Source organism: Medicago truncatula, chromosome 4 (assembly GCF_003473485.1).
Source record: "Medicago truncatula cultivar Jemalong A17 chromosome 4, MtrunA17r5.0-ANR, whole genome shotgun sequence".
Taxonomy (NCBI): domain Eukaryota; kingdom Viridiplantae; phylum Streptophyta; class Magnoliopsida; order Fabales; family Fabaceae; genus Medicago; species Medicago truncatula.
The window spans coordinates 56,060,772-56,131,720 of NC_053045.1; the positions used below are offsets into that span (position 1 = coordinate 56,060,772).

Here is a 70,949-nt window from a genome sequence, read left to right on the forward strand (position 1 = left end):
AACAAAAGAAGATAGTTGAGAGAGCAATCAACAGAAGAAAAAGGTTACATGATGTCGCGAAGGATGGATCTTGTTGCACCACCGGTCTTGAGACTACATTATGACACCTCTGTTTTGGAAGGGGGAAAACGACGATTTTGGTTTGTCTGAGGTCCATTTAAACAAATTTTTCATCTAAAGTTTACTTTAAAAAATTCTTTACTAAAAAAATCATAGCAAAAAGATGATACACTATAAAAATCATGTTTATAAAAAGCTATAACCATTTTTTCTATGAAGCTATAACGATTATTACATTCACAAATCCCTTATATATACAAGTTTTTTTTTTTTTTTAACGTAACTTACAAAATTAGAAATTGACATATTCTCTAACAAATTAAAAATGACTTATCCTATTCTAGCCAAAAAAAAGAAGACTGATGCTACAAACTTAGTTAAATTCTTGTAAAAAGAATATGACTCATGACTTAAAATATCGAATGTAATTTGAACCTATTTTATTTTATTTTACTTTATTTTTTATTGAGTCTATTTTTGATCATTCCAGATTCAATCACACCAATACAATGATATTGCGTGTCTAATAAATTTACCTATAGAGATTAGAGAGTACTTTTTATAAAAAAAAAGTGATTAGAGATAACTCATCAACTAAGTACCATACCCTCCCTCAAAAGAAAAACTCGTACCATTGATAGACACATAGATTTTCTTTTTATATACGTTAAGGTGGTGTACTAATGCAATGTTCGCTAAAAAGATTATAAATCCCACACCAACCATGCAAATTGCAATTAAAAATTGTTAAACGTGAGAATGTATATTCAAATTCTTTCTTTCTACTAATGACAAAATTTATTTCGATAAATTCCATAACAAAAACAAAAATCGATAAACAATGTCCCTGTCTCACATAAATCGCGTCCTTTGTACGTTGTAATTTGATAGCAATTCTTTCACAAAAAATATTTAACCTTAACTTTAGTGTATCATCTACGTGTTTCTCAAGCAATATTATTACAATCAACTCTTTGACACAAATGACAAACAAACGAGAAGATCGCTATAATTGTGATATACTTTTGTCTGGTAAAATGATTGAAAGCTTCTCTGGGCTTATAATTGTGATATAAAGTAGGAAATGAAGAATTTTTTATTAATTCGGTAAAGTGATGCTAACTCGTTTTACAATTGTCGGTGAAAAGATCTAAACAATAATTTATGATTATAAAACTAAGTTCTTACCAATGATTTATAGGAATTCGCCATTCCACGGCCATTTTAAAATAAGAAATAAAAAAGAAATGCACACATTTCATTTTTGTTAATTTGGTAGTAACAATTTCGAGTGAACCATCAATTTAGTCCCTGAATTTTTACGGGTCGGTCAAATTCGTCTCTCAATTATGCGAAATATCAATTTAATCCCTGAATTTATCAGACGTCCATCAAAAAGGTCCCTCCGTTAACGGGCTCCGTTAGCCATGCTGACATGTCGCCTTGCATGTTGTGCTGTCTTGTACGCGTGGCAAGAAGGAAGCCACGTGTTCAAGGACGAATTTGATTGATTTGGAAAAAGTTCACTTTTCATTTTTCAATTTAATTTTTTCGTGCTTTTCCCATTTTGCCCCTGCATTACATATTCCCACCTATGCCTTTTGCCTATGTAATATTTCAGCTTCAATTTGTGTGTTCTGTAATTTCAAGGATCAATTTGATATATGATTAAAATATTCAGGGACTTATTTGATAGTTTGTAATATGATGTGGGGATGTATTTGAAGGTTACATTTCTGAATCATCTTCAACCTCTTTTCATAACCATTAAACTTGCAGCTTGAAGATGAAGCCCGACTTTCCCATATTCCCACCCCCCATCATTTCAGATTCAATTTCAAGCGTTTTGCTTCAAGAAATTTTGTGGATTTTGGCTTCAATACAAAAAAAAATTAGGGTTTTAAGTTTTTTGAATTGGGGAAGAACTGGACCACTTATTATTGGAGGAAATTTAGGTGATATTAGAATGTAGATTATAGATTGTGTAATTAGGGTTCCAATTTTATACAATTGGGGAAGACAAAGTCGTTGGGGAAGAAAAGAGCTGTTTGGGAAGAAACCAAAAAAATTTCTGCAAATTAATCAATTTAGTCCTTCAAAATGTTTGGAATTATCGGCCAAATTAGTCCCTACCTACGTGGCGTATGACATGTAAGAGGTTAACGGCCACGTCAGCCCCGTTAACGGCCCGTTTGATCAGAATGATTAAATTGATTGACAATTAACAAATTCAAGGATTAAATTGATATTTCGCATAATTGAGGGACGAATTTGACCGACCCGTGATAATTCATGAACTAAGTTGATGATTCACTCTAACGATTTCCTTTCATTTTTATCTTCAGTTTTTTTGTTGGGAGTATAATAAACATAAGATAAGATATCGTGTAGAACTGAATAAGAATATGATATAATATGAATTTAAGAAAGTCTAAGCATTTTTAAAAATAGAGATGCATTTCACTAAATACCAATACTTTAAAGACATTCACGGATATGTTTTCTAGAAGTACCGTAATTATTATTTATTATGTCTTGCTTCCTTATTTAATATAATTTTTAAAAGATATTCTACTAAATTCTTATTAAATATTTCAAAGATACTCTCGAATGCCTATCTAGGATAATACTGGACACCACTTGTGTACCATTAAAATACCAATGTTATATAATATTTGACCAATAAAAATGTGCCACATACCAATATTATTTTATAAATATTTTATTTGATATATGTTTTTTAAAATGTGTGCCACATGTCACACCTTAATTAGCTAATGTCACACCTAGGATACTGGATGGAAAGTGGCGGAGCTCAAGGGAGCATTGACACCCCCCACCAACAGATATTCTATTACTTGTCAAACATATTACAGTGTATTTTAATCACAAGTATTTTATTTTTTAGTTGTGATAATTATAGTTATATGTTAATGATTAGTGCATCTACTTTACAAGTATTTCATAATTCGTTTTTAGTCCAGAGAAATTACAAAATAGTCATTGAATGTAGATTTTGTTGGTCAATTTTAGGGACTATAGTGATTAACATAGTCTACATTCAGGGATTAAATTGACTAACGGTTCCTGCATTCAAGAACTAAATTGACTAACCAAGTCTACATTCAGGGACTATTTTGCAATTTATCTGCATTTAAGGACTAAAGTGACGACTCATTTCCTATTCAGGGACTAAAACGACTAATCTCCCTTCGGTCCTATTTATATGAAAAAATTGACTTTTTAGATTAATTGAGTAATTAATGTACTTGGTATAAAATATAGACTAAATACATCATTTATGCAATGAATCAAAAATGTCAAATGTTATTTATAAATAAGACCGGAGGGAGTATTTATCACTCATGTATATAATTCTCACAATATAACAAACATTATACTACCATTTTCTTATCATATCATATACTCCCTCCATTCCTTTGTAAGTGTCTTTTTAAAAAATTAACACCAAAATAGCGATGTGTATTTTTGCACATTTTCTTCCTATTATACCCTCATTTTAATCCACCAATAAATTCCTATTTCACACACTTTATCTTTCTAATAAATTTAATATGTTATGTTTATCTCGTATAAACAATTATTATCTTTTTCTTCAACACATTCCTATTTTTTTGCGCGCTCTCTCTATCATAACAAACAATTGTCAATTTTTTAAATATTGTGCACATCTTTTTAAGTAGTAAGTCGATATAAAAATTATTTCAACTTCACATTTATCAAAAGTTAAGAAAAATTAACCTTCTTCCAACTCCTTTAATCAAAGTTAAGGCTTCAACTAATGTTAGAATCACACTTGAAATTTTTAACAATTTTTATTCATCTTATTTATATAATTTTAACTCTTCTTAAAACCATTGTTTGGAACAAAATTTTGTTTAAATTTTAGATAAAAAGACACAAATTTTGTTTTAAAAAAACAAACTTTAATTTTCTAAATAGATAGCATTAATAAGTTTTATTGAAAAAGATAAAAGAGACGGAGGGAGTAATTTTTTTAGGGATATCATATCTTGTTTATTTGAAAAGAATATTTTATCATATACTTCCTCTAGTCTTATTTATAAAACATATTTAAGTAAAACAAAAATTAATGTGTTTAATCAAAATTCTCAACTAAATACATCATCTCCTATTCGTATAAATAGAACTTGAAAGAAGGAGTATATTATGTGATTATGAGGTGTATCTAAATTGCCCTCGGAGATTATTTCTAAAGCGTGGAAAAGTGAAATTGATGTTGTCTAGCTAGAAAGAGTAATAAGTGTAAGAAAAGAATAAACGTGTATCTTAACACTCCTCTATTTATAATAGCAGATTTAAAGAATGAGGACATGAACCGGACGCATTTCCTCTACGGTTCATCGTATTCATCCCCATTCACAAACCGTCAAAATGCTCGGCGTTTCAACCTTCCACTCGACGTCGTTGAAAACGCCGTCGCATTCAACCACCACTCGCCTGAACCCTACATTTCCTTTCTCCATCTCCATTTCCCCCTCTTTCAATCGTTCCACCACCACAAAACCCCTCACCATCCGTGCAATCGACGCAGCTCAATCATTCGACTACGAATCCAAAATCGCACTTCAATTCCACAACTCTCAAAAGCTCAAAATCGCCATCATCGGTTTTGGTAACTTCGGTCAATTCCTCGCCACCACTTTCGTCCGTCAAGGTCACACTGTTTTAGCTCATTCCCGTTCCGATTACTCCGCCGTCGCTCAAAACATCGGTGTCAAATTCTTCCCCAACGCCGATGATCTCTGTGAAGAACACCCCGAAGTTATTCTTCTCTGCACTTCAATAATCTCAGCACAACAAGTTCTACTTTCTCTTCCATTTCAACGACTCAAACGGAGTACATTGTTCGTTGATGTTCTTTCCGTCAAGGAATTTCCTAAAAACTTTTTTCTCGAAATTTTACCTAATTATTTCGATATAATTTGTTCGCATCCTATGTTTGGACCTGAGAGTGGAAGCAGTGGCTGGAAAGGTCTTCCCTTTGTTTACGAAAAAGTTCGAATTGGGAACAATGAAACTAGGGTTTCGAGGTGTGAGAAGTTTCTTGATGTGTTTGGAAGAGAAGGATGTAGAATGGTGGAAATGAGTTGTGCTGATCATGATAGATATGCTGCTGGGTCACAATTCATAACACATACTGTTGGTAGGGTTTTGGGTATGTTGACGTTGGAATCTACTCCTATTAATACTAAAGGGTATGAATCTTTGTTGAATTTGGTGGAGAATACTAGTGGGGATAGTTTTGATCTTTATTACGGACTTTTTATGTTTAATAAGAATTCTTTGGAGATGTTGGAGAGGTTGGATTTAGCTTTTGAGGATTTGAGGAAACAGCTTATTGCTCATTTGCATGATGTTGTGAGGAATCAGTTGTTTGAAGATGCTGTAAAGGTCCAAAATTTGGGTGATGATAGCAACCATGTAGCCAGAAAGCATGGTCAAAATGGATCAGCAATTGTGTTATCCTCCAAAAATCAGAGGTGTTCATTTTTCTAAAAGCTTGTTATGATCTCAATTTCGTTTAGTGCATTATTGATTGCCTGGTTTGGATAAACAACTTAATTTGCAGCTTATTTATAAGTTATTTCTATAACGTAAGATAAAATGAAGTTAAATTGTTTTCGTATAAGCTATAAATTGTTTTCATATATACCTTGACATTTATGAAATAAGCTGAAATCATAAGCTGTTTTCACAAGTTCTCTCAAACAGTCTTACAGTAAGCTGAAATCATATTGTATAATTCTGTTTTGTTATTCTTGTGCGGGTATGATAGGGGGAGTGGAATGAGCTGTATGTTGACAGTAACTTAACTTTGTGTTGCTCTGATTTCTGTTGTTCTTTAATATGAATTGGATATGGTTGATCTTAATGTGATGAAACAAGGTTAAAGACTGTTATTGCAATTCAAAATGAGTAACAAGTAGGTAATAATGACCATTTGTGGAGAGCATTTAATGAATGCTGCTTTTGTTTTTGTTTCCTGCGAGGTTGTTGTTTTAAATCTGGTCTAATTTGTAGTTGCCTAATGTTTAGATCTGCTGATGCCAGACTACATGGTTATTACAGATCAAATGGTTCTGGCCAGTCGGATGACAGCACAAAGCTCAAAATTGCAATCATTGGTTTTGGCAACTTCGGTCAATTCCTTGCAAAAACTATTGTACGTCATGGGCATAAAGTGTTAGCATACTCTAGAACAGACTACTCTGATGTGGCTCGGGAATTGGGAGTTTCCTATTTCAACGATGCAGATGATCTTTGTGAACAACATCCAGAAGTGATTTTACTTTGCACTTCAATCCTTTCCACAGAAAAAGTTCTTAAATCATTGCCTGTGCAGAGGTTGAGGAGAAGTACTTTGTTTGTTGATGTACTTTCTGTCAAAGAGTTTCCTAGAAACTTGTTTCTTCAACATTTGCCACCTTATTTTGACGTTCTCTGCACTCACCCTATGTTTGGGCCTGAGAGTGGAAAAAATGGGTGGAAGGGTCTTCCTTTTTTATTTGATAAAGTCAGAGTAGGAAGAGATGAATCAAGAATATCGCGGTGTGATCTGTTTCTTGACATTTTTTCCAAAGAAGGGTGCAGAATGGTTGAAATGTCATGTGCCGAACATGATTGGCATGCCGCTGGATCACAGTTTATCACACATACCACAGGAAGATTTTTAGAAAAACTGAAGTTGGAGGCAACACCAATAGACACAAAGGGCTATGAAACTTTATTAAGTTTGGTGGAGAATACTGGTGGGGATAGCTTTGATCTGTACTATGGTTTGTTCTTGTATAATATAAATGCCATGGAGCAACTGCAAAGATTTGATCTGGCTTTTGAGTCATTGAAGAAGCAGCTTTTTGACCGTTTACATGGTATCTATCGAAAACAGGTATTTCAAAATGAAGAAAAAGTCCGTGATTTTCCAGAGAGATCTATGTTGCCTGAGAAATCAGAAGACAGTAGTGTGGTATCTTTTTCAAATACCGTGGATGCTAAATGAAATTGATTTCCAATATTTACTTGTAATTTGTAATTGTAGTAGGCCCTGCCATTTCTGTTTGTATGTTCTTAATAGTTTGTTAATTTCTTAAATTTCACTTCCAATCTTTCTAAAAGTTCTTGACTGAAATGGGAAAATAAAAAGGATTCTAAAACTTTGGATAAACATCTTTAATTCTCAGATTATTTTAGCCAACAATTTTGTTTACAGGGTATGAGAAAGAGATATCGGCATCGGAGGAGAGAGAAACGATGACGGGCGGGCAGTGTTGACCAATACCACTGTGATGGTTGCGATGAGTAAAAACTTATTTTCATTCAAAAATTGGATTTTGTAACAATCCCCTCGTGAACTGGTTTTCTTAATCGAAACCAGTTTAACCGATTCTGAACCGGATTGGAACCACTTTACATCTCAAACAGGTTTTAATGAAAAATGGATTGGTTTATCAAACTACAAAAGTACAACCATAAAGTGGATTGGTTTTTGTTAAGAATCAAGTTCGTCAACTATGTATTCATTAGTGTTTATTAGTTTTAATATTGTAATCAACAATATTCATTATGTTACACAAAATGTAGTCTGATCACATGAATATAAATAAAGCTATCAGTGTGGTCGTATTAGACACACAAGTATTCACACATAAATAAATTCATTACAGTTTATATGATTTGGTTAACCATGCACACACCTAATCAAATATCGTAACTTTCCTATAATTTCTGCTTTCTTTCCATTTTTACCTAGCTGAACTGGAGCTCACACGTTCATATTTTACGTACCACAGATTTATGAATATTTAGAGCTCTAGTTAAAAGCTTGATATCTTTAGGAATGATATTCACCTCGTTTGTTGTCTGGCTACTATTTACTATGGCTAATTGTCTTATCATTGTATGGTCAGTGTTTATAATTTTCTATCATGTGGAGTTTGGCAATACTAATCTAAGAACTCAAAAGTGTGCTGGATATGATATGTCAACCGCATGTGTTTTTATTTTATTTTTTATGCTTGTCCATTTCTACTTTATTGTATATCTTTCTGGAATGCTTCCTCACTTGTTTATTGGTTTTGCAAGGTTTTAATCCCAAATTTCTTTTATAACTAGGCGAACCACTAGTCTTAATGGCAAATAGTTGCACTTGGTTTTTGCCCATCATCATTGATCATTTGATTCCAGATCCCTTGCAAAGTATAGTTCTTTGCATTTTTCTGATTTTTTTCATAACCTTGATCAACACAGTTGATTGCTTAGGTTTGTCCAGACTCCAGAGAACATTATTGGTGTGAATGTGAATATGTGATTAAACTAAACTCCAGTTGCCGTTATAGTTTTTTCCTGAAAGAAATTGTTTTTGAGAATTTTATACTACCTCCAGTCCTACTTACAAGAGACAATTTACTTTTTAGATACATTAAATAATTTATGTATTTGGTTTAGGTTCTTGACTAAATACATACATTATTCAATGTATCTAAAAAATCAACTTTCTCTTATAATTAGGATCGGAAGGAGTATTGTTGAAGGGAGTTGGTCTAAATATACTATTCTTTTTGAAATTTTTAAGATTGCTTATCTGAGCTGTGGTCCCTCTACTTATTACTACTTGGTGATAGCACAAAATGCGGGGTCATGTGGGTTGTCATTATCTTCTGGGGGAAAATTGAGAACACATGGTAGTTATTTATCAAGGAAAAGGAAAATGCCCTCGTTGTTGGTATGCAGGTTTTGGTCCAGCTATATATCTATATATAGGAAAATTTCAGAGCTGACTGCTGGAGGTATGAATTAATAAATAGATATTGATTTTATTTTATATAATTTTTTTACTTAAAATCAGGGAAAATAAAATAAAAGACATATGTTGGTTGGTGGCAGCGACCACTTACCTTTGTTTGGTAAATTATTTGAAAATTACACCTATTTGATTTGATAATAAAATGGAAAAACTACCAATGTTTGATAAAAAAAAATCGCATTGAATTGGTCCTGTGCTAAATTGATCTTGCACCAAATTGCAATTAAAAAACTTTTGTTTATCACACTAAAACTATAAAATATAAATTCATGGTGGACCTATGCTAAAACTATGAAATTTGATTATAAATGACAATGTGTGAAGATGGTTGGTCATGTATATCTTTACTGGTTTGATATTATGTTTTGTATGTTACATCCTAGGGCTTGTTGAGTATTATGAACTATGATTCATGACGGTTATTTGGTTGCAGCAATTAAATTGGTTTAGGTATATTATGGACTATGACAACCACTAATAGTTATCATTTTAAGGTATATTATGTATAGGCTTATGTCTTATTGTGTGAGTATTAGAGGATCCAAGTCTGTCACCCCAGCGTAATTTTAGTCGTTTTTTAAAAATTAAATCTGAGCTGTTGAGAGGATCCTGACCCAAACTTAGGGCAAAAAACTTACAACAAAGGTAAGCCTGCCATTATTCATAAGTGTAATACACACATAAATATCATATATTTGGTGATTCTCTCACAACAGCTGAACCATTAATATCTCTGTTTCCATAGTTTGACTTGACTTAATAACCAAAACATTAATATGTATTCCTCTAACAACAAGTCATTAGAAATCCAAACATGATATTTGTCTCACTTCTGATCGTAGTTATTATCTGCAATTTTGACAGTATCAAGTGCTATATATTTTCCCCTCTTGATAGGTCTTGTAGTTCATTTCACAATAATTTTTTACGTTTCTGTACAACCTTGGATATGTCTCGTTTATTAGGTCTTCAACCGGTCCAATTTCGTTCTCTGGTTCTGGCTCATTAAAAATTACCACAGACATCCTCAACTTTTTTGTATTTGTCACAACCCTGAGCATGGGGCACTTGAATATTCCATTACTCATGATCTACAATAATACCCAACTATAACTTAGACATTCATATTTTTCTACATATGTGACACATGGATAATAACGGTTAAAAATGTTGTTAATTTCATTGAGGAGATGATTAATTTAATCCACAATCGAGATTGTGATTAATTTATGATTAACCAAATTTTCGATATGATCATAATTAACCATATACTCAACGGAATGAACCACAACTTTGCATGCGAATAAACATATGTCGCGGATGTAAGGAAAATTGAGTGTACATAAAACAGTATATAACCTCATTTACCTACCTCCAGTTGGTCGCCAAGATTGACAACAAGAGCATCAGGAATTGAAGGGACATTGATGCATTTGTCATCTATCAGAACTTGAAGACCTTCAACTTCTTTGGCTTGCAATAGAATTGTGATTCCTGGTCTATCCGTGTGAGGTTTGACGCCTAAAACCAAATCAGGTCTAGAACCCGGTGGATAGAAGTTGATTCTTGCTTTCACTAATGATTGCTTCCCAAACAGGTCCAAAAAACTATCTTCTTCCAAATTCAGTGACCTTGCCATACTTCTCAAGAGACAATCTATTATTGACTTCACTTTGGTAGAAAACTCTTCTAATGTCTCACTGCATAACATTTAGAAAATTAAGCTCAATAATAATTGCTCTGTATTATATCATTATATTGTAAAAAAAATTATTTGTTTAGTGTAAAAAGATACCATAAACATAATATCTTTATAATAATATATAGTACCTGAAATCATTAGGATTTTTTGGCCAAAGAGAAAGCCTTCGTTTTTCCTTTGGAAAAACATGAAGAGCTAGGCGATAAGACCAGTCAAGAACTTGCTTCTTTCACAGCTCTTCACTATTGTATTGATAGCTTTAAATATTGTTGGCATTCTTTAGAAGTGCAAAAAACTCTTTTATAACTTCATATTCATTTCACAGCTCGTGCATACTTTTGCTTTTCCTCCACCGGAAGTGCAAAAAACTCTTTTGTAACTTCACGTACTTTGTCAAGATATGAAGTTGACATGCCATATGACCAATTGCCTATTTGTAGGAGTAAGTATGTGAAGAAGTATAGTTAGTTATATAGCACTACTTTAATCCCTATTTGCATGCAGACACACATAACTTTGAGATCTCGAATAATTGATATTCAACTTAATAATACTGCATTATCAAATGAGCTAGATTTTAAACACTATTTGTAAGTACCTTTAGCATTGTATATGAATGATTTTAAAATAATATTTTCTATAGAATGTGTTTAATTATTTTTTATCTTTCAAAACTGATTTTTATTTTTTTTATCTAGTAAATGAGATTTATAGTTAGGGACAACCTTTTTGCATAAAAAAAAAAAAAAAAAAAGTTGGGGACAACTTTTTTCTTTCTAAAAGATGCTTTTGTAGGTATAGAGGTAGTAGCATTTATGAGACCAAAAGAGGAAAAAAAACATCAATATCCCAATCACCTTTTTGCATTCTATAATGGGAAAGAGAAATGATTCCTATACACCCTTTTCCATAACACTTTTTTATACACCCTATGCGTAGGGTATTTTGGTAATTTCACAAGTCCCTTTTTTCAACTCTTTCACTCTCCCATCTTCCTCTGAAACGAAAAAACCTTCAAACATTCCCCTCTGCAACAGTGATCTCACCACCATCGCTGGTCACCGCAATCACCGACGTCACCTGCGTTCGTCCTTCTCTACCATCGGTGTTTTGGTTGTTTTTTTTTTCTTTTTCCAGATATACGTCGACACGTCAAATCCACGCCGCCATCAACCTTTTGGATTTCCGGTAGTCTCAGATCCGATCTAATTAACGACGACGATACCAACAACGGCCGTATCAGATCTACCACTCTTTCTTCTTCGTTTCATTCCGGTCAATGGGACAGGGACGATGTGGTGGTGAGGTGAGAGGAGGACGAATGAGGGAGCGGTGGAGGTAAAGAGGTTGACGGAGACGACGACGGTGACGGCGTTGGTAGGACATAGGTAGCCCAGATCTAAAACGGAAGGATGGGAGATCGTCGTTTCATTCGCCGTCGCAGGAAAAAAAATTGGGCCGCCGCCGGTGGTGGTGAGCTTTGGATTGAGGGAGAAAGGAGAAAAAGGGTGCAGGAATAAAGAGAAGGAAGGAAACACTCTCAATTTGTTTTTTTTTTTGTTTTGAGTTATCATTATTTATTGTTTTTTTATTAGCATATGGGAGGTGTAGAGTGGTATGTTGCCACATAAGTGTGTCAACGTATCATCTCTCAATGGGAAATGGCTTACATCGATACCATATAGTACTTTATACACTTAGGATTAGGAAGTTACTATAAATCCTCACCTGGAAGCATCCAGCTGAAGTTAGAGCTAATCTTAGCTTCTCTACCTTGTGATGAAAGAAGACTTACATCAATGATAGGTATTGGAATCAGTGATGAAGAATATTTAGCTCCAAAGCTATTTCCTTTATCTAAAATATTGTGATGGTGGTTTATCACCATGCATAGACATTTTTTGGATACTCTTGGGAAGTAATTTTGCCTCCGAAACAAGCACATTACTACAACATTTTTGAGTTTACGCCACACTTCACCTGTCCATGGCTAAAAAAGGGTGGGTTAAAATAGGAATAAGCCACGATATTAGAATTGTGGCTTAAAAATTGGATATACAATACCTTTTTTTACTTCAAACAAAAAAGCGTGGCTTATGATATTATAGGCGACACTATTCAATTTTATAGAACCGTGCCTTAACCTTACCCTCAAATATAGGAAGCGGGAATAAAAAAAAAGAGCGTACTTTTCAATTTTGTGATCTGAAACTTAAAAAAAAAACATTATTTTTAATAAAACAAACTTTACCAACAAAACAAAACAAGCCAATTCATTCGATCTCTCTCTGAACTCACTCTCAAAAACCCATTCTCTCTCTCTCTCTCTCTCTCTCTCTCTCTCTCTCTTAAATCCAATCAAGTAATCGAACTTCTCTTTCGACAGTAGTTTCTCCGACCAACTCTCTCTCTCTCTCTCTCTCTCTATATATATATATATATATATATATATATATATTCCTGATCCTCTCATACAACAACAAAATCGCCCCCCCCCCCCCCCCCCCCCCCTAGAGGTAGGCTCTCTCTCTATCTCTATCATTATTCAATTTTATTCTGAATTTGTTTCAAAGAAAAGGGTTTAATAAATCATTACTTGTGAATTTGATTTTAAAGAAATAGGGTTGTGGATCTGATTTGAAAGGAATTGATACTTTTTTATTCGCTTGTTATGTTAATAGAGATCTTAGGAATAAGAATTATAAGTTCTGAAGTTGTAAAATTAACTTATGTATGATTGAAAAATATGGGTGTAATGGTATGTAGTACTTTAGAATCTACCAAAATCCCCTTTCACTTAGCTGGAAAGCTATCGCAAGTTTTTGGCAAACTACTAATTTTTATTTTTTTTGTAAGGAATAAAGCAATTATTATTGATATATATAGAGGCTTTATTAGCACACACATACACTAAACACACCGGTGAAGTTACTATTGTTGATATCCAATATAAGAGATTTCTTACATACCCAATGTAATTTTATTTTTGTTTGAGAAATGATTTTTTTTTAGTGCTTGTTTTTGTTTGATACATGTTGATGTTTGTCACCCGTACGCCCCGCGTCAGATAAGTAATCCAAAATAAACTTATTTTTCTTTGCTTCGACACACTTTTACACTCCTTAGACAATTCTCAAACACTTCTAGGAGACTTAAAGATGTGTCGAAACAGTGATTATCAATGGAGGGGTTGAAAACAAGAAATTTTATAATGTCATTTTTAACTTTTCAGTGTAGTAGAGTGATGAATGAGGTGAAAAGATTGTCATACTTTGTTAAAACTTGTTTGTAGTGTAACAAATTGCTCAATTTAGATGTACATACATATTTTAGTTCCTCAATTTAATATTTTATAAATAATGTTTGTTTTTTATTTATTTAACTCAATGCCAGTTTCGAGGAAAATATAAATATGATTATCCTTCATGTGTTTGCTTAAGTTGGGTGCTGACTACTGATAACGAATTTTCATTGTTGTAGATTTTTCTATCACAGTGCTCTCCAGTGGTTCCTTGAATTTGGGTTAGTTACCTATTCAATTGTTTTTTCTGTTTTTGATATTTTTTTTATTTGAGATAGCTTCTCCTATTTTCCATATTGCTTTTAGAAAAAGTACTCTACAACTTTAATTAAAGGTTAGGAACTACATGTATTATAATTGGGATTATCAAATATATATGGGGAATGCATTTTGATACTTACCAACTTAAGAGAGAAAAATCTCAAGAGTTGTGCTATGATGCATTTTTGATATTTTTTTATTTGAGATACTTATATTAATAGGAGAATGCTATGATGAAAGTTTGAATCACATTCAGCTCTATTAGAATTTTTACTAATCAAAGTACATGCTCTAAATTATATAGAATGCAGATGAGATGGACAAAAAAAATTGAGGATAGATTGAGGTGATAAATATGATTTAGTGAGATTGTTTGAATGGTTAACATATAGTCATACTGAATAATTTTTTATTTTCATGGTTCTTGTTTTGAACTTATAGTCATATTGAATATTGTGGAACTTAATATCTGCTGCAAGTTCACGAATGATTCCTTATATTGATGGTTTCCCTGATTCTTTATGGTTTTCCATAGAGAGATACTTATGTAAGTTGAAGAGTTATGTCTGTAATAGAGCTCATCCAGAAGGTTCTATTGTTGAGGGATATTTGGCTGAAGAAGCTTTGACTCTTTGCTCAAGATAGTTGCATCAAAATGTAGAGACAAGGCTGAATAGAACATGTAGAAATTATGATAATAGCTACTCTTGCGAAGTTGTCTCAAATGATTTCTTTTCAAGTATTGGTCGTCCTTTAGGTGGGAAGCAAAATAGTAAATCATTTTCAATAGACCCAAAATCAAAAGCTCAAGCTCATCAATACATTTTGTTCAATTCTGATGGAATCGATGCATACATAAGGTACCATATTTGTAAGATTTAAAAACATTAGTGCTTATATTACGTCTTTTTTATTGTTTTATTTTTACTAACATAATATTTTTTGTTACAGTTTGGACCCAATGATTATCATCAAGAGGAATGAAGCTAATGGAATGCACGCAATACTTATTTTATGTTTTGAAATGCGAATGCAAAAGTTAGTAGTTGTTTAGATTTAGTTGCTTGATTATTATGTTTGACGGATGAATCATGAATTGATGTTTTGTGGAAGTTATAGGATTTAGATAAGATGACTTTGTGCTTCCTTTGTTAAAGATTTATTTTAAGATATTATTATAATAATTTATGTTATGTTATTTAAATGATTATTTATTTTAAGCAACATAGCAACAAACTAAATTTGCTGTCTTGATACAAACAAAAAAAAAGCCTAAACAAAATACTGGAAACCGTGCCATAAATTAAGGTGTGAAAGTGGGGTCTAATCTTCAGGCCACGGTTACGGAACCGCAGCCTAAACTAAATCCAAAACACCGTGGTTTTACTAGACGAAAGAAGTGTACCTTATTGTCGTTTCTTAAGCCACGATTTTCAAATTTCGTGGGCTAATGTAAAAAACGTGGCCGAATTAGGCCACGGATTTATTTTTCTAGCTACAATTTTGTGGTTTAAATTCAAAAATGTTGTATTGTTGGCCATGTCTTTCAGTATATGATTTTTTAATTATGAGATGAATGGTTTTCATTATTGTAATGATAACTTTAAATATCGTTGGCATTCTTTAGAAGTCAAGAGATTTTTTTAAAAGTTTTCAAGATATTTTTGAGCATATAATAGTCATTTTAATCATTGAATGCTTTGAAAAAGTTTTATGCAGTGTCAAGTATTTTGACGGACACTTTGGACAAATGTTTTTAAATAGAGTGTCCAAAGATTTGTGACCAACCAAACATTTCCAAATGTTTGAATCCTTAGTTTACATAGTTTCCTTAAAAAAATATATTTTACATAGTTAAATGACTTGTATTCTTCACACGCTGTGAACAAATAACGATATTATCTCAAAGACAAGATCTCATAAAAAAATATCAAGACAAGATATTTCATTTCAAAAAAGGAAATTGCTCTTTAAGTTTCTGAAATTGCTCATACAAGTTCAAAATTGTCTTCAATACCTTCAACAACAGTTAACCATCGTTCACTTCTTAACATTTAGCTTAACTCAGAGGATCAAATGACAGTTAATTATCGTCAAAAGTATTAAAGTAATTTTCGGATGCATGAGAACAATTTTAAAAGCTTAAACACCAAACTTTCTTCAAAAAATAACGAGTGAACGATAACATGAAATATCCTACACAGTACCCACGACCCCCACCTTCTTGTCTAGGTCTAAAGTTTGTCCGTCCCTTTTGAAACAACAATTGAACGGATAATAAAGAAGATAATTAAAAAAGATAATTTTCTTTTGTTTCTTAATTTTAAGAATTTTAATTTGGCTTTTAGCTTTCAAATTTTTTATTTTAGTTTTCACTTTTTATTCTTAAGATATATATTTTGCAAAAGTTATATCAATATGGTAACGTTTTTGTATTGAAATTGCCCCTCATTTTACAAGAAGTGTACAAATACGGTTGTTTTCAAACACAATTTGAAAGAAAAAAAACTATATTAAAATTTTAAGTTGGATTATTAAATTAAACTTTAAAAATAATTTATATAAGAACTAAAATATATCTAATATTATCAATATGTACGAGTCTCGTTTGCAGATACGAGACCCTTGTGAGAGAATCTAAAGGTCCGAACAATTGCTGCACTGCAATGTATATCTGTCAAAAATAAGTTGTAAACTTTTATATGTTTAGAATAATTAGAGGTCATTATGGACTATGAGTCTATGGTCACTATAGGCACCTTAATTGAAATTGAAATATAAATTTGACTGGTGATTTCATCATGACAACTAAACCATTCATGTATTTGTTTTTCATAATTCGACCTAAGAATCCAAATATTAATGTGTATTTTAACAACAAAAACCATTAGGAATTTAAATGTGAAATGGTCTCACTTATGATGATCATAGCTAGTTATCTGTCATTTTGACAGTATCAAGTGCAATTTTCCCCTCTTGATAGCACCTATAGTTAATATCACCATAATTTTTGACATTTTTATACACCCTTGGACGTTTCTCATTTACCAGTCCTTCAACAGGTCCAATTTCGTTCACTGGTTCTGGCTCATTAAACATTGCTATAGACATCCTCAACTTTTCTGTATTTGTCACAACCCTATGCATTGGGCTCTTGAATATTCCATTACTCATAATCTACATCAATACCAAACTTCAAATTAGTATTTTCATTATGCTATAAAATTCGTTGTTTATAACGAGTTATTAAGTTGAGTAACTCGTGTCAGAGTTACTCCTTATTTACCTACCTGCATTTGGTCGCCAAGATTGACAACAAGAGCATTAGGTATTGTAGGGACATTGATCCATTTGTCATCTATCAGAACTTGAAGACCTTCAACTTCTTTGTCTTGTAATAGAACTGTGATTCCAGATCTATCTGTGTGAGGTTTGACACCTAGAACCAAATCAGGTCTAGAACAAGGTGGATAGAAGTTGATCCTTGCTTGGAATAATGATTGCTTCCCAAACTGGTCCAAGAAACTACCTTCTTCCAAATTCAGTGACCTTGCCATGCTTCTCAAGAGATAATCCATCATTGACTTCACTTTGGTAGAAAACTCTTCTAATGTGTCACTGCATAATGTTGAAAAAAATTAAGCTCAGTAATAATTGCTCTATATTATGTTAGTACATTGTACATTGTTTAAATGTGACCCTTAAGAAATCCTCATAATAGTAGAGAAATTGGTTCAATTTAATAGTAGTTACATCCAAACAAAATTTTGATATCAAATTAGAATGTTAATTAACGCAGTTCAAATATGTAGTTAAATTTGTGTGTCAAAATAACACCTCTTTTTCAGGACATTCAATGAGCAGCCGAGATGCACGGGGTTTTGTCAATAAGATCGTGTTTAAAAGATGATTATACACATTTGAATTCACCATAAGAAAAGGGTATTGGTACCTGAAATCACTAGGATTTTCTGGCCAAAGAGAAAGCCTTTGTTTTTCTTTTGGAAAAACTCGAAGAGTAAGGCGATAAGACCAGTCAAGGACTTGCTTATCCGAAACTATTCTGTCATTTCCATAGCCTTCAGATTCATTCACAGCTCGTGCATATTTCTGTTTTTCCTCAACTGGAAGTGCAAAAAATTGTTTTGCAACTTCACGTACTTTGTCAAGATATGAAGTTGACATGTCGTGACCAATTGCCTGTTGGTTAGAAGGAGTGCGTCAAATATAGTTTTTAACGTTTATAAGACCACGACTTAAATACGCGACTGAGTTTGGTAAGTGGCAAATTGAACTTATGGCCATGATCCACGAATTATAAATTGATTTAGCGGCTGATTACTTCTAGAAATTCATATAGCGGCCAATTTAATGATCAAAATGTTTTGGTCTTTGTAACGATCAAAATAATTAGCAGCCGATTTTTCTAATCGATCACAGATCGATGGTTCAAATTAGTTTGTAACCAATTTAGTGATTGATTTGGAAAAAAAACTGAACTACTACTAGTCACTAATATTAGGTAATGAATTAATCACAACTTTTGCAGCTTGATAACTCGGAATGAGCACTATAGTCTAAATCCATCTATGCGGTAAATTATTCTAATTTTGAGCAATCTATGGTATTTAACTACTTATACACATACAAAGTTACTGTAAATTATTGTAAAAATCTTCACCTGGAAGCATCCAGCTGAACTCAGAGCAGATCTTAGCTTCTCTAGCTCATCTTCTGATGAAAGAAGACTTACATCAATGATAGGTATTGGAATGAGTGTTGAAGAATCTTCTTTAGATCCAAAGACATTTCCATTAACTAAATATTGTGATGGTGGTTCATCACCATCCATAGACATTTCTTGGACACTCCTTGGAAGTAATTTCTCCTCTGAAACAAGCAAATTGTTGGCCATGTCTCTCTCTCTATGAATTTGACAATAAGATGAAAAGTTTTATATTTTGTTAATGATATTGATAACTTTTACCATTTTTGTTCTCCTATTTATTTATGTCAAACTTGCTTTCAACGTGTCATTGATTTGTGTGTATTCCTGAATTCCTTAATATAAACGCCCATAACTTAATATAGGGAAAAATATTGCAAGGTCATCTTCACAAGCAATTTCAGCTAAAGATAATAATATTATTTTTTAGCTCAAATTATGCAAGTCACTCTTTGAAAGCAACATTTGTTATTTATTCAAATTTGGCAATTCATTCTTTTAAAGCAATATTTGTTATTTTTTTCCTATTTTTTTTAAGAGTATTACTTTTTTCACCCTATAACAATCTCACGCACCAGTAAAATTTTCAAAAATGCCTCTCTGCAGTTCGGATTTCATAATCCGGACGAGTTTAAATTTCATATTAAAGAAACGTTGGACTGGACATACTAAAGAACAAGACCCAATGCAAAATAAACCCACAAGTAGAGTAAGATAAATGTGATTAATGATGAAAAAAATTACTTTATACCCTTGCAATTATACCACTACCCCCATAAATCATTAAAACTATCGATTTTAACTCTTTCCAAATCACACTCATTTACCCTCCATAGGGTTTGGTTGGTTCAACGAAGGGGAGTGAAGGAGAAAAGAGGGAAGGGGAGTGAAGGGATTTTAATTATAGGGTTTTGCTAGAAGTCATCCATGAAAGTGTCTTTTAGCAATTCACACCTCAAGGTGAGATTATCCATTTTTTAGTTATAACTTGCTAAAAGACACCTTCATAAAAATTAGTTGGTGTCTTTTAGCAAATGCCTATAGGATAACTTGCTAAAAGACACCTTCATAAAAGGTGTCTTCTAACCAAACCCTTGATTATATACCTATGTTAAGGAAACTAGATCTCCTACCCGTACTGTCGCACGGGTCATTTATAGTGTGTAATAAAATAAAGCAGAATATAACATATAATAAATTTCATGTATAATAATAAAAACTCAATATCATATATAAGACACCAACAAATTTTTTTTGTCAAAGATGACATTATTTTTACATCTTTATCATTTTCAATGTTCATACATTTTAGATTAGGTACGTAACAGATTATTTTTAAAACCAAATAGGTGTGTGTATTCTTAAAATTTTAATGAAATTTATGACTTTTAAAAGCCTATTTATCTTTATACGCAAGCCTAATATTATTATTTTTTCTAATATATTTGTCATAAGTTGATAAACAAACTTGATATAGATGAAAGTAATTTACAAAGATAATAGGACACTGGTTTAGTAAAAACGTTCTTGACTTATCATTATACAATCCAAGAAACACCATTTCAATAATTTGAGAAAAGCAAGTAACAAATATTAACTCAGAATGCAAATTATCTTTGCATTTCAACGGTAAGTTAAACTTCCCAACACAACGATTACGCTATAAGATCTCAAACATCCTTAGAACCAAGTAAGCGCAATATTTGAACTTATAATAAGTGATCAGATTATGGTTTAAACCTTATATGATAACTTAAAGTGTGTATCAAATATTGCAAAAAATACATAGTTTTTTACATAGTCACAGCTCATTGCACAATTCAGTTTTCCAGCTTTATATCCGGTCCTGGCCAAGCGATGCCGATAGATTATGTTGACTGCCTTTAAATTCCACTTAGAGACCTCGACCTTAATTAACCATTCTATGATCTCATCTTCAGAACCCTCAAGTACTTGAATTAGTAAAAGATCACATGGATAATCAATTTGACAGACTGCATAAATTGCCTGTGCATACACCTGATAAAGCCAAACTGTGCAAAATGAACAAAATATAAACTCCATATTTTGCCAATGTCATTGATTGCTTATAATAGTTGAAAATTCATTAAACAACTCAACATCAAATGGAAACTCATCTACAGCTGCTACAATAATATTTATCTTCTTTAATTACTAAGAAGCTATGTGTATTACAGAAATCTAAAGTAATGATATCTATAATCTACATCAATACAATGCTAATTCAAGCTTTTGCACAGGGAAAGTATTTGTGTTTCTAAGTCTAAGAGGTTGCAGATAATTCTCAATGGAGTTAAAATCTTAAAAGTATAATGTGTCATGTATCCTCTTGCGACATCTGTGAAGAAATCTACGTTCGACTTAAACAAATTAACACTATTGCACGGAAACTTGCTGGTAGCTTCGAAATCACCTCTTAGCAAAAATGAAACGCAGAAGTTTGGTGACATACCTCTTTCTCATTGCACATTGGAATTTGAACCAAAACCATTGGATAAATGCATACAGATCCTTCAACATCATCAACCTTGAATGGATCCATGTTAATCCTTGGCTTAACCTTCTTAAATTTGACACCCCAATCAAAGAAGCATGCGGTCCACAAATTGGATAAGAAACAAAACAATACAAAATCCAAGCAACATAAGCCATTTTGAAAGAGCCTGAATGGGTGGAGCAATGTAGTCAGCATGAAACAGACTTCTCCCTCCAGCGAGAATTTTCTGAACCAATGCCAACGATAAAATTCTGTTCAATTATAAATTTAGCTGAGAATAAGATTGTAGACCGCAACATATTTATAAATAGAATACACAAGCCTACTCGGATGCAAAGTAAAATAAAAAAACATGTTCCTTACATTATACATAAAACTTTTTAGAACACCCTTTTAGAGAGATTTTTTTTTAGGTGGCTTGAATAAAAGAATTTGCAAAGTAAATATAGAATTTTAACAGACCAGAAAAGTCTTCAATCAATTTCACATGAGCCAACATAGAATAAACTTATGGAGATAAAGATCAATGACATTGAAAAATGTTAGCGGCTATAAAAAGCCTAAAGGAGTTTCAATGACATTCAAAATTTCTAATGATGACTATTTTATGTATAAAGGCACCATTGTATAGCCTTATCTTAAACATACATGCCACTTGTTAGAATATACTGTAGCATTTGTTTGAACTGAAGACACAAAACTTTGAAACACTCTACAACAAAAACTTCCCTTAATTGCTTTCGGTGCCACAACTTTCCCAAAGGAACTCCATATAGTCACATTGCAATCTATCTTAATTCTCATTAGGAATTTAGTATATAAAACAAATAGAAGAATATTAACTTTACCATCAGTATTAGCATCCATTCCAAAGACCAGAAAAACTCAAATCAACAAATCATTGATTTACATTCTACAAAATAAAAAATAGAAAAGGAAGAATAAGGTGAGAAATTATAATCTGTCAAATGCATCAAATACGTTGATTTGAATAAAGAGAACTCATCAGTATTGGTATCCATTCAAAAGACCAGAAATAACTCAAATTAACTTATTGTTTTCTATTCTACAAAATAAAAAATAGAAGAGGAAGAGTAAGAGTAAGAAATTAAAATATGTCAAAAGCATCAAATAAGCCTACATAGCTTAATGCAATCTAAATCATTAGTCCATGTTTGCCAGAGTAATTTTTTATAATCGTTAGTAGATTAAATATAAAATGAGACTAAGTAAGAAGAGTTTACCCGCATCAATATTTGATTCAAGAACAATAGGACCATTTATAACAAAGATTTAACAACTACCTTCAAATATGTTCACACTTCACATAGTTATGATAAATGTCTAGAAAATTACATCCACTACCCCTGTATTTTAGTTACAGGCTTTCACTGAATCTCTCATATTTTTAAATTTTAATGATAGAACATATGCAATAACAGGACATATTAAGCACATATTGTTGTATGCTTGAGAAACCTGTTTTGATAGTAGAGATAAAATGTAGAATCATATAAAATTTAAAATGAACCCGTGAGCATTCTGTTTTAAAAAAAACCTTCTCAACCTTATGTTTTAGCTTTGAATGCTAAAAACTAAATAAACATGCATCTGCATACTCATATAAAAGCTTCATATAATTTTTGTTGGCATTGCAAACCTTAATAGCTTTGGAATAGCATATGTACAATGAATAAGAGTTATTTCAAGATCATTAGCTCCCTAAGATTATCTTCAAGATTTTACAAAATCATAACAGATGCCGTTTCCAAAAACGGGAATAAAGTTGTATATATATAAAGTAGACGTATATACTTTTTATTTAATTTTTGTTGGAGTTGCAAGTTGCAACCAACACTACTGCATGTAATTAAACAAAATAGCAAATCTAAAAGTATTAAAACCTTTCTAGTCAGAGAATTCAAATAGAAGTTTAACCTCAAATACAAACATAATATGATAGTTATCATCACAAAAAAAACGTACAGAAATAAAATCAATTATTGAGAGATTCCAAAGGAAAGAACTTCACTACTTGGCTCTCTACAACACTCACCTACCAGCTGTTGTAGCACTGCCACGATGTCCCCATCTCCCAAATACATATCAGCTACTAAGAATCTAAAAAGAATCACTACATAATCAGTGTCCAATTCTTTACAACTAAAAAGCATCTAAAATGAATGAAACTAAGAAGAAGAAAAATCAATTCTTTACATAATTAGTGTCCCAACCCCTAATTTGAAAATTCATAAACTGTAAAATCAACAAACCAATCAAAAACAAATGATTCAGTTACTCTCAATTTCACAACAAACCATTTAATACCATAAGAGAAGCAGATTTAAGCACTACCTTAACGGTCAAAATCAAATCATCACCGAAATGGGTCGCCACTACAACTTTGAGTTATTGATCTGCCACCAAGTTCAAAGCCAGTGAAGTTACAGAAGCAAAACATAAGGAAAACCCGCTACAGCTTAGGTACTCCAAAAAGTCATGATGGCAAATGCTTCTCTACACTGCAATCAGACATCGGAAGATCGGAAGAAGAGGATGGGTCACAAACAGTCCAAAAGTGGGGAACATTAGTAGTTTGATGAAATTCGACCATGTTATAGTGCCACTATAATGTGTAAGTCGTGCACTCTTATGAACCTCGTCACTACTTTTCTAATAAGTTAGTTTCTAACAATATTGATAGTGTAGGCAAACTAACATTTCAATTTCAATAATTGATATTGTAGCATCATTAATGATTAATTAATATAGTTAACAATGTAAGCTAAAATTTCAATTTCAATGTTTGATGTTGATTCATATACAGGGAGAAAACCCCAGATAGGCACATATAAACCAGAAACCAAAAAAATTATACAATCATCACTAATTTTAGCTTAAAAATAAAATGAAGAAGCTATAACTCAAAATTCCAATTGGATATCCTGAAAAACATCTTGATGCAATGGGAGTGTTCCTGCTGTGTTGTGTGTTCTTTTTAACATATAATTTCCAAATTACTTCAAATGTATTTTAGTTTAACTTCACATTCAGCTAAAAGTTTGGTTGAAGCATTTTATCAAACAGAAAACATGCAGTGTATCATTAGGCACAAAAAAGAAAAATCAAAACGAAACAAAAACAACACAATTCAATACATAAAATCACTTCAACTCAACCATTTTTTTTCAACATGAAAAGCCAAGGTGAAAGAAAGAAAACAAGGCATTTTAAAAGCGAGTTTACCTTTGACAATGACGGAGGACGAAGATGCGAAACCGGTGAGACAAACCACGATGAATCGAGTTAGGGTTTTGAGAGAAAACCGAATGGAGGTAAAATTGAAGGAGAGAAGACGTTAGAATAGATGCCTATGACGCTGCCGGAAGAAGGAGGTGATGCCATCGGAGGAAGGTGGCGAGATTACATGTGAGGAGGAAAACGGCGGTGCATGAAACGAATCAAAGTTTACTGGTAATAGGATTGTTAGTTTACACGGTCTTTCTTCTCCAATGCAGTTGGGAAGATGTTTATCGGTAATAGGAATTGTGTGTATGTTACCGATGCACTTGTGAGTTGAAATTGAAAGACTGTGTTTATTCGGAACAGATGGATTGTGTGGAGATCAACACAGATGCATCTAATCAGAACAGTTTGGAGCCAAAACCATCAGGATTAGGGTTGGCACAAATTGTTAGCAATGTTATTCATATTAGAAACTAGAACGCCGATCCGCGCCGCACAGAAGCTACAATATGATCAATATTGTAACGCCTACCAAACATGTTACACCAAAGAAATAAACGGTTTTTAATGACAACATAACATATATTATGAAATATTACACATTTCGAAATAGAGAAATAATATTTGAACATTCATTTAGTTACAACTTTTGCAACAACTTTTTCTCTCATACTCACATTACTTTTTACTTTATCTCTATTGATATGGTTTTCGTGCCAATACCACTTTTTTCTTTGTAAAATATGGTTGTCAAATAAGTTGTCACCAAATTGGTTGTTCAAATAACACTCCTCTTCAAAATATTTTTTCGTACACGATATTAGATGTCACATCAATATCTTCACCATCTTCATTAGTTATCAATATCTTTAGTTCTTCTCTAGATGTAACTCTTGTTAATTGTCACGAAAAATGAGACAGCTAAAGGTGACAGCTAAAGGTAACTGTCGTCTTTGAAACTTGAAGGATCATGAGTGATGCACGCATGAGATTTCTGTAAAACATGTGTAAAAGGTATAGTTGTTTCTATAAAAAAAAAAAAAAAAAAAAAAAATTAGAAAGAAAAGTGGTGTAATTTTTTAGATGAAAAGATGGTATAATTATTTACTTGACAAAATACACAATTATTTTTTAACATAATTTTTCATTTTATGGAAACTTAAAACAATTGTTAGAAAGATGCTAAAAAAGTCCATGTAAACTTAGCTCAGTTGATCAAAATAATGCATAATATATATAAAATTCAGGGTTCGAATCCTCGACACCATAAAAAAAAAAAGACGCTAAAAAACAGTAGCAATCATATAAAAGATTCGTAATGATCTCAATGCCATTTAATCATTCCTTCATATTATCAAAAATAATAAATAATCATTCATTCAATATCTTTTTCAAATGGACAATGGTTTCAATATCATTTATAGGAAGGCTTAAATATTTGTCCACTTTTCCAACCCACTTTGAGAGTCTCGTATACTTATCCCATATGGGAACCTAGCTTCAACACAAGTACCAAACAAACTATCTTCATTTGTGCTTGCACCTTTAATATAATTGATAAAGGTTAATTTTCACAAATCTGCAATGCAATTTCTTAAAATTATTGACCTCATAAATCATTAACTTATACCAACATTAAGCTTAGTTCATTTTTCTCAACTCATGCAACATTTAATTTTTCGTGAAGGTGTGTGTATATATAAGATGTGAATGTTAGTTTTAATTTTATAAGATAAAAAAATAGTGATAAAAACATAAATTTCACCTGTTCCTCTTCGGATAGAATTTTCATTGTGGTGAATTAAAAGAAAATAGTGTCACAAAGAATGGACAATTGATATTTTGGTGAATTATAAAACAATAGTAGAAAATCTAAAAGCTAAACCTTCGTATAAAAGAAAACAATCGATCTGGATTCCATGTTAAATTCAAATTATCTTATCAACATTCCTCCATATAGTCCAATAAAAAGAATAATCAAATGAAAAAAATTATAAATGATATGCCTTTATAATGTGATTTTATAGAGAATGAAGAATTGAATACAAAATGCATAAAAATTCCAATGCCCCTCTAATTGAAAATGTCACGGTGAGAAAACCTCTCAACGAATATACTTTCCTTTATTTTTACATGTGATTTTATTTTTTGCTGAAAATAACCTGAGAAACTTCATATAATTAAGGGGAGGGTTAGAATGTAATTTACTGTATCATTTACAATAGTTTTGGTTGAAGTCTTTTTTTTTTTTTGAAGGAAGTTTTGGTTGAAGTTAGATACCTCAAAATTCATTTTCTAAAAACATTGAATAAATAAAAGAAGAACAATGTTCCTTTTTCTCTACATTACCGTGAAAGCAAATGTGTGTGAGTTTATATAGAAAGAATATATTTTCTCCCTTTGTACAACCGTTTCTCCCCCATCAAAGGAAATTTTGTATATAAATTATTAATGATAATGACTAATAAAAATGATTTTAAGAAGGAGGATGATTAACTGCTATTTTTAAGGAAAACGGAATCGTAAATGGATATCAAATCAAACAAATATCAACTACTTAATAAGTAGATTATTTCAGAAGGAGATACAAAAATATTGCTAACAAAACATTGCTCAATAAACCACGGATAGTTTCACATTACATAAAAAAAGTAACATCCCAAAACAAAGAAGCAGGAAATAAGGGTTATCTCATTAAACCACGAAGGTTTTAGCATGAGAACCCTTTTAAAAGAAAGTAAAGAGCCAAGGGAGGAGCTACAGAAACTGGATTTTGGGTCGGATAAGACAAACTTCTTCACAGACAAACTTCTCCACAGAAATCTGAAACTAAATTTGTAAAAACAGCAAATACAATTAAGGGAACCATGTACATGTGACCATTACGTATTTAAATAAACATTGTCATAAAACTAACCATAAAAAAAAAAAATCAAAAAACAGAAATTTTAAAATCGAAACATTTGAAAACCCACACAATCAACATCCCAATCTATGGTGTACATCCTATACTTCAAACGAAGGCGGTTGATAGTTCTGTAAAATTATGTGGATGGGTTACGGCTCAAAGGTCCTACAAAAAAAAGAAGCAAAACACCATGTTAGAAATATTAACGGAAAAACATGTTGTACAAAAGAAACGAAAATAGGGAAGGCATCCTAATGATGACAGATGTTATATACCTGTGAGGCAATGGTAGGAGAGCAATGCACCGAGAGGACGATCAGCCATGCTTGAAATAGGGAGGTGAAGTTTTGATTTTCTTAAAACAATTTCATAATTTTTAAATTATTCACGTCATAAAAAATTAAACATGAAAATCTAGTAACTAAAAACTCCATAAATAATCAACCACAAAAGTTTTAACAAAATATTTGAAAAAAATTTTAGCACAAAATTTATTAATAATGTTTTAATATATAGTACAATTAAAATAAATATATTACAATAGAAAAAAAAATTAGAACAATGTTGGTAAAGAAAAGAAAAGAATTCTCGTAAAAAAAATAGAAGAGAAGAGTATGTAGTTCTCCTAAAAAAAAAAGAAGAAAAGGATGACATTGTAATGTTACAAAAAAGAGGATAATGTGCAATATGTTAAAAACATTTAAATTTTTAATAAGGATGATTTTATCATTTAAAAATAAATACGAAGATAATTATTAATTGAGCGTGCGTATAATGAAATTTACAAATGATATTTATAAACAAATTAGTTTATGACTCATCATTGTAATAGATGGATTAATTTATTCTCAATTTAAAAATGTTATAAATAATTTAATTATTATTCTTTGTTGATTTATAAGAAAATTGTGAGAGATCAAATTGATCGTTTTGCTAAAAAAGTTGAAGCCAATAGAACATTTTTATTTATGGAACAAAAAAATGAAATTGTGGTGTTGAAAATTTGGCATTTGATGTGAGCCACAAGCATGAAACTCCTCCGTGGCTGGCTACCTCTCAAGACAATAGAACATCAATACCATCATGCCTTTGTCTTTCCTTCTGTGAATGTTATTTCATGCTATGCTATGTTATGTTATGGCAGTAACCACACTTCAAAAAAACAACCTTAATAAACTCTTCCTCAAAAATCATCATCAAAATGACCATAATCACTCTCAAACCACATAATAGTAAATCATCATGTTTCTTTACTCAACCTCAAACTCAGAATCAAATAACAAATTCACACAACCCTTTTATCAAAACCACTTTTCAACGTTTTCACTTCCACTTCACACCTTCCAAACTCATCCACAGAACCAAACAAAGAACAGTAGTTTCATGTAGTAATACTCAACAAGATATCAAAGAAACCCATAATAAACTGTCCAAGACCAAAATCAATGCTCTCTCCGACCTCGACGATGATGTTGAACTTGAACAACACTTGTCTGGCAATTGGCCATCATGGAAGAATCTTCCCCTTAGATACAAACTCATTGGAACTACTTCACTTGCCTTTGTTATCTGTAACATGGACAAGGTTCTTTCTTAGTTACTTTAATCTTCTTTTTCATTATTATTGCAAACCCATAATTCAAAATTGATTTTTTCTTACAATGAGTTTGAATGGCAGTGTTAGAATTTTCTTGTGTTTAATTGGGCACAGGTGAATTTGAGTATTGCAATAATTCCAATGTCACATCAATTTGGATGGAACTCATCAACAGCAGGGTTGGTTCAGTCTTCATTCTTTTGGGGTTATGCATTGAGTCAATTGCCTGGTGGTTGGCTAGCCAAGATTTTTGGTGGCAGGTTAGTTACCACAAGCAATACATGCTTCTTGTACAAATGTTAGTATGTTAATTGTTATGATGGTATTTTCTCAACCATTTGTATGATAGTATGTTAAATGGTGTGACACAAGTGGTAGATAGTTGAGTCCCTCAACCATTTGGTCCAGAGTTCGATCTCTTACTGATGTTTATGGAAAAACTTATGTTGGGAGAGGTCTATCCTTAAATGGATCTTATTTACCTTAAGGGATTAGTTTCCATAGTGTGCACGGACCTTGGTTTACCCTCAAAAAAGTTAAGGCCATGGTGTTTGGACTTGATTTTCTGTTTGGGTACTCAGCTTACTTAAGTGTGTATAGCGTAAGGACTTGTCATATAAGTGCTTATGTATAAGCTATTTCTATAACAAAAGATAAAATGAAGTCAAACTATTTTCAAATTCTATCATGGAGAGCTTATGCAAATAAGCTGAAAACAATTTATGGAAATGTCACAAGTAGTTTCCATAAGCTTTCCATAACAGTTTCACAAGTGCTTATGTCAGTAGATAAGCTCAAATAAACCAATTTGTACAAACTCTTGAGGGATTTGAATGTAGCTTATTGAAGTATTGTTTGTTCTCTTTACCAAAATTAAAATGAAAACTACTTGGAAGTATGGTGGAGTGGAATTTAAGAAAAGAAAGCTCAACTGAGCTGACATAGAATTGGTAAAAGAATATTGCATTTATTTCTGTTCTACGTTTTATTTACATTCTAGAAGGAACAGAGCTATTGAAACCGAATTTTGCATATATTCATTGTGCAAGATAAGTCTTTTCTATTTTGATGCACCTCTCTGATTATTTTCATATCCAAAAGTCTCCTTTTTATAATGAATATGATGCATACATGTTAATTGTAAAAAGGTGGGAAGATCATTGAGTTTTGTTCCTGAATGAAAACTTGGGTATCTGTCGTCAATAAATGATTCAGGATATATGTTTTTCTTTAGAGAGGATTAGTAAAAGAATCATGTTAGGATCGAGGAGAGGGTCATTTAGTAAGTTAACTTGTTACGAATTTTCTACTTAGGAATGTAGGGAAGTTCCATATTTCTTCCTTCCTAAAGTTCAAGTTAAAATTTGCACCAATTATATACTTTTCTCCATGCTGCACCAAGGTTTTATAAAATTCGATATCATTTTGATAAGTAGAAGTAAGAAAAGTTATAAATTCCGACTAGCATCATTGCATCAATTTCTGTTTATGCTTTGAGGAGTAAATAGTGGTAAATGATTTGAGATTTTGGGTATCGTCCATTAGTCAATGAGTCAATGTTTGGACCAACTTTTGAAAGAACTAAATATTTGAAATGCTTAGCAACAAATATCTCACCATGCAATCTCTTTTGTAATGTGTTTATTTGACTTAGGATGGACATGTCTCTTTCTGAATATCAATCCTGATTTCCATGAAATGGAGGCCAAACTAGAATTGCCATTCTTGTATACTAAACATACTCTTCATGACATGTTTTCAAGTAACGTCAAGCCGTTATTGTCGAGTACCTTTTATTTTTTAAAACCTGTCATCGTTGTTCTTTAATAATACCTTCGATCAATGCACTTTTTGTCCATTTAATAATTTCTGATCGAATTATAACAAACATGTCGAAACGCCCTTTTTTGTTGACAATTATCTCATTCTTTTTCAGGAATGTTCTTGTGGTTGGAGTACTGATATGGTCAGTGGCTACAGCTCTTGTTCCTTTTCTTGCTGGATATATGCCCGGCTTAATATTGACAAGGATTTTGGTCAGTAGTTCCACTTTAACTTCTCATCTTTAATGTATTCATTTTTCTTACTTTGCAGATCTAATATCTGCTTATGTAGTCAATATATTCTGTCATGTTAAAATTTCACATGGTCTTGACATGTAAATTTTTTGCAAGGTCAGGTGAAATTGTAATTTTCAATTTATGCGTATGAATCCCTGATTGATCTCAAAGAATGTCATGTTTTTATCGCATTTATCTTTCCACAAGATGTTCTACTTTTATTTACTACTGTTAGCTCTATTCAGGCTTTCTTTATGTGCACTTATTTCTATTTAACATAAACCTTGGTTGCATTTGATATACTTTTCAGCACTATTATATTAAACACTCACCTTCCATTTCATATCTAGGTTGGGATAGGTGAAGGTGTTTCACCATCTGCCGCTACTGATCTCATTGCCAGGCATGTAAACATCCAAATACATTTTTGGTTCAATATGATCTGTTAATTTGTATTATTCTTTTACAATTTGATTGTTTTACTTATCTTTTTACTTTTCTAGTCAGTGTGTTGATTTTAGATTATTCTACTTTTAACAATTATAATTTGAAACACTTGGTTTCTCACCTAAATGCTAAATGTGTTGGTGGAAAATCTAACTTGAAGATAAAAAAAATAAAATAAAAATAACGATGCAGAACAATAGGAAGAATTTTTTGAAGCTGGACAAATATGTTTTTACCATTTCACACTATCCATCTATCTATCCAAATATGTTTACAACCAGATGTTCCGCTGCGGACTCGAGGATTAGTCCCATAGCAGGTCCAACTGGTTTAAGCCCCACTACCTTGGGGTGCCTATTGAGGGTCAAAGACCCTAATTACGGTGGGTTAGCAACAAAAAAAGAAGAATATGTTTACAACAGAAACAGAATTACACACATTATAGAGAATGCAGAATTCACACATAAACTAAAGAAATAGATAGTCTACTGTTATAAGTCAATTCCTATCCAAGAAATTCGACAATTCCTTTCCGAGAAATTCGAGAATCTTGGTCTCTCGCTTACAAGAATTAGAAAGCTTGGTCTCCCCTCCCATAACCACTTTCCCCTTTCCTTTCTGTTTATTCCTAAAAATAAATATTATGACTGACACGTAAGAAATACATAACTGTCATAATAAGAAATCTAACTCTATCTCCCTCCCAAAATGGATAAGGATATCTTGCTCTAGGAATCTAGGGTTAGTTCCTAGGTGAGCACGCTGCTTTCTCCTTACCGAGGCTGTTTTTAATCAAAATGAAGTCGTTACGCAAACAGTGATTATGAGCGGAGAAAATTAATGTTTTGGTAAAATCCAACTTCTATGTAAAATTGTTGGTTTCTTCCTCAGCCAACTAATTATTGAGACAAGTTAAACTTAAGTTTGTACATTTATGTTTATATTCAGTTCTAAATCATGGTTCTTCAATTCAAACTGTAAGCTAAAGAGTCATTTTGACAAGTATCATATGTTTGTTCTGCCAAATACAATATTACCCTTTTTATTGATAAGGTTCATCACCATGTGCAGGTCAATACCATTGGAAGAGCGCTCACGGGCAGTAGCATTTGTATTTGGTGGCTTGAGTGTTGGAAGTGTTTTGGGGTATGCAATGTCTAGCATGTAGTAGAATCATATAGGATTGTAATTTGTTTTTTTATTATCCAACCTCAACTTTAACACTGTAATATTTGTCAGGCTTCTTTTCGCTCCTCCCCTCATCCAAAGTATTGGTTGGGAATCGGTATTTTATATATTTGGTCTTTTGGGTATTGCTTGGTAAGTAGAAATGACTAATATCCCATGTCTACTATTTCTGATAGTGAAGTTTCTCAACAGAAAGCATCTTGTGGTGCAAATCTCGTAATTTGACTATGACTTTTGGTATTGCCATGAACTTTGAAGGTTTATAGGGTTTCAATTTCTCGAAGAAGGTGAAACACGGTTAGCTGCAGAATCTTTTTCACGTAAGCACTTAATTAATCTATTTTATTTTTTTACGTTTTATTAGTTTGAGCAAGAAGAAATAATGATTATTATTTAATGAATGGTAATGAATAATGCCTTTCTATTTGGAATTTGTTTTTCAATCTTTTTGGCTTCATGCGGTGCTGGAGTGCAAATTTAGCGAGATGATGTTTACTCTATAATCCTATTTGTTGGAAGCATTTTTTTCTTCGATTGAAAATCCCTGGGCTATACTACCCATCTTCTTAATCTAGCCTGGTCTGAGTGGTCTCTGTAGAGGTGTCACTTTTAACCATTGCAATAAAACGATCGTCACTCACCATCTTGTAGCCTCGTAACTCTGACACCTCTTGTTTGATGCTTACCATTACCATAATAACCTTTTAATAGATTGTCATTGTTACCTCTGCACTTGATGTGACTCACCTACATAATTACTTTTAACATATAGGATTGATCTGCACTTTTGTTTGGCAATTGTTAAATTGTAAATGAAGTTAGTGACAATGACTACGCCGTTCTTTATATGTTATGTTTTAAATGCTGCCTGCATGTTTATAAATTAGTTGCCTTTATGTTCAGTTCTAAGCTTTTGTTCTTTTGTTTACTTACTATGAGGATTGTGGTTTAATTGGTTGTTTCTCACTGTCAACTTTGGTTGTCCACAGCAGCCCAGGGCAACATGACACAATCATGGCAAACTTCTCTAAAAGAAATGAATAGCTCTTTGAAGGTACGGGTAAAAATTTTATGACAGTTTTGGCATGATGTTACCCTAATATCTCATTTTTTTAGCTTAAAAAATAGCAGGAATCTTTTTTGCATTTTGTGTGTGTCTGTGTAAAGAGATATACTCGTTAGATCCTTTTTCTGAGTGAATACATACAAAATATGCGATAGATCTTTGTTTTATGTTTTTTCTTAAAATGTAGGATGTACCATGGAAGGCATTTTTCCAAAGTCGCGCTGTATGGGCAATGATTTATGCTCATTTTTGTGGTAGCTGGGGTCACTATACCTGTCTCTCATGGCTTCCCACATATTTTAGGTAACCCATGAGCATTTAATTTACTTTACCTCTTTCTACTTTGGCTATATTTCATTTTAGCCCGATTAATAGGTAGTTGCTTAAAACTTTTTGCACCGATAATTTGATTTTCTTAAAAAAAAAACCATTTTAATATTTACTTGTTGATGTAATATTTTTCAGGCACGAAATTTAATTATCATATTATTGGTATGATTTAAAGAAGTGGGATTCAACTTTTCTTTACTTTTTATATGTACATAAGCTGGAATTAAATTTACAGTATTGCAATTTAGAATTTTTCACTCTTCAGTAAATTTCAATATGAAATTTGTCTGACTTGGGTGTTGAGTCATTTTCCTTATGGAATACAATATTTGTATCTTTGACTGCTCCTTTTGTGTCATATCCTCCATGACTAATATTGATAAACTTTGAAATTGAAATGTTAAGATAATTTATAAGTTAGGTTTGGTCATTAGATATTGTGAATCAAGAATGGTAGATTCCAAGGGTGTCCGTGGTGCGGTTTGGATTAGTTTTTAGGTAAAAAGTCATCCGATCCAAAATAAAAATCACATGCGGTTCGGTTTGGTTTGGATGATTATTATAAAAGAATCTGATCCGATCTGATCCAAATATATGCGGTTTGATTTGGATCGGTTTTTGGACATCCAAAATGCAACATGTATTTTTTTTTTTAATTAATATTATTATACTAGATTCTATAGTTTTCTCACTTGAGGCTCCCGCTTTGTTCTGGAATTTCCAAAGTTAATAAGTTATTTACATTTTCTCATGCATTGTTAGGATGAACAGCTGAAGAATTTTTTAATATGAAAGAAGTTAAGAATTTTCTTTTAGTCACATGTCTGAACCTTGGAAAACTTCTATCATTACTTTGCAGATATTGCACCGATGTTTAATGATGACCACTGACAGCCATTGCCATTTGGTCATACATTGAGCTTAGTTAGTTATGTATGAAAAATTACATCAACAGATTAAACAATTTTGTTGCTTACATGATAAGCAGTATATCTTTTAAAATTTGTACAGAAAGTTTTGACCCAATCAAGAATCTAATTTTTCCATCCATATGATGTGTAGTCAGGAGCTGGACCTAAATCTGACAGAAGCTGCATGGGTAAGACTAATAGCTATTTTTCTTTGTCGTTTTAGCCAACTCTGTCTCTTCATGCCTTGGGACTGAAAATGAACCGTTTTCAATATTTGTTTGACTTAGACAGAAAGTATGTGCAATAAGCCATCTGTTTAGTAGTTTGTTGTAAATAAGTGGCGCTAAATGTCCTTGTGTGAAGGATAAGACATACCAATTTATATGAAATTGTCATGTGGTAGTTATCTCATATTGATAACACTAGGAGGGATGTGGTGGATTGTTATTTTAGGGTCACGAGTAATAGCAAACAAACATTCATCATCACTCACTAGTAATTTCCTTACTAGACAGGGCATATCATGCTGATCGGCTTAGTTTTTAGTATTGGTTAATTAGATCTTGAGCAAAATGACATGCTTTGCATATAATTTTGCTGCAAGTTGCTTAATGCTGCAGTGGACCTCAAAATTTGCATATCATCTCTGATGAAATTAAGCATTTACAATGTAGATTATTATTTTTTTATAAAATAAATGAATAGTGTTATAGACCATTATGGCATAATTTGATCCATGTAGCCGACCTCGCTTAGCCTTAAGGCTTGGTTGCTGCTGCTGCTGTTGTTGAATAGTGTTATAGACAAGCTGTTGAGGCCTCCAGTTCCCAGTTCAACCTGTTTGACCTTTTGAAGACTAGTGATGATATGAAAATTTAAAGTAGATGTAAAATAACTAAATTAGTTACAAGATAATTATGTATGTGAAACATATTAAAAGTTTAAAATAGATGTAATATTATTAGAACAGAAAATTATGTATGTGTAACATATTACACTGTTTAGTCGTTTTTTAAAACATTGTTTAATGGTACTCTTTTTGGAGGAAACAGGACTAAGGTCACATACATGCTAAGAATTGTGAGTTCTAAATCATTTCAGGTGTCTATTCTTCCACCCCTGGCTTCAATATTTGTGACTAGTATTGCATCACAATTAGCTGACAGCTTGATTTCAAAAGGAGTTGAAACCACTACGGTATGAGAGGCATCAAAACAGCATTAAATCAATTATTTGTTGTTTATTAGTGAATACTTTTTTGACGGCTTACGATATCAAATATGTTCTAATAAATATGTACTGCTTACAATATCAAATATGTTTCCTTATGATATAGTTGACAATGACAATATTGTAAAGTGGAATTTTCATGCCTTGTAGCCACGACCATATCTATTGCTAACTTTGCAATCAAATTATCGGTAGACATAATGCATACCATTGTAAAGATGCATACTTCATCTAATTGTAGGTACACATAGTACATGTTTTGGTTGATGACACGATGTAATTGTGTCACTGACAACTTACAAATTTTTGAACATAATTTTCATGACTTTTATTCTTAATTTCTTTGGTGCCGGAATTTCTCTTAAATATAGGTTCGAAAGATCTGCCAATCAATTGCATTTTTATCTCCTGCACTCTGCATGACTCTTGCATCACTTGATCTAGGATTACCGCCCTGGGAGATGGTTGGCCTTCTCACAGGTGGTTTAGCCCTCTCAAGCTTTGCCTTGTCAGGTACTAGTTAACCCTGTAAATAGAATTTATCTGATTTTTAATATAAAAAATAATCAGATCATATACTCTTTTTTTGCCTTGAGCCCTTGACTTGTATTTATTTGCTTCTGCAGGACTTTATTGTACTCATCAAGACATCTCACCAGAATATGCAAGTATACTTCTGGTATGTGTGCTTACACTTGTATCATACAATGTGTAACTTCGTATACTTGTTTTTATTTGTATCTTACAATTCTGACATTTATATTTACTTTTTCTATCAGGGTATAACCAATACTGTTGGAGCTGTACCTGGAATTGTAGGTGTAGCCCTCACTGGCTATCTTCTTGATATGACTCATTCATGGAGTGTAAGTTGTGGCTAATGATAGATGTTTTCTCATAGTATAATGCATATCATTCAGTATTTGATTTTAAATTCATCTTCATACCATGTAGATATCACTATATGCACCATCAATCTTCTTCTATTTGAGTGGTACCGCCGTATGGTTGGTATTTGCCAGCAGTAAGCCTCAAAGTTTTTCTGAGGAAAACTGATCCATTTTTCAATCATTCAAGCAAACTATATGATAAACTGATTTTTGACCGAGGGAGTGAATATCTGTTTCATCGACAAGTCAAGATTATTTATGTACAAAAAATGATAGCATAGCTACATAGGTATATTACTTCTTTTTTCTTCTTCTTTTGTAGCTTACTATAGCAGTTGTTTATTTCTAATAGACGATGCTGGTTGGTAACCAAAAAATTGTAATGACATATTGTAATTTTGGAAAGTCAATAATTTGTTGTGTTGATGCTTTAGTTTCAAGTTTCAACCATAGAAGACAATCTGAATAATCTCAACATTTTAAGTCATGAATATTTCACCAAACTTCCGTGCAATAATTTTTCATTTTTTGTTTGTCACATTTTTGTAGCGTTAGTTGTGTAAGATCAACTAGGCTCTTGCCAATAAAAAGGTCATGGAGTGTCCTCAAAATTCTTTGGCTAAGTTCTTTTTATTAAAAAAGAAAAAGAAAAAATCGCATGAAATTGCCATAAACATAAAGGAATCAAACATTAAATGTGTGTGAGAAAATGACTCAATATCTACTGCAACAAAATTGAATGTCATTTTCAATTTATAATAAAATTTACAATAGTCATAATAAACTGAATAGTGCATTGAGAATATGCAAAACCAATCAAAATCCTAGTGCTCGACCCTCCAAACAATCTAACAGTGGTATTTTTCCTTTATATTTCTATGTTTTATTTTATTATCAATCACCAAGAGAAACCTATTTTTGGTTTCACCTAGTGATATTGAGCTAGCTAGCTGCAAATGGTAATAGCAGTATCTTGAATTTGAACAAATACAATAGAGAGAGGATCAAGTGTTATTGGCTTTGAAGAGTCAACATATATAGGATTCAGTGGAGGAATATCACCAGCTGAGTTTACACTTAGGATGTTTCCATTTAGTAACATAATTTGGCTATGTAAATCTCCATCCTTTGCTGTTAAATGGTCTCGTCTCTGTGATTCTACCACAAGAGAAGGGGAAGGTTTTGTAGCATAATTTGAGGCCACTGTGGCTTGAACAGTGGTGCTGTTGTCAAAGTTGAGAAACAGCATTGTGATTCCCTTCTGTAAGAGAGTATCATCAACTCAGATTTCACAAAATAACATGACTAATAAATAATCATACTAATACAAAACTTCACTCAGTGTCATTTGCACAGTGTGCATAAGTTCTGATCTTTTTTGTTCCATTGAAGGTAGTTGACATGACAGGACGCGTTCTCCCATGAGTCAATGCCAAAGAAGAGCGCTGTATGAAAGAAATCACATAACTCTATTATGTCATAGAATAACATTATGGTCTATGGAATAACTCTAATGCTTATTCTTTAACCATGAAATTCAATTTTTAGTACCTAAAAACCGTAGTTCCTCCTATCAAAGTCTGTCTGCAGTATGTTTTAGTGCTATAAGTAGCAGACATGCCAAGCTGGTCAAAATACCTGCATTCGATATGATTATATCGATAAAACGCTTTTAAGGAATTCCTACTGATGTATCGATAAATGGCGGGGAGTTTTCACTAACCAGAAGCTGTTGACAAATGCATCAGACACAAGATGATGGCCACTATTCCAAGCACCACCAGCCTCTCCAACCCATGCTTTAGCTGTGGTGCTTGATCTTTGAAGTACATTTTTAAGGCTGCTGAATGTGCCAGCCACTCCATCAAGATAGGTTGGATCAAGAATTTTTTCGGTTATGTGATCATCAACTCCTGCATGTAAGTAAATTTCTGTTATAATCGATGTTGGAAAATATAATCATATATCATAATATCTTGATATTATGCTAGAATATCTTAATCCATCTTCTAGGATCAGTTTTCAATCTTATCGTATCTTATATCATTTCCTATGATTAATTTCTATATCTTATTATTATCAACTGTTTCTCGACGTCGCTATTTATTTATTTATTTATGATTGAGTCTATGTATCCTATAAATAGAGAGCTGTGTTTAGTCTTTTGTATCAAGTCAGCATCAAGTTATTATCAATAGGTGTTATCTCCTCCTTTCGTCTAAAATCCAACAAATTCAGCAATTGAATTTCTGGAAATTGGGAAAACATGCGAAATTTTTATGCTGTTTTGTTGGAACATACCTGGTCCAAGGTTATAAATGTGGTGGGTGACCACATCTGCCAATTTCTCTGATCTGTTTAAGAACTTCTTAAACCAATTTGCATCAAAGAAGCCTCCAGGTGCAATGATTAGTGGCTTCTGCACAACCTCCCTATATACCTCTTGAACTATGTTTCTTAAAATAGTTGCATCATTAGCATATTGATATGGACTAATACTTATTCCAATTCCTTTTCCACACAATTCATTACCTGCCCAATAGAAAAACAGCATAAATTCTATAGAAATAAAATTTTCATTTTTATGTTTATTTTGACAAGGAATAACTACAAATGTTTATATCAAAATGTTTATTTGTTGAAAAATGGTTATCACTTCCAAGTGAACTTGGGAGATTTGTGATGGAAATAATTAGAGACTTAAGATAACCTTTTTGAATTATCAAATGAAACATTTGCTTACCGAGTTCCCAACCATGAATAGTGTAATTCTTGCTAACAGTATAACGTATAAAAGACTTGGCATTGGCGAAGTTACAAGCTGCAACAACAGAACCAGGCTTCAAAGATCTTCCCAGCAAGAGCATTTAATCCAAATATAACATTAACCCTGAAATATATCTACTTAAATAGGTCTTTCGTCCCTGCAAATATAGACCATTTGAATTTTCGTCCCTGAAGTTACTGATCCTTCCAATCTATCCCTGCAAATATTAATCATTTGACTTTTGATCCTAATTACATCTGATTAGTAACTTCATGGACGAAAATTCAAATGACCTGTATTTGCAGGGATGAAAGACCTATTTAAGCAAATCACCTCGCCCAATCATCACTTGCCACATAGGCACCACGTCGCTAATGACCATGGTAGACAAACTCGCGATCTGGACCGTAGAATCGTACGGTTCCACAATCTTGCCTAACCTCTTCGTGCTCATAGGTGGCCGGAATCGGAAAATGGTAAGAACGGCTTGGATCGCCGCGCAAAGACGCAGATGCGGTGGTAACGTAGATCCAGCCGAGTTAGGTTGAAAGCCCAGAAACCGGGTTCGTGGGTCGTTTTGCGATCCGGTTAGTGTTTCGTTTTCCAAAAATCCGGGTTTACCGGGTCGGGTTCGTGACCCGGTTCACAAAAAACGCATTTTTTCAATCAGAAAATAAATAAATAAAAACGTTTTTCACCCTTCTTAATCTCTTAAACGGATTCAAATCCTATCATTAAACCCATTGATTATTGAAGATCTTCCTAATACAGTCACTGTCAATAATTAGGGAAATTTTCCAATAAACCCATAAATCATGTTACCAATGCAATTTCTGTATTCATAGCACTCAACTTCCTCTCTTAAGTTGCTTATTTAATCAGTCTTCTACGTATTACGTCTGCAGACAACAATCCTTCATTCTTACTTTAAAAAAAAATAAAAAAAATCCTTCATTCTTAGCATCTCTATTTTATATTCAACCCTTTTCCCCTTGTTCTGTTCTACCATACCAAGTATCAATGGCATCAAGTTCTCCTATTGGAACTCTAGTTCTTGGTGCTCTCTCTACTCCCCCCGCAATTGCACCAAGACAGAAAATGAAATGAATTTTAAGTGTTTTTTTTTCTTTTTCTATTTAATGAAATGAATTTGAGTTTTATTTAAAGTTTTTTTCTATTAAACTATGTTGCTTCATGAGTATGTATGAATTTATATGCAATATATATGAATTTTTAAATTTGGTAGGATCTTACGATCCCCCGATTCACGATCTCATGGGTCCTACCCGATCTTACTTAGGATCTCGAGTTTGTCTACCTTGCTAATGACAGTCCACCTCAGCAAAAAAACCTAATTAGGACCAAAAATCAAATGATTAATATTTGCAGGGGCAGATTGGAAGGATTAGTAACTTCAGAGACGAAAATTCAAATAGTCTATATTTGCAGGGACGAAAGACATATTTAAGCCATTAATGATATACTTGATAAAAAACAGTTGCCAAATCACACAAGATGAATCTATTTAGCCCTAACGCGTAGACACGCAATTTCTTTCTTGTTATTTTGATAAATCTAAAGGGAGATCTGATTTTTACCCTGCTTTTTGGAAAAAGCTGATTAGCTCATCTTATCTTTTCATTGGTAAACACCCTTGAGTGAAACCAAACAATTCATTAGGGTTCAAAACAAAGGTAGTACAATGTTGCTTATTATCTTGAGTCCCATATGTGAGTTTATCTTGCAAGGTGCCACCCAATCTAATTTTCAAGGGTGAAAAGGCTGCAAAACATTCAAAGGCAATGATAACTTAATTAACTCTTAACAAAAAAATAATGAAACATGAATTATTAAATTTCTTATTTTTTGGGACCAAATCAGCATGTGAAAACTTTTTGTGGAAGATGATAATTATTAAAAAGTTAAGCAAGTTAAAGGACGCACTCTCATTCATTATTGATATTGTTCCAAATCAGCATTAGAAAAATTGGAAGATGATAATGGTATGTTTCAGTTTGGTTTTTATAACATTGATTTAAAGATGTCAACGCAAGTTAACCTACTATTTTTGGATATATCAAATCCTCTACTGCGCTGCACACAATCTGTTGGAGGAGAGTCATTGTATGGTGTATCTGAGTTCATTATTTTTACCTTTTACAGGCATATGAAGATTTAAATAATTCCAAAAAAGCTATGTTGATTTTATATATTTGATTATAAGAAAACTTAACTTATTGAAATACAATGTGGTTTTACTCATTTCAATTTTAGACTCTAAACAAATTCTCCACAGTAGAAATTGCAGTAGTTTGTGTAATGTTTACTGTCATTGTTGAATGGATTTAATGTTTCTTTATATGTTTCTCTACCATTATAGTTTTCATTGTTCTTCTCACAAATAGGGTTATGGAATTTCCTCAGAATTCTCTTTTCTTGAGTTCTCTTTTTTGGTTTTTCTTCTTATAATAAAGACCAGAGGGAGTACAATATATCTATAAAAATACAATAATATGACAAAATAGTAGGTTTTTATTGAAGTGTAAAAGTGGTTTACATTGACAGTGCTTGAAATACCAAAGGTGAAAATTGCTTGATGAGACACTCCGGTGTCAGTAGCAATAGATGGCGCAGACGCAAGCATCCTCTTGACAAGAACCGTAACTTGCAATCATCTCCTTGCACTTTGTATTACACAAATCTTTAAAACATTGTCCTTCTTCGAACCATGTTCTACTAAGGGGGTATTCACAAACTTTTGCTTCCACCTCTACGCATAAAAAGAAAAATAGGAAAGCAAATTAGAACTTAAATAAGGCTTATAATTGAAAAAACATGAGAGAATAAATATAGGTTACTTAGATATAGTTTGTACCCCATATAAAAATAAGGAGAATAGCAAGACATAGAAACATTAAGACGTTGTAGAATTTATTAGCACAGTAAGTCATAATTTCTAAACGTAAATAATGTTCAATACAAAAGATACCACAAAATGTTTGTGTCAATGTATGTGGAGGTAAAAAAAACTAGTTAAATTTATAGCACAAAAATTTTGCCGGATTGAAGATATTCAATTTATTATTACCAATCTACTTTAATCCATCCATATAGTTTTTCTATGAGACAAGTATGACAAAGTTTCCCCTAAAAAAAAAGTATGACAAAGCTTATTGGGCCAAAAAAAATATTATTATTATCCTTTTTTTTTTGGTACAATATTATCCATTTGTTTTAATTCGGCCAAAATTAAAATTATAATATGTTACCAATATATGTGAATCTGCACTTATTGTCTGCCTAAGAGTCAAGGACATGGCAAACTCTATTGGGCCGAAAATTAAACAATTTGGAGGTGCACATGTTATATGGGGTAATTGTTTTAAGACTATTACTTTTTCTACCCTATGCTTTTCGTCGCGCGTCTTATTTTTTTCTTCTTCTAATTTTACTCCTGGTTCGGATTTCGTTTTTCGGATTGCATTGTTAGAATTTTGCAGATGTTTCCGGATTTGAAAATCCGGAATAATGTTTTACCAGAACTTTTGTAATTTTAATCTTCAAAATTCGTAAAATAAAATGCAAATAAAATAAAAAACAGAGATAAAAAGACACAAACATAAAAACAACTTATTTTATTAATATATGAACAATACATTACAATAATTTTCAAGCTTTTTAAGCTTATTACATAAGATCCTAAATCTATTTCTACTCTTAACTTATTACATAAGCAATACCGGTGGCTCCCGCCACCGATGGAGAGGAAAGAGTGAGGGAGGAAAGAAGATGGCGGGGAAGAAGAAACCAATGCTGCCTGATAGGACATACTAGTAGCTTTGGTGTTGGTGGGGAGACAAAGGGGCCTTTAGGGAACAAGAGACCATGATGGTCAACATGACACCCAGGCAAACCAACCTCACACCTAGACTGACCCCTTCTCTATTGACCGATCATATGATCCCTGATGGATTTCCAAAGAGGCCTCTTTGTATGAAAGACCAACGATGAAAACACATCGTTGTAGAGGAGAAGAGGAGAAAGAAGAATGTGTGCAGATGTTTGAGGAAATTAACCATATTTATAGGGGAGGGGGTTAAAAATGTGGGGAAGCCATCAATGCCGATCAAAAAACCTATAGAAACACGTTTTTCAACTTGACCACCGTCCAAAACGTTTGAAAAACGTTTTCTTTGTGGTGCAGACCACCGGCCAAAAGTTCGGAATACACATATATTCCGGAATATATATTCCGGAAACATACGATGTTGGGGTGAACAAAGGGAAACTTGAGAATTTGAGTATGTGTGTTCCGGAAAACGAAATCTGGAATACCTCAGCATAGGATTCTTTTGTATGCACCACATTGCACCAAGAGTTTATGTGGTCCACAACATCCAAGGACCTCTATAAATACAGCATCTCCGGTTTTCAGCTTCAATACCATCAAAACACACAAACACACCAAAGAAAACCATGCAAATTTTTGTCATTAAGTTGAGGATCTTTCTCATGCGGTCGCAAATAAATGAGTTAGCTCTCTATTTGACTGCTTGATGAAGATCCTCAGCATGCTGTCAAAAATACAAACAACCACACCAAAGAGACCAGACCAAATTTTTGTCATTGTGCTAAGGATCTTTCTCATGCTGTTTTAAATATATAGATCTCTATGTAACAACATGATGAAAATCCTCAACATGCTGTCAAAAATATATAGATACTCTTTGATGCCTCCTTGATACATAGATAACTCAAAAATATCAAGAGGTTTCTATGAGTTCGATCCTTCTGTCTGCCATATGAATATGTCATTTGGCAAGGCAGCAAGATCGAACTCAAAGAAATCCTCTTGAAAACACCTTCCCGAAAGATTCAACATTTCTGTTATTATGGTTTTTTTTCAACTGTTTATTTGTCTTATGTTGATTCTATTTATGTTATGTACATTTGTTCTATTTTTTTCCAAGGCATTTGCAAGAAAATGATCCAAACAAAAGGGTCTGATGCAGTTCGGACTTTAAAATCCGGAATAGCTTCATGCATTCCGGATTATAAAATCCGAAAACCCTCAGTAACATTTTGGCCGGTGACGTTTCACCAAAGGTTATGCTGGTTTAGTGGAGTTTTAATACGTTTTTTTGGACGGTTTTGAATGAAAAACAAGTTTAACTTCCAAATTACCTATGACTTGTTATAGGCTATAAAAAGGTTTGGATCTTCAACATTTTCCTTCATTCTTCTTCACCCTCCTTTCTTACATTTTCTTCAAAAAAAAATTAGTTTTTTAGGTAGATTTTAGGAGTGTTAGTGGTGTCATGGTCATTGTTGACCGCTCATACGACCCCTGCAATTGCATTGCAGCTTATGCAGGGGTCGTCTAACGGTCAACAAAGACCCTTGACATCAAAGAAAGACACAAAATATTCATATTGTATTTGTCCGGATTATATATTCCGGAAGCACTAACAATCTGGTCCGGATTACGTAATCCGGACCAGGGGTATTTATGGAATTTTTCCAGGGCGCGCGAGAAAGCCACAGGATGGGAAAAGTAACAGTCTTTTTTTAAAGATTTTATTCATATACTAGTATAAAAATATTTACACTGTCGATCAATGTTATTGATGCTTGATTTTACTCATAACTTTTAAAGTAGAGTTATGATACATAAACACCCTTAGGTGGCAATACATCCCTTGACATCCACACAAAAATCTGACATGTGGCCATATGGACCCCGCACAAGTACACTTTCTCTTTCTTATTCTCTTCTCTCTTCCTAATACATGGGATGTACAAGGGTGTATGCAATTAAAGGTGTCTATGTAACATTTTCCTTTAAAGTAACATGTGTGATTTGTTGTGAATTATAATCGAGTGAGATTTTTAACTACTTGAGATGTTAGATGGAACCCTCATTTGAAAGATTACCAAAAAATTTCCGACTTATCAGTAATCAACATGACACTTGTGTTTTTCCCAATAGATACAATAGAAATTATGGAAGGTTATGAGAAGTTTTTGAAGCAAAGTTTATCTACCTTCAGTGCCACAAGTTCCCTCATTTTGACTTAAGTTCTCATTGGCGCATGTTTTTTTGTAGTCCAGGGTAAGGATGAAGAAAATGTTAAAACAACCAAACTCTAGTGGAAAATCTCCACATACAGCTTTAAAACAACCTTAAATAAAGCGGCTTTCCTATAAAATTCAGACAAAGAACACAAGTATTCTATGCATCCTCAAAAGTGCATTAGTTTAGATTCTCTTATTCAAGAATTTCAGTCTTTCAGTTGGCCAATTCATGTTAAGGCCTTCTGAAATCTGATATCTAAATTGTAGGAGAAGAATGTGTCCGAACTGATATTCGTAAGGATGGGTTCGGATTGATAGTTTAGGAGGGGAGGAGATGACTTACTTTTTTTTGTAAATTACAGACAATATATGTTATTATAATTTATAAGTTAAAAATACGAAATAACATAAAAAAGAATATTGTCAGTTAATAAAAAAAATCAAGTAACGTGGCAGAGTTAAAATTGAGAGGAAAAATGATAAGTTATAAGTTTTAAACTATAAGTTAATTGGATTAACTTTTCTTAAAAAATGTTTATTGAATTAGCTTATTTAATTTATTTAATAAGTTTTAAAGATAATAAGCTATAATCTTCGGAGAATTTTTTTTTATTGAACAATTTTTTTTTTCCTTTTTATATGAACCTGTAAGCTATAAGCTCAAAGTTTTTTTTTTTTCTTTCTATATTTTAGCATTGCCAAACAAAGCTAAAATATACCTTAATTTAGATGAAAACTCTACAATTTTTGTTATGATCACAAGCTTCGTTTTGTAAATTATGATCTTATAGTTATATAATGGTCAATGTTTCTTTACAAGTGTTCTGCATCTAATTATATAGGTTTTTTCATATAGTTTTGATATCGTAACTAGGCCACAGTGTATCTTGAATTTCAAGAGGTATCCGTATCCGTATTGTATCCTGCAACGTATTATGTATCACGGTCCGATTCTAATCTTGAAGATATTCTATTTTCTCAAACCCTTAGTTAAAAACTTTAAACTAAAGTGTATCCAAATTTCCCAACCCACCAAAAAAAGAATTCCTCTTCACCTAAGTTGTCTAGGACTAGCTCAAGATTGCTACTTAGATTAAATCAAAATATATTTTATCTGAGGGATTGGAGCCATTACAAATATAATTTTTTGAGTTAAAGAAACATTTTTTTGAAAGGTTGAGTTAAAGAAACATGTGTAGCTTCATATACTTGTTTTTAATTGCATCTGACAATTCTCTTTAAATCTTCTCTCAAAGTATAACTAATATTGTTTAGGCTATACCTGAAATTGTAGGTGTAGCTCCTCATTGGTTATCTTCCTGATATAACTCATTCATGGAGTGTAAGTTGTCCGTTGTCGTATTTGGTGTCTGTGTGCGTGTTTCATAGTATTGATAGATTTTTTCCCATAATATGGCACATATCATTCGGTATTTGATTTGATACTGATTTTTATACTATGTAGATGTCACAATGTGTATATGCAACGTCGATCTTCTTCAATTTGAGTGATATATTACTATTATATTATTATGTTTCAGTTGCAGTATATCATAGCAGCTGTATATTTCTAATAGATGATGCTGGTTGGTCACCAAAAATAAATGTTGTGACGTGTTGTAATCTCAAAGTCAAGTATTTGTTGCACTACTAACCTTTGATGCTTTGGTTTCAAGTTTCAACCATATATAGAAGACAATTTGAACGTTGTCAATATTTTTTAACTCATTAATATCTCACCAAACTTCCATGCACTAATTTTTCATTCTTTTGTTCTGTCATATATGTCTGTAACGTCAGTTGAAAGATAAACTTGGGTAACGTACACATGCCTCTGATTGATCTTTGTGGCACTCACTTGTCAATTAAGGATCATGGAGTGTCCTTGAAATTCCATTTTGTTGATTTTTTTCAGACTAAGATAACCCAATATATCATCGTGCAAATGCAGAGACTGGTATCTTGAAATAGTTGATACTCATTTAAATGGTTGACATCTAACAACAATCAACACATGTTTTTCATAGGCACCAATCAAAGATCAAACTCTTAATTAAATAGTTAAGAGACCTAGGTATCTATCACTTGTGTCGCACTATATTGGTTTTGTTGAATTTTATTTTATTTTTTTATTAAAAAGAAAAAAGAAAAATATGCCTGAAAAACTTATTACAACTGAAATTGACTTGAGCATTAAGGAATCAAACATTAAATGTGTGAGAAAATGACTCACCACCTAAGGCAAGAAACTGAATGTCACTTTCAATTTATAATGAAATTTACAATTATCATAATGAACTGAATAGTGCATTGGGATTATGCAAAATAAATCAAAATCCTAGGGCTTCGCCCTCCAAACAATCTAACACTAGTACTTTTCTTGTATTATACTGTGTTTAATTTTCTTATCAATCACCAAGGGAAACCGATTTTCGGTTTTGCCTAGTGCCATTGAGCTAGCTAGCTGCAAGCTTTAACAGCAGCATCTGGTATATGTGCAAATACAATAGAAAGAGGCCTAACTGTTATTGGCTTTGAAGAATCAACATATATAGGATTCAATGAAGGAATGTCACCAGCTGAATTTCCACTTAGAATGTTTCCATTTAGTACCATAGTTTGGCTATGTAAATTTCCATCCTTTGCTGTTAAATGGTACTCTCTTCTTTGTGATTCTCCCACATTATGAGGGGATGGTTTCTTGGCAAAATTTAAGGCCACTCTGGCTTGAACAGTGGTGCTATTGTCCAAATTGAGAAACAGTATTGTGATTCCCTTCTGTAAGAAAGTATCATCAAATCAGATATCACAAAATAACATAGCTACTAAAAAATCATACCTTTTTTTATTAAAAAAAAAATGACAAACGTTAATTGTTAAATAATCTTTTGAATACAAGACTTCACTCACAGATTCCTTTGCACAATGTGCATAAGTTCTGATCTTCTTTGTTCCATAGAAGGTAGTTGACAGGACACGTCCTCCCATGAGTCGGTGCCAAAGAAGAGCACTGTAAGAAAAAAAATCATATAACCCTATTAATGTCACAAAATAGCATTATGTTTTATGAATTTACTTCAGACGGGACCCTAAATTCAAAATAGGACCTTTCTCAAAGTTGCAGGCAATTAATGAAGCATGACAGACACTAATGCAGAACTGAACTAGTTGAATATTAATTGTGATATATCATTCTTCAATAATGAATTCAATTTCAATTTTTAGTACCTATAATAATCTGGATTTGGCATGAAAGTAGTGGTATTCAATAAACCATAGTTTCCTCCTATCAAAGTCTGTCTGCAGTATGTTCTTGTGCCATAAGTGGCTGACATGCCAAGCTGATCCAAATACCTGTATTTGATGTGATTATCAGAGAAAACGTTAGGAATTCCTACCGAATACTGATATTCCTAATAATCACGGTTCGTTATACTAACCAAAAGCTGTTGACAAATGCATCAGACACCAGATGATGACCACTACCCGAAGCCCCTCCTGCTTCACCAACCCATGCTTGAGCTGAGGTTCTTGAACTTTGAAGTACATTTTTAAGGCTGCTGAATATGCCAGCCACTCCATTAAGAGAGGATGGATCGAGAATTCTTTCAACTATGTGCGGATCACCTCCTGTATGTAAGTAGCTTTCTGTTATAATCGAATTCGTGAAAATTGGGAAAACATGTGAAATTTTTATGCTGTTTTGTTGGAACATACCTGGTCCAAGGTTATAAATGTGGTGGGTGACCACATTTGTGGATTCGTCCGATTTGTTTAAGAATTCCTTAAACCAATTTTCATCAAAGAAGCCTCCAGGTGCAATAATGAGTGGCTTTGGCTTAACCCCTCTATATACATCTTGAATTATCTTTCTTAAAACAATTACATCAGAAGCATATTGATCTGCAGCTACACTTGTTCCAATTCCACCTCCACACAATTCATTACCTGTCCAATGAAAAAGCTCCTTGTAAAATTTCTATTTTTCTTTTAACCAAAAATAACTGCAAATATTTATATCAAAATTTTATTTGTTGACAAATGGCTATTATCATTTTCAAGTGAACCCGTGGCTTGTGATGAAGATAATGAGTCTTAAGATAACCATTTTCGATTTCCAGTCTGATTGTGCCGACATTTTTAACCAAGGGAACATTCACTTACCGAATTCCCAACCATGAATAGTGTACTTCTTTGCAACAGTATAACGTATAAAAGACTCGGCATTAGTATAGTTCCAAGGTCCAACAGCAGAACCAGATTCAAAAGATCTTCCAGCAAGAGCATTTAATCCAAATATAACTTTAACCCTGAAATATACCTACCATTAATTAATGGTAAACTTGATAAAAAACAGTTGCCAAATAACAACACAAGTTGAATCTGTTTAGTCCTAATTCACGCGTAGAAACACAATTTCATTTTTGTTTTTTGATGATAACTCTAAAGGGATAGAACTGGTTTTTACCCTGCTTTTTGGAAAAAGCTGTTTAGCTCATCCCATCTTTGCATTGGTAAGCACCCTTTAGTGAAACCAAAATCAATCTTTTCTTTAGAGCTCAGAGCAAATGGAGTACAGGATTGCTTATTATCTTCAGTTCCATATATGACCATATCTTGCAAAGTACCACCCAATCTAATTTTCAAAGGTGAAAAGGCTGCAAAACATTCAAAGGCAATGATACCTTAATTAACTCTCAGAAAAACAATGAAACATGAATTATTAAATTGCTGTAAAAATAAAGAACAGACATGTGAATTTTCTCTTACCTTTTATTGCATTTAACAAAATTTTGTTGTTGAGGTCCTGCATGAGATTAAAATCATAATATGTAAATTATCTCTTTCACTAGGCATAAATGAAAATCACATTAGCTTTAATTTTGGCAGCAATGAAACATTAAAAAAAACATTTTTTAACAGATTGAGAAATGAAACTATACCAGATTAAGAAGAGAAGCATGACCCCAACTGCATCTTCCCCAGTCACATTTCTGAGGAGGCCACCAATCAAGAGTTGCACAAACAAAATCATTATCAATCCTTCCAATAAAAGCTTTGCCATGAATTACAACAACCCCTTTCACAGCTGAATCATTTCCTAATCCTATGCAATTCACTCCAATGAAGCTGAAACTGAAGCTTACCAAGTACATCCAAAAAAACATACCCAGAAGCTTTTTTTGATAACCCATTTCCTAAAATCAATTAAAGTTAAGATCTTTATGGTTTTTTCATAAATGGGTTAACAAAACCAAACTATAAAAAATAAAAAATAAAAACAGTCGAGGTTTTGTTACTCTGCTGTAGTAGCAGAGGTTTTGTTTTGTGAATGACAGAAACTTTGTAACAAGGAAGTTGTTACAAGTACAATGGCCTGCTGCAAAAGACAGTACAGTTTCATGTGTATTTTGCTGGCAAAGTATTTGGTATATTTATATAAACAATGAGATCTCTCACTCATTGTCTCAGGTTAGAAATAATCAAACAACTGTTTTTATCGCCGTAATTCTTGTAAATACTACTAATTCATTGATTAAATGATTAGTTATATGTTGTTCCAAATTAGCATTGGGAAATTGTGACAAACTTGGTTTTAACTTTAAGATGAGTTAAAGACTAAAGCATCAACATAATTTGAGGTTAGGATATTCTTTTTTTATGTGAAATCCAGTATTAATCCATCAAATCAAAAAATTAAAATATTCTATATTTTTTCTTTTCATATTTCTGTTTTATTATTGTAGTTTTCAAGAGTTTTGAGAGTAAGGATCTTTTATTTCTCGAGTATTTATATTCTCAAAACTTAAATAATAAAATAACTATAAACATTTTATAAGTTTTTTGAGGAATAAACAATGTATAAGTTGTTTCTATAAACTCTTTCACATAATCTCTCACAAATTCTTATGTCAATCTCAAAGTTTGAAACTTATTCCTATTTTATTAGAAGAAAACTTATAGCACTACAAAGAAAACTTATATTTCCTTTTTGAGAGGATAAGAAAACTTATCTTATTTAAATACAATTTGTTTTTTTTCTCATTTCAATTTTAGACTATATAAAGTTAAAACCAAGTTTGTGCAATGTGGTGATTATCAAAGTTTGTACTTTTTTGACTTAACTGTTACTATATAGTATTAATCAAAGAAACGTCAATAAACTTAAATGTTTTTACCGTCATTATCAATTAATAATATATTGACGTTTGTACTACTACTCGTTGTTTTTTCACAACATTATTTAATATTCCTGATATTTTGCATTTTCTGAAAGACTTTTGGTTGGAGGAATAAAATGGGTTTCCCTCCTTTTTCTCTTCATACTTTTCAATTCTATCTATATATGACCTTCTTTTGGAAGGCTAGAAACATTAATAATAGAGCCTAATTTAATGTGGTGGTGCTTGTCGCTGTGGTGGGGTAAGGATATTCTTTTTCGAATTGAAAGTACAAAGTTGGTTAATTAGTCGACAAAAACACTTCTCTTTTTCAAACTAAACGAAAATAACAGCATGAGCACACTCACATCATGATACAAACAACAGAGATGTTTTCTCAGTAATCTGCAATCCTCTACTCATTTCTTGCATTCATGATTCATTTTTCCTCATAATTCTGGTTTTATTATATCATTTAATTCATATATAGTCGGACCTTTTTAATTTCAAAATTTAGATACCCTATTTTATTTTATTTTATTTTTATCAAATAGCATAATGGACAAATTTACATAATTTGTGAAGAAGTGGAAAATCTAGGTTCGAGTAACACCCCTATAAATCATATTTTTGATAGTTACCGTCAAAGTTGCACTTTCAAAACAACTTAGATATACTCTAATTAACTATTTAATAATCGATGACCGGTACATTTCTGTCAAAATTAATCTGTATAACAAGGCATCCTTTATATTAATTGTAAAAGAAAAAATGTATTGTGTAGAGAGATGGAGTTGTCATGGTCACGATTTAGATGGGTGTCGTGTCGACGAAAAGAGGGGTGTGACAACTACAAAAGCGATGAAAAAAGTAGGGGATCTAGCTTCTCTCTAAAAACATCCAAAGTAATTGTAAAGATTTGGATTAGACACGCTAACAATGTCACGTAGTGATTCGACTTGGTCGTCGGATCTGGATCAACAGTCAAAATTGGTTCATTGTCTGAAACTGTGTAATATGAATCATAATCCTTAATTAAAATTTGAGATTGTTTATGGTAAGAAAAAGGTGAACGTAAGATGTTTTAATCTCATCCACTTATTTCATTTTTTATTGTAAGATTGGGTTATCTCTCTATGCATTATGATTGGGATATGCATTTTACTCTATGGTATCTACTTGAACAATCGAAAATATATATTTTTTTTGAAAAAAAAATAAGCCAGCTAATATTTTTGTCGTTCATGGTGTTGCTTCATGTTTGATGGGCAAACAGACAGAAAATTTAAAACCAATAAGAAAAAAGAAATGCAATAATGGATTATAATCAAAAGCAATTAGTAGAATAGAAACATATGAAGAGTACAAAAAACTTGCCTGATATCGTAATTCGTAGGCTGTGATTTATGAATGACGAATAGAAATGTAGCTACGATCTGCAACAAAATAAGAACAAGTAGATTAAAATAAATATCTGAAGGGACATAGACGTAACGTAACCTAAGAAAAAAGAAAATAAGTTAAAATGTATTATGAGAATCATGCTCTAAAATGAACATTTAAAAAGTCTAGATGAAATATTACCAAAAAAAAAAAAAAATGTCTAGATGAAAAATCATGATTGATCAAGAGTAATATTACAACTATATGATCAGTGTTGTATATGAAAAACTATGAATACGTATTTAAATCAAATCTACAAAGATTCAAATACAAAAAATATTGAGTAAAATATTTATAATAAAAAAGGTTAGTTTTTTTTTTTTTTTGTTGAGGAAAAAAAAAAAAAAAAAGATTAGTTAAATGAAATGAAAGACGATGCAAGAAAATTATCGTACCAGAAGAAAGAGATGATGCAAGAAAGTGAAAGATAGCCACAATTAAATAATAAAAAAAAAAAGTGACAGTGCATGTAGTAATTAAGTGTGTAAATGGATAACAGGCTGATTGGGACACTCCGTAAATAAATTAACATGGTTTCAAAATTTAATATGGATTTTTTTTAGGGGTAAATTTTAATATGGTTTCAAATTAATTTCTTGGACTTACCTATATTTATTTATGTAGTAATTTTAAAAATATAGTATAAGTTATTATAAATTAAATATATAAAAATAGATTAAAGCAACTTTATTAGCTTTGGAATTTAATTGTGTTTTATATGAGCTAAAACTAGTTTAAGAATTTAATTAGATTTTTGGAATTTAAATAAAATAAATCACCATTTGGAATTTTCAATAAAAAATCACCACTTTTAAATAGAGTAATTAACTAAATATAAAAATCATTCACCATTTTTAAACCATTTGAAATAAATGACCATTTGTAAACCATTTGGATTATTATAAAATCAATCACAGTCTTAAATAATTAACTATAATAGATTATTATAAATCAATCACCACTTTTAAACCATTTGGAATAAATCTCCATTTTAAATAAAATCAATTAATTACCATTTGGAATTTTCATTTAAAAAAAAATATATGAATCATCATTTGGAATTTATTAAAATGAAAATAGACTTTTTTTTGTGTGGTTCGAATGTGATTCATTTTAAATTTTGAAATGGTTCCTTAGAAGTTTTGAAGTAAATGGTGTAATTGTTTATAATTCGATGAATTGAAAATAGAAGATCAAGAGAAAGAAAGCAGAGCTGGTTTATATTCCAAGAAGAGAATGCTCTAATATTGCGAAGTTCCTCCAAAGAAGAGAATCTAAATCCAGATTCACAAAAGTCTTTAACAAAGCCAAGAACAAAAACCCTAGCGCCAATTTTCCCTCATATTTTATTTTAAAAAATCAATTTTGGAAAACATGGGAGTTGAACTAGGGTAGACACAGCTTGTAATTCCTATTAAAATAAAATTGTATTTTTTTTTTTGGTACAAATAAAATTGTATTTTTATATTAAGGAAAATGTTAACAAGTGTCCCTGAGACTCTCTTTAAGCACTTTAAATTGTAAGTTTTTAATGAAAAGTTATGTATTGAATGCATTGAAAATTGTAATAATTAACTTTTTAAAAGAGTAATTACTAAATTTAGAATGCTTAAAGAGTATCATGGGCTTTAAAACTTGGCACATGACTATGCCAAAATAAACCTAAAACTCAAGTTTTACTTCTATAAATATTAATAACAATATTATATAGATTACAAGTAAGAATAATATGATTATGCTTGAATTGTCATTTATAAGTAGCTTATTTTTTATTTTTCTTGTAACATTGAAGTGAATGAAAAAATCTATGAGGTGTCGGTTCATGGTGAGAGCTCGATTTTGTAAATTGTAATATTAAGAGTTGAAGTTCAAGTTTCCATATGAAAATTGTAAAATGATTGTTAGTTTCATTTTTATGAGTGATAAGGTTCCCTTCTCTAATTTATTTATTTTTTGAAGAAAAAAAAAGTGATTAAAAATAATATTTAAGCTTCCAAATTAAATAAATAGTAATGTGTATTTTTGATGGCTTAACGGGGGACGGGGGGACGGTGTTATAGCATGTGAGTAGCTGGTAATGATTTGGACCTGGGGATAAACTGAGCGAGGAAGGCTCAACTTGATGGTCATATTGATTGATAATTTGGTATTAAGATTGAGACATATTACTATATTAGTATTGCATTTCATTTGTATTAATAATATAGGTAGATATGCCCGGGCCAGGTAACGTTTTTGTATATTTATACACACAACTGTTTTAAAGGAAAGTGTTGATAGTATAAGCAGGGGTGGTCATGGTTCGGTTAACCTAAAAAACCGAATCGAACCGAATTGAAATTTTGAAATGGATCCGGAAAACTGAACAGTTACAGGTTTGGAATTAACTGAACTGAACCAAAGTTTGGTTCGGTTAACAATTTTCTTACCTATGAACCGAACCGAACCGAAATCAAACTAATATTTTGAACCGAAATGTATTTTTTTTATCCTTTTGCGAATTTAATTGTGTTTTTCTATCCTTTTTTATATCTAAAATGCAAAATATTTTTTTATTTGCTTTTTTTTTAAGAATATAATTTTTTTTATTAATATTATTATTACAGTATGAAAATTATTATCGATTATTTTTTGAAAGATATGAAGTAATAATAATATAGATTAAATTAATGTAATATATAAGATTAAAAACCAACAAGCAACATAATAATGCAATATATAATACTTATTAAAAAAAATAAGTATTAATATTTACTTTCGCGGTTCGGTTCGGTTCGTTTAGCTTTGGATTTGAAAAAATGATCCGAAATCCGATCCGATCCTAGCGGTTTTTACAAAACAACATTCAAGCACATCGAAAAATATTCAGCTTTTGTGGTTTTTGGTTTTGGATCGGTTTGGATTTGAACACCCCTAAATTATTAGGTGCAATCCATTGATAAATTTCAAAAAATGCAATAGAAGTATCTCTTTTGTACGGTTGACATCAACATAAGAGCACATAATTCACAAGAGTTTAATCCTTAAGTAACAATAAAATCAACTTCAGTTTGAAGTATAAAGATGCACAATCATTCCTTAGTTACTCTCAATACATCATACTTGCATAAGTTAATAGGGTCAACATCCTTTCAAATAAAACTATTACAATGGCTAAACAAAATAAAGTTAAATGTTTATAATAGCAGACATCTTCTCTCAATAAGTAGCTAATAACTTCAACTTTAAAGTCCAAATTGATCTTTGTCTTTACGAATTCATATGGTATTGGCCCTACAAAACAAAAAGACATAAATTGAAGTGAATTAGTATTTTAAACATCAAATATATTATGAGATTAACTGTACTGCTGCAGCTAGAAGTAGAGGGATCAAACAAAATTTATGGGATTAAACATCAAATATATTTCATTCTCATAGTAGTAAGAGACTCTTATATCATTAGTACCACGAATGTGGAGCATATTGACCAGACCATTCATCAATACCTCAACATCAACCAGCAACAAGGATGATAACACAGATTAATTTAATATAGCAAGATAATAGTGTAAGAGTAAGACTACAAGAACTCATCACTTTGCACAATGATACTAAGACAAGATTGACAAAGAAATCCATATAACTTATAAGGTTTTTTTATTACTTTTTTTTTTTTTTCAGGGTTCGAACCCCAAACCTTACATATATCATACATTGTTCTTATTGACTGAGCTAAGTTCGCGGGAACATTACTTTGTTTTCTTGCAATACCGTAATGTTCTTATATTTATACAATTACGCTTCCCTTTGATTTTCCTGTGATGTTTTCTTTTTTAATGTTCTCATTACATATACTAAGCTATGTATTTCGTTTAGTAGTAAAAAAATGATCCAAAGGCATGCATGTTAGACAGTCCAAGTGATGGGGTATTCTGATTTTCTTTAAGCAAAATATTGAGTTTGTGAGTGAAAGAAATTAATATTTGTAGATTCTTATGACTATTTAAAAACACTTTATAAAGTCATGAACGAATTTGATGATTTACTCACTACGAACTCTTATATAAAAGTACAGTTTTTTTTCAAATTCTTTTTGTAAGTGCATGTAATGCATGCATGCTGCGGTGATTGCACGACAATTTTCAAAGTAATGATTAAAAAATATTTCAAATGATTGACTAACTTGACATTAATATAATTCTTGAAAAATGAATTATTTATTACGTGTATATAAAATATTTTGATTGTAATTACCTTCTTGTTTTCATTGTTCTTGTTTTTGAATAACTAATTCATTATTCTTTAGAATTATTAAAATATACTTTGAAATAAGATCCAATACATTATTACATCCGTCATACAATAATTGGCTTTTTTTTTTTAGAGAAATGATATTTGTACAACCATTTTGTAACAACTTTTTGACAACTTTTTCTCTCATACTTATATTATTCTCTTATTCTCTCTCTTCCTTTTTCTCTCTCCATTGTTTTTGACCAATGAAAAGAAAGAAAAAAAAGTTATCACAAAAGTTGTATCAAATGATTGTTCAAATATCACTACTCTTTTTATATAATATATTTCCTACATATTAAGAAATGTATAGATGAATGAGAGTGAGTAATAATTTTACTAAACTTATCTTTTATCATGTATTGACATTCACCACTTTCATAAATTCATAGTTGAGTATATTGACTTTAATGTGACAAATATTAATTTGAGGTAGAATTAGAAAACATATACTAGTAACAGGGGCGGGTTCACCTTGAAACATTGTGTGGCACTTGCCACACTAGATTATTCCCTTTTTTTTTTTCTTCATATAATAAACCTAAACAATTCCTTATATATAATATATGTTGCTACTTTGATATGATTATTTACATGGCCTAGCGGTTTGTGGTTGCGTTGTTGATTGGCTTGTACACGGTTCAACACTTAGTTTCAGTTGTACCCTTTTATAGTTTTTTTTTTTTAAAATATTAACATAAAATAGTTAATAACAAAATGTGGATTGCAGTGAATCAGACCTTTAACCATTCAAATGAAACAAACATGCTTAAACCAATTAGCTAAAGACTTAAGTAATATATTTTGCTTCATAGTTTTTTTTGCCACACTAATATCAAATGCCTGAATCTGCCGTAATAATTAATAATTTCTTCAACAACCAGAATAATCATTCATTTTAGGACAATTTTAACAAATATGCAATTACGTTTGTGCATTCGCAACTGTGATGTACCAAAATAAGCTTCCACCAACTCTCATCGTGAAAATGAGTTCAAAAGTTAGTATATATAGCATATAATAAAAGTTTAATAGCAGTTTTAACTCCTAATTTTTTCAAAGTTGCGATTTTTGCCCCCTAAGAAAAAAAACTACAAAACCGCTCCATAAGTTTTACATCTGTGGCAGTTTTGACCCCTAAGGCCAATTTTGATTCGGTCTACGCTGACGTGGCACCTTAAGTGAGGTGCCACAAAAATTGGCATTGGGTCAAAACTGCTACAGTTGCAAAACTTAAGGGGAGGTTTTGTAATTTTTTTTAGGGGGCGAAAATTGCTATTAAACCTATAATAAATTAGTCATTAATATTATTTTTTTTGAAGTAATTGACCAGTCAATGTTAATGCACAAACGTGACTCTTCAAAAGAGAAAGAGAAATATCAACAAAACTAGGGTCCCACCAAACACTAAGTCCTCAAACAGTGCCGTGTTCAGCAAAAGTATGTTAGTAGAATCAATGCGCATACACACATGCAGCTTCAAGGATGCAGATTTCTGGAACCGGCCGGTTCAAAAAATTTAACTTGTAGATGAAGAGAAAGTGATAAGCACCACACAAAATGTTTTCGAGATTCTGAATTTGAAATGAGGCGAAGCTATTTAGATAAACAATTTCGATATTGTCAGTTGAATTAAATCTTACCGGTCTTATCTAATTTTTAACTACCATTATCTATCAATTATCATTATAGTTTTGTTTGGGGTCTCAAAATTTGTTGAGCTGCTACAATAGCAAAATCTATATATGGACATGAGGGCCATGTCCAACTCATACTCTTATCTATATTAACCGATCACATGCATCACCTCAAAAAAATTCTAAAACTTAGGGGTTGATAGATTGAATGATTAAATTGGGTCCATTTTCTTTTGTTGCCCATTACATTGAGTTCTAAGATATATTTCAATCATATCCGCAACTTGACACAACTTTTCTGCCTATGATGAATTGGGAGATCATGATCTACAGAATCAACTCAACTATGACAATGTTTGTTTCTTAGATTAGATAAGAAGGCATCATTGTTTGGTAGAGTATGAGGTAAATTTGGATTAGACACAATAACTGCGTCTCTCAGTATTTTGTATTGTTTGATTTGAATTATTTACACTGAGATCGATTAATTATGTAAAATTTGACGTGTAATTTGAACCATCTATTCTCAAATCAACCGCCAATTTAATCCAAACTATTTAAACTTTAAAAGTGACATGAATTGAGACATGATCCATTTTCTATCTTCATGTTGTCACCCACTACACCACATCCACATTTACAATAACAACAAGAATATTTTAATTTATAGTATCTAAAAACGTATATTATATAATTGCATGCCGTGTTTAGAGACCCATTATTTTCCATTCTCTAGGATTAGCTTTTCTAACCTTTCACCAAAAAGGGGGAACATTGGTTGGAACCCACGGATTTGTTTGTTTAGTTTGATTTTTATATACACCTTCCATATAACAAACACACTAATAGTTGGTGTTGTAAAATGAAAAAGAACTTGGCTTAGAAGGAAAATTGGTGTATGCATGACTTGGCCCACATGGGTAACTGCAAGTATTGGTTTAGTTGAAGTTAACTTGACTTGGACGGGTTTACTCTTAACCGTTACCTTAGGGAAATGGGACAGAAGGAAAGGGAAAAATTATTTAGGGAAGGTCCACTTTTAATGGTATCTGACTTAGAAATTGATCAACATATATACCATTGGGTGATTTATTCAAAAATAAAACATTGGGTCGGACAAAATGGGGCTTTCAAGGAACGAAAGGATGAACAATAAAAATGTATGGAGATTTTTCAGCTTTATGCTAGAGCATTGAAGCATTTGCTAAGAGATGTTGCGTTAAATTAAAACAATGTTGCACTGCCAAGTGCAATTTTTTCTTTGGAAATTATAGGCCAAAAATCCCACAATTGACTTTTACCTCATTTTCACTAACTAAGTAATCACATAAATGTTACACTTAATTTTATTTGTGTGTGTGTGGTGGTGGTGGACACATAGCAAGAGTTGACAATGTTTATTTATCAAAAAAGGAAAGAGTTGAGAATATTTGAAATTGAACGGTTACCTAAATTAAGTTGTTCAACTAATTCAACATGTTAGTATTTAAAAAAACTTTAATTTGCTTGAATATAAACTTTGAATTTTAGAGTATACGAAAATGCCTATTATAGAAAGAAAAAAAAAGTGGATAGAATTCAATTCAATAATTTGCTCCCTTGCATGCCAAAAAATGCTCAATTGTGCCAATCTCTTCGGACGATCATCAAATCAGCAATACGCATTTACATTTTTCTGCTACCCACTAACTTTAAAAAACTGAACTATGTGTGATATAAATCACTATAAAAGTCAAATACCACATAATTCATCTAAATGATAGAGTTAATTTTCTTAAAAAAAACAATGGAGTGAAGTTTGATGATTTCCGACAATTTTTTTAGGTGACGGTTTTTTCTTTTATCAATTTTTTTACGTGAAAGTTAATATAGTGAACTATGGTTATTGGTCCATTGCAGTGAACTAAAAAATAATCATTGATTTAATAATATACTGGAAAAATGTAACAGTCAAGATTGAATCTTTATTTTTTTGACAGAAGTCAAGATTGAATCTTTCTATTATTAAATCTATGATTAATTTTTTAGTTTATGTTAACCTAAACTTTAGTAAGTTAGATTTCACAAGATTGCGAAAAACATTTAAACTCGCATATAAATATGAAGTGTATCCTTACAAACTCAACCTACTATTGTTGCTTGATCCGAACTCTTCAATGTAAACATACGACTTTTTTTTCCATCATACTGATTTCTCGCGCACTATGAATTTTGGATCATTAACACCTTCCAAAACCCTCTAAAACACGTCAAACACCCTCCCTTTTTCTGAATTTTATAATCCAAATAAGGTGCGCGAGAATGATGAAGTGTGGGAAAACAAACGGTCTAAACATAAAATTAATGAATGTAGTAATTCCAAAGCCCGAAATAAATTGTAATTGAATCTATAACACATTAACGAATAATGATCTCAAGTATCTATTAGTACTTTTTTCACAAAACAGGATTCACCATATTCACCGGTCAATATTATAAGCAAAAAATATATTTTTTAAATTCATTGAATAGCAATGTATCCATATTATAGATAAGATACATTACCTATTCAATTAACTTTTTTTTTTTTTTTTGTCCCTATAAAAGTGACTGAAAGAAATCCCTTAAAAGTAGATTTCATGGTACTTCGTGTGCTTTTTACAAAAGATCAACCAACAAGCTCAACCAACATGGACACACTTTGGCTTGAGATGGAAATTAAGTACACCCTTGCATGCTCTCAATAATCCAAGGCATTCCTGATCCTAAATATTAGGATCTTGCCCAAACAATTGCGGGAATGGTACGTGCAGTGAGTGACTTGGTTCATGGCCAGATAATAATAACTAGCACGACTCATGAAGACAGATGCTGCAATTTTAAAGATTATATTTTCTGCACTTGCTTAAGACGTCTTAATGGGTACCTGGTATTTCACTTGCTTAAATCATGACTAGTAGCTTTCAAGATTATTGTGATACATTATTTCAAATGGGGGTATTCCAAACATTCAAATCGTTGGTTTTTTACTACCCAAAATTTGATCTCATATGTTCAGGTTTACACGTGTGATGAAAATGTCCTATGAAACCTCTCCCTATCTCCCTCACACTTTGTATGATTGAAAATGTGAAACTTGTTATATTTTATGTCATCTAACTTATGACATATGTAATTATATATTATACATACATACATATATAATCTCATTTGAAAGTGTTTACAATGCTATGCAGTTTATTCTGCTATTAATTTGCATTATTGTGTCACTTAAACGATAGAAAACTGGTTAATGGACTACCAAATCTTATGGAAAGTGTTTCAAAAACAAAAAAACTTAAGGAGACTGTAGAGCTACATACTGATAGTATGATACCATAAAATATAATGAACATGAAAATGATGGAAAACCATAAATTAACAAATAAATAAAAAGCTAAGCATATGAATTGTAATGTTGTCCTCTAATTTGACTCTGAAAACATTCAATGACTTCAGTCGAAACATTTGTTATCAAAGGCTTGCAGGCTACCAAGCTTCTTTTTGCAAACGATTTCCGTAACTTAAGCAAGGAACGCATACTAACTCAAAACCACACAAAAATACATTTGCAAACATGCAACTCTTTAATGTTTTACTCTATACTGCTTTCAACTTTTTCTTCAAGTTTCAACAACTAAAGTACTAAACACACAATTTTGGGAGTTTCTATCCCCTGCACTTCTAAAAAATCACACATGTTTCTCAAAGTATACTTCCAGATGTCAAAAAATTGTGTTTTTCTAATAGTATACTTCCAAAGTGTTGTGGGATTGGGAAAAGAAACACCCAAATTATAATTCATTCGGTCACAACTCACAAACATTGAGATTGTTGGATATGTTGCTATCCATTTAACAAAAGGAAATACTGTATATTTCCTTGTTAGCAGAACACCAGCAGTTTGGTGATTAGATTAAATCACAGATAAAAGAACTATTTATCTGAAGTGACCCTAATCTTGGTAAATTCCAAATGCCTTTTGTTCCAAAATTTACATGTCATGATGTTCATAGTGAATATTCAATTAATCATGTTTCAGGTGTCGCGATTCATGAACTTGTTGATCAAGCAGAAGAAAATACTAAGAACTTAGTTACCGTGCCCTACTGATATATGATAATATACGCAGCATTGTGAAGACACAGATGTTAGAACTTCTGTTCACTCCAAATTTATCTCTTATGTTTATCACAAGACTGATATAACTTCAATCCTATATTTTAAATCTTTAAAGGTCAATGTCAAAAAAACCCATCCTTTGAAAAGCATAAAGCTTAAACGAGAACATGTGAATATAAACCAGGACAAGCAAAGCCAATAATAATAACAAGGAGTACATAATAATATATTAATCGGTGTTGTTAATCTAAATGTCAGCCATAGGCAGAACGGATTGACAGGTCACAGCATCCCAAACTAAAATTTACTAGAAAATATAAAGTGCGCAAAAGGCAGGAAAAACAATTTACCAACTATATTAACTCATTTCTTCTTCTTAGAAGGTGGCTGATCTTCATCATCGTCCTCTTCTTCGTCTTCATCCTCATCTTCTCCATCATCATTGTCATCATCATCATCGTCGTCATCCTCATCATCGTCATCACTTCCTCCTGCACCATTTGGCACAGGATCGTCCTCGGGATCAGCATCTTCGTCATCTTCATCACCGGAGAAGTCCTCATCATTGTCGTCATCCTCATCATTCACATCATCGTCATCATCCTCGTCGTCATCGTCCTCGGTTTCACTACCATCTTTGTTCTCTTCACAAGTATGGTTTCCCTTGGACAATTGATCTAGAGGAAACCTAATCAAAAATAAAAACAAATCAAGATTTTTGGATTTTCAAAATTTAAAACAACAACAACCAAGTCTAATCCCGGGTTGGCTCAAAATTTACAACAATCACAAAAATTTGAATAAGGTATATATGTTTATTTTTACCTTCCATCCATTGGTGATATCAAATGATTGACATCAGTAAGAAGAGATCCAGTCTGGAGAAAAACAAACAACAATCTTTACTCAACGCAAATTAATCAATTGTATAATGAAGAGAACGTTTTAGTTCCACCTATTGAAAACTACATTAGCAAAAAATGCCTAGCAGATACACAAATCTTGATTAGACATAAATATATTGAGTTCAATATTGCAATTTGATTGTATTTATATGTGTACAGCTTCCAGCAGAGAAGCAGGTATGCAAATAGAAATTTCGTAATAGAGTTTATAACAGTTGCAATCCCAACAAAAACTATCAGATTTCACAGTAATGAGCAGGGAAAAGCCGGACAAAATGACAATTGGTCATACAGAAACTCATGTATATAATCATTAGATACAAAAAAAAAAAGGTAAAAGGTTTACTGTTTCACAAGCTGAAACTTCAAAACAAACATAAATATGATTCTGTGTTGTCAATTGCAGATCGCAGAAAATAACTACTTGTTCAAATTCCGTGACATTACCGTTCTATGGTGCCGCTATTTAAAACACTTATGCTAAATAGGGTAACGATTTCTTCAAACGATTTGTTCAAATTCCACTACGCTATAACATTACAGCCACCATGAATCTCTCAAACCACAAACCCTAGTCACTTATATCAAATCGTTGATGAGAACAGAACTCATTCATTAATCTAGGGTTTTAGAACTCAAAACTACACAGAAACAAGTGAAAATCATAGAAATTTAGAACTGGACAATTGTGAGAAAGGAACTGTACCGCTATGAGGAGGTAAGCGAGGGATTTGGCAGTAGCAATGAGAGATTGAAGAATCAGAGCTTCAGCAAAAGAGGAAACAGAGATCGTATTGTTGTTTCGAAAGGCGAGAGATGAAACCTCCATTGTTGCCGCTGTGAATACTGTGCTGCTGCTTCGGTAGAGAAATCGAGAGAGAGAGTGTGCGGGAACTTTGGGTTTGGTCCCGTTAGGGTTTTTCATTCAAATTGATGTTGCTACACCAAATCGTTTGCTTCCACGTTAACGTACGTTTAATATTTACTTTTTTTTTATTTTATGTGTGGGTTACCTGATGTTTCTATTATATTTGGTATATATGTAATTGACTAAATAATGATGTTTTCTATTTGATTTAATATGTAGTTTAAATTTAATTTTTTTATTGAAGTATCCTAGCCGTATCGTATATTGAATTTTAAAATTTTCTCGTATCAACGTATCAATGTCGTATCGTATCATGTATTTGAGCTTCAGATAAGTTGGCTCTATTTTTCTCATTCTCTCTTTGATTTCTTTGTTGAATGTGCAAATTGTTTGATTTTTCATATTGTTTTGGTGTTCTTGTTTGATTTTCATTATTGTTGTTTCATATTAAATTATCGGTTATCCAACAAATGATTTAGACGTCGACATTGAAGATTCGATGCATGATATTTCGGTTCTTTAATTTTATTATATTTATATCTATTTTGTTGTTGTATGCTATTAACTAGGACATTGTGAATTTGTTCGCATATTCATCTTTTACATTTTTAGCTATGTTGAACGATCTGCAGTATCAAATTTAATGAATGAATGTCGTTGAGTTTTTGTCACAGAAAGATATGATGTGTCCCTTGACCATTTAGAGATCTGGGTTAAGAATACGAATGTTGGAATTTAACTTGTTATCAAAATAAGTTTTAAATTTTCTTAAAATTTTATTAAAATCAATAGTATTGGCAGAAGGAACTAACTTATTTCAATGTGGGTAAAGTTTTAGACCAACATAAAAAAATTTAAACATAAGAGACTAGCTCAAAACCTAAAATAAACATAAATGACAATTAGACTTTTTCATAATAAGGCTGAGTATGAGTATTGAAAACTGAACTAAATGTTTGAACCCAACAAACACGACTTATACAAATATTGGGAGGGTATGCAAAACAACGTAGAGTTACAACTTACAATTAGGCAAAATCAAAGATTCATTTTGAAAATGTTTTTATAAAGTAAAGTGTGCATACTAATAGAATTCATTTCTGTGAGTGTTTCATTATGCTCTAGTGTGTATTTATACAATGATATTGTCTTAGGCCTCAAGTATCTCTAACTTGGGCATCAAGTATATCTAACTTGTGCCTCAATTATCTCTAACTAATATACAATATATTAATAATTTATACAATGAATATTTTATATTCTAATATGCCCCCGTAGTCGAAACGGGAGGTTGACGGATGTTGAGACTATCTTTGAAATCATCAAATAATTGCAGCGGAAGGCCCTTGGTAAAAATGTCAACTATTTGATAGCGAGATGAGACATGTAGAACACGTACTTGACTTTTAGCAACCTTTTCACGCACAAAATGGATATCCATTTCAATATGTTTTGTGCGTTGATGTTGGATATGATTACCTGACAAGTAAACGACACTAACGTTGTCACAATAGACAAGAGTGGCTTTGATGATCGGACATTGGAGTTCTAATAATAAGTTTCAAAGCCAACAAGATTCATCTACAACATTAGCAACACCACAATACTCTATTTTAGCACTATAACGGGATAAAGTTGATTGTCGTTTGGCAGACCAATAGATCAAATTATTTCCAAAGTATACACAATATCCAGACGTAGATCTTCGCGTATCGGGGCACCCTCCCCAATCAGCATCTGTATAAGTGATGAGGGTATCGACTGAGGAAGGAGATAGGTGTATTCCATGGTGAATGGTACCTTTAATGTACCTAATAATTCGCTTAAAGGCAGTCATATGTTGTGTGCGAGGATCATGCATATATAGAAACACTTGTTGGACGGCATATGCGATATCAGGTCGTGCGAAAGTTATATATTGCAATGCACCTGCAAAACTCCAATATTCATATCGATTATGATATGGGTTACCTGAGAGGCCACTGAGTTTTGCTTTAGTGTCAACGGGGGTAGAGACCGATTTACAAGATGACATGGAAGCTCTCTCAATTATCTCTTCAGCATATTTATGTTGAGAGAGAAAGAGACCACCTGAATGTCTAGTAACTGAGATACCAAGAAATAACTGATAGGGCCTAAATCTTTCCTGGCAAATTCACAACTAAGGTGAGACATGATGTTCTGACGAAGAGTATCAGATGAAGCAGTAAGGATGATGTCATCGACATATAAGAGAATGTATGCTATGTCATTACCATTGTAATAGATGAATAAGGAATGATCACATGTACTATGTGAGAAGCCCAATGTTGCAACAAATTCAGTGAAGCGTTGGTACCATGCACGAGGGGCTTGTTTAAGGCCTTATAGTGACTTCTTTAGCAGACAGACATAATCCGGATGGTGAGTATCACGAAATCCGGGAGGTTGATGCATATAAACAATTTCATTAATATTACCATGTAAGAATGCATTCTTGACATCCAATTGATGTAGACACCATGATTTTGAAATAGCGATACTGAGGAGATACTCGATTTGCACAGAAGATACTCCAAGCTTTTTGACCACAAGAGGGACCATTTAGTTCATTCTTAAGATATGGCTGCTAAGATTCTTGCCAACTTGATTGTGATTGGTGGGAGCATCTTGGCAAGAGGAGTTGTTGCAGCGTATCGTCAAGCACTTCAAAATGCTACCAAAAATGGTGTCGCGCAAGAGACAATACAAAATGTGGTCCATAGAGGAAGCAAAATGATGACAGTGGAAGAGGCTCAACTGATTCTTGGCGTGACAGAGAAAACATTCTGGGAAGATATTGTAAAGAAATTTGAAACTATGCACTACAAGAAATTTTGTATTTTGCGACGCATACTTTGCGACCCTTGCCTAAAAACTGCCTCAAAGTGTACCTTTGCGACAGTTTCTGCAACCCTTGAGCCCAACCGCCGCAGGTTCTGTGTTATATCTCACGTTTTTCCCTAATTTACTCACTCACCCTTTGTCAATTTCATTCTCGCGCTTCCCAATTTCACTCTCCCGGTTCCCAAATTTCAAACCCTAAAACATTCAATTTCATTTTCTCAAAATCTTCCTCTTACCCTCAATATCTTTCATTTCCTTTCACCCTTAATCTATGAAACCCTAAAAAGCAATCTCCTCTCTCACACCCTTCGTTCTCCACCGGCCACGTCGTCGTGCTTCTCCGCCAACCTCACCGCCGAGCCTCAATCTTGTTCAATCGATCACCTCTCTCAAATCCTTCACTCGTCTCTGCAAACCTTTCATTCTGGGGTTCTCACTTTCCTTTCCTTCTATTCATCACGACCCACGTTTTTCAGAGCTATGGTTAGCATTTGAACCTCAATAATCTTCACCTTTTCATTTTTCTTATTGGGTTTCTGCTTATTATTGCTCTAGTTTACGATTTTCATACTTGGTTTCTGCTTAATAGTGCTCAAGTTCTTATTTTTATTATTGGGTCGATGCTTATTATTGCAACAGTTTTCATTTTTATTGTTGGGTCTATGTTTAATAATGCTCAAGTTTAGTTTTTTCTTGTTGGGTCTTTGCTTAATAATGTTTAAGTGTAAAATTGTGATGTGGATTTAATCTTGTCCTCTTCATTGAATGAATTTTGCTCTGTAAATGAATATGTCATATGTGTTGTGATTCTTCTAAGTTATAATTTTATTTTTGTATTAATTTTGTTATGTTAAGTGAATCATGGCAAATGGGCTAAGTTATGAGAAATAAGGGTTCTGTGCAAACGAGTTCTGTTAATATGCTTATTTTGTTATGTTAATTGAATCATGACAAATTGATTTTGATAGAGAAATGCTAAAGAATCTACTATTTTCTGGCATTTTTCACAATATTATTGAAGAAAAAAAAAACTATTAGAGCATTGTGAAAATCATTGGTTAGTGTGATCTTTGTAATGCTCATTTTTTTATGATATGTTCTTTGTTATTTCATACGTACCGTGATCATAGTATTGCTCATTTTTTGATAAATTTCTTGATTTGTATTATGTATTCTTAGTTCTTAGTTCTGTGCAATCAGGTTTCACCGTCGTTCGCACTTCAGCTCTCCTGCTCAACTTTCTCAAGGTAAAATTTATTCATTTGAATCATTGTTACCGGTATAGAATGAATCAGGAAATTAATCTTCAGAATTTTTGTTATTGATATGCTAGATTACGAATTTTCATTGCTAGACATGTTACCCTGAATATCAATCACAGCTTTTCCATCCATCATGCCTTACTCCCCATTGTCATTACTACTAAGTAAGTTGCTGGTGTTGCTATTCTTCTAGTTCTTTTTCTTCTTCGTCTTCTCATTATCATTGTTGTTATTACTACTACTGACAGTGGGTAGAGACTAGAGACTTTTGAGGTTGTGTGGTTTTTCCTTTTCTTCACTACCTTGATAGATAGCGAGAGGCTTTTATGCATAATGCACATACGAAATATTGTTGTATGGATTTTAGAATTATGCTAGCATTACATGTGATTTAACCAAATATGCTTTATGTTAATAAAGAACATAGTTAATAAGACAGGAGATTAGAAAGAGGTTTAACAATGAGGTAAATTGAATCACAATTTTAAGCGTGAGACATAATTTAAGGGATGCATCACGAGAATAGTTGTACAAATTTAACTAAATAATATGAGTCATTGAATTAATTTATGAATCATCGATTTGGTTTGTATGTTCTGATTGAATTAAGATATGTTTTCATGTCTTAAATAATAGTTACCTAGAAACTAGCCTAGAGACTAGGGTTGTTCTACCGAAGCTGTTGATTAATATTTGCAAACCGAACTGATGTTTTGTAGGCGACCCCCCTATGAAAAGTGAAACTGTTTAGCTTTTGGGGTGAAGACCTGCTCGCGAACCCCTATGCAAAGTGATGCTTCAAGTAGGCGGCCTTGATCGTGTCGTAGCCTTCTATGAATAAGTGAGTTTATTTATTTAATTTAATTATTATGATAACTCATCCTTATTATTTTTTAGTATGTTACTTTGGTACGGAAATTCAACATGTACTAGATTCCCTCCAACCAGAATTGTTTGTCTCCTTTACTTCTGCTTTCAAATTCTATTAATCTATCTACTGTTTTTATTCCAAGATATGCTCTTTTTGCTGTTGTCTTCCTTTTCCCTTCCGGGCCAAGCTGGGATGTTGCTGCATATATGTAATATGCAGATCAGATCTGATCACATTTGTAAATATGAAAGATGATGCAGTTTACATAATCATAGGTTCAGAAAAGGGCATGCAAATACATTGTATCAATCTCTAAAACTGTACAAATTAATGAGGCAGAGCATGTGACATGGGAATCAAAGTACATTAAAAGGTAATTTTAAGATTTGATC

General features: G+C 32.3%; 7 protein-coding genes, 1 long non-coding RNA gene and 1 pseudogene across 31 annotated transcripts in view; 3 read left to right on the plus strand and 6 right to left on the minus strand.

Moving 5' to 3' along the window:
• Positions 1-4,330: 4,330 nt before the first annotated feature.
• Positions 4,331-7,268, plus strand: LOC11445490 (arogenate dehydrogenase 1, chloroplastic). 3 transcript variants are annotated; one of them, XM_003609417.4, is made up of 2 exons: positions 4,331-5,585; positions 6,142-7,268. In XM_003609417.4, exons 1-2 carry the CDS (start codon positions 4,477-4,479, stop codon positions 7,103-7,105), a joined length of 2,073 nt encoding a protein of 690 aa, XP_003609465.1. In that variant the 5' UTR covers positions 4,331-4,476; the 3' UTR covers positions 7,106-7,268. The 3 variants fall into 3 exon arrangements, with proteins under 3 accessions (XP_003609465.1, XP_013458115.1, XP_013458116.1); XM_013602661.3 differs by having other exon boundaries at positions 6,157-7,268; XM_013602662.3 differs by having other exon boundaries at positions 4,333-5,585; positions 6,175-7,268.
• A 2,377-nt stretch (positions 7,269-9,645) lies between these two features.
• Positions 9,646-12,598, minus strand: LOC11443701 (protein SRG1-like; annotated as a pseudogene).
• A 4,338-nt stretch (positions 12,599-16,936) lies between these two features.
• LOC11446682 (protein SRG1) lies at positions 16,937-19,222 on the minus strand. The gene is made up of 4 exons (XM_003609420.4): positions 18,854-19,222; positions 18,125-18,372; positions 17,463-17,790; positions 16,937-17,349 (listed from the first exon to the last, which is right to left on the minus strand). The coding sequence occupies exons 1-4, from the start codon at positions 19,085-19,087 to the stop codon at positions 17,104-17,106; spliced, it is 1,056 nt and encodes a 351-aa protein (XP_003609468.1). The 5' UTR covers positions 19,088-19,222; the 3' UTR covers positions 16,937-17,103.
• A 1,214-nt stretch (positions 19,223-20,436) lies between these two features.
• Positions 20,437-25,212, minus strand: LOC11443702 (probable xyloglucan glycosyltransferase 5). 20 transcript variants are annotated; one of them, XR_003011678.2, is made up of 6 exons: positions 24,663-25,207; positions 23,772-23,938; positions 23,473-23,537; positions 22,265-22,329; positions 21,372-21,642; positions 20,437-20,931 (listed from the first exon to the last, which is right to left on the minus strand). XR_003011678.2 is itself a non-coding variant. In XM_024782974.2 (6 exons), exons 4-6 carry the CDS (start codon positions 22,281-22,283, stop codon positions 20,633-20,635), a joined length of 600 nt encoding a protein of 199 aa, XP_024638742.1. In that variant the 5' UTR covers positions 22,284-22,329; positions 23,477-23,537; positions 23,772-23,938; positions 24,663-25,206; the 3' UTR covers positions 20,437-20,632. The 20 variants fall into 20 exon arrangements, 12 of the variants coding, with proteins under 12 accessions (XP_024638742.1, XP_024638741.1, XP_039689458.1 ...); XM_024782974.2 differs by having other exon boundaries at positions 20,437-20,917; positions 21,372-21,667; positions 23,477-23,537; positions 24,663-25,206; XM_024782973.2 differs by having other exon boundaries at positions 20,437-20,917; positions 21,372-21,667; positions 24,663-25,206.
• Positions 25,213-28,560: 3,348 nt separating this feature from the next.
• Positions 28,561-37,776, plus strand: LOC11445491 (probable anion transporter 6, chloroplastic). 2 transcript variants are annotated; one of them, XM_003609422.4, is made up of 15 exons: positions 28,561-29,155; positions 29,282-29,427; positions 31,104-31,203; positions 31,578-31,630; positions 32,746-32,820; positions 32,914-32,994; positions 33,121-33,182; positions 33,852-33,916; positions 34,116-34,231; positions 35,321-35,357; positions 36,271-36,366; positions 36,771-36,912; positions 37,026-37,078; positions 37,179-37,265; positions 37,354-37,776. In XM_003609422.4, exons 1-15 carry the CDS (start codon positions 28,772-28,774, stop codon positions 37,453-37,455), a joined length of 1,599 nt encoding a protein of 532 aa, XP_003609470.2. In that variant the 5' UTR covers positions 28,561-28,771; the 3' UTR covers positions 37,456-37,776. The 2 variants fall into 2 exon arrangements, with proteins under 2 accessions (XP_003609470.2, XP_024638617.1); XM_024782849.2 differs by having other exon boundaries at positions 33,855-33,916.
• A 243-nt stretch (positions 37,777-38,019) lies between these two features.
• Positions 38,020-40,438, minus strand: LOC11438182 (heparanase-like protein 3). Its single transcript, XM_039832818.1, is given in 7 exon segments — positions 38,020-38,734; positions 38,841-38,927; positions 39,013-39,202; positions 39,591-39,821; positions 40,033-40,138; positions 40,140-40,179; positions 40,410-40,438. Coding segments are annotated over 7 exon segments (702 nt in total). The 3' UTR covers positions 38,020-38,715.
• Positions 40,439-48,317: 7,879 nt separating this feature from the next.
• LOC11437772 (heparanase-like protein 3) lies at positions 48,318-51,688 on the minus strand. The gene is made up of 9 exons (XM_003609426.4): positions 51,075-51,688; positions 50,902-50,938; positions 50,600-50,789; positions 50,296-50,441; positions 49,849-50,079; positions 49,572-49,761; positions 49,360-49,485; positions 49,042-49,141; positions 48,318-48,909 (listed from the first exon to the last, which is right to left on the minus strand). The coding sequence occupies exons 1-9, from the start codon at positions 51,324-51,326 to the stop codon at positions 48,592-48,594; spliced, it is 1,590 nt and encodes a 529-aa protein (XP_003609474.1). The 5' UTR covers positions 51,327-51,688; the 3' UTR covers positions 48,318-48,591.
• Positions 51,689-63,960: 12,272 nt separating this feature from the next.
• Positions 63,961-65,646, minus strand: LOC11439264 (chaperonin CPN60, mitochondrial). The gene is made up of 3 exons (XM_003609427.4): positions 65,398-65,646; positions 64,612-64,664; positions 63,961-64,474 (listed from the first exon to the last, which is right to left on the minus strand). The coding sequence occupies exons 1-3, from the start codon at positions 65,614-65,616 to the stop codon at positions 64,150-64,152; spliced, it is 597 nt and encodes a 198-aa protein (XP_003609475.2). The 5' UTR covers positions 65,617-65,646; the 3' UTR covers positions 63,961-64,149.
• A 2,410-nt stretch (positions 65,647-68,056) lies between these two features.
• Positions 68,057-70,949, plus strand: part of LOC112421335 (uncharacterized) — a 3,439-nt gene continuing 546 nt past the window's right edge. Inside the window, exons 1-5 of one of the 2 annotated variants that reach the window (XR_003011599.2) lie at positions 68,057-68,907; positions 69,625-69,671; positions 69,758-69,850; positions 70,406-70,527; positions 70,700-70,930. This is a non-coding gene — a long non-coding RNA (uncharacterized lncRNA). Of the gene's footprint in view, positions 68,908-69,624; positions 69,672-69,757; positions 69,851-70,405; positions 70,931-70,949 lie in introns of both variants that reach the window. The other variant, XR_005645927.1, reaches the window with a different exon arrangement.

Excerpts from the sequence above, each read along its gene's own strand:
- LOC11445490 (XM_003609417.4), top strand. The coding sequence starts at position 4,477 with ATGCTCGGCGTTTCAACCTTCCACTCGACGTCGTTGAAAACGCCGTCG. Across the intron at positions 5,586-6,141 it reads TTATCCTCCAAAAATCAGAG|ATCTGCTGATGCCAGACTAC; the intron begins GTGTTCATTTTT and ends CCTAATGTTTAG.
- LOC11446682 (XM_003609420.4), bottom strand. The coding sequence starts at position 19,087 with ATGGCCAACAATTTGCTTGTTTCAGAGGAGAAATTACTTCCAAGGAGT. Across the intron at positions 18,373-18,853 it reads GTTCAGCTGGATGCTTCCAG|GCAATTGGTCACGACATGTC; the intron begins GTGAAGATTTTT and ends TCTAACCAACAG. Across the intron at positions 17,791-18,124 it reads GAAAATCCTAGTGATTTCAG|TGACACATTAGAAGAGTTTT; the intron begins GTACCAATACCC and ends AACATTATGCAG.
- LOC11443702 (XM_024782972.2), bottom strand. The coding sequence starts at position 23,521 with ATGTATTTGGGAGATGGGGACATCGTGGCAGTGCTACAACAGCTGGTA. Across the intron at positions 21,668-23,472 it reads AGTGCTACAACAGCTGGTAG|AATTTTATCGTTGGCATTGG; the intron begins GTGAGTGTTGTA and ends ATAATTGAACAG. Across the intron at positions 20,918-21,371 it reads CAATGTGCAATGAGAAAGAG|GTGTATGCACAGGCAATTTA; the intron begins GTATGTCACCAA and ends TGGCTTTATCAG.
- LOC11445491 (XM_003609422.4), top strand. The coding sequence starts at position 28,772 with ATGACCATAATCACTCTCAAACCACATAATAGTAAATCATCATGTTTC. Across the intron at positions 37,079-37,178 it reads AATATGCAAGTATACTTCTG|GGTATAACCAATACTGTTGG; the intron begins GTATGTGTGCTT and ends TTTTTCTATCAG. Across the intron at positions 37,266-37,353 it reads ATATGACTCATTCATGGAGT|ATATCACTATATGCACCATC; the intron begins GTAAGTTGTGGC and ends CATACCATGTAG.
- LOC11437772 (XM_003609426.4), bottom strand. The coding sequence starts at position 51,326 with ATGGGTTATCAAAAAAAGCTTCTGGGTATGTTTTTTTGGATGTACTTG. Across the intron at positions 49,486-49,571 it reads GCATTTGTCAACAGCTTTTG|GTATTTGGATCAGCTTGGCA; the intron begins GTTAGTATAACG and ends CATCAAATACAG. Across the intron at positions 49,142-49,359 it reads CCAAATCCAGATTATTATAG|TGCTCTTCTTTGGCACCGAC; the intron begins GTACTAAAAATT and ends TTTTTCTTACAG.
- LOC11439264 (XM_003609427.4), bottom strand. The coding sequence starts at position 65,616 with ATGAAAAACCCTAACGGGACCAAACCCAAAGTTCCCGCACACTCTCTC. Across the intron at positions 64,665-65,397 it reads TCGCTTACCTCCTCATAGCG|ACTGGATCTCTTCTTACTGA; the intron begins GTACAGTTCCTT and ends GTTTTTCTCCAG. Across the intron at positions 64,475-64,611 it reads ATATCACCAATGGATGGAAG|GTTTCCTCTAGATCAATTGT; the intron begins GTAAAAATAAAC and ends ATTTTTGATTAG.